Raw genomic sequence first — 72,089 nt, 5'->3', positions numbered from 1 at the left:
GCGACCAGTCGGGGAGGGCTCGAACCGAAGCTCAGCGGTGTGCTCATCACGTTGGGATGGGTGAGTCCTGCCTGCCGATGGAGGAGCAGCGTGGTTAAGGCCCTGACCAGGAGGACCCGAGTTGCCTGCAGTGGGATAGTTCACGGAGTCGGCGTACGGGCTCTACTGGCCATCAGTCCCTGCTAATCAGAGGGCGGTTGTCTGGCCGAGGGGGCCCATGAAGCCTCTGGCTTGAGCTCAATACTCCAACGTCGGACAAGTGGGTCCCATCGGCTTGGCAGATAAAAAGAGTTTGGGACGCCCGGCAAGGGCGCTCTCGCGACATCCAATGGGAGATCAAGACGCACAAATGGATGAGCCTCACTTGCGGGCGGCAAGCATAGGAGCCCACCGGGAGACCAGCGTCAACGACTGACACGAGATCAAGACTACGATGTCAGACGGATAGCCTCGCAGACGAGTAGGGAGAAGAGAAAACCCGGAACTGGGACGGCTCTTGCAGCATCCGATGGGAGATTGAGACTCACAGAGCATCGAACGGGTAAGCCTCGCCAGGTGGGGAGAAAAGGTGTGAGGCTAGAAGAGACAGTTGGACGGTGTTCGGCGGGTGAACGAGACCCGTAGCAACTGAAGGCTAGGCCTCGTCGCCCATCGGACGGAAAATTAGCTGGGTGGCCAAGACCGACGCCGACGCTCTATGGGAGGCCAATACTCACTGAGTATAACGGGTCGGTCTCGCGACCGTAGGATGAAGCGGTAAGTTGTCTGGCTGTGAGGCTCTCGCCAACGCCCGACGGGAGCACAATACCCACTGTGTCAGATGGGTAAGCATCTCCAGCTTGGGACTTGAAAAGGTGAGGTTGTCTGGCCGATAGGCTCTCGCCGGCGTCCGACGGGAGATCAAGACTCACTGTGTCGAACAGGTAAAGACGGAAAGGTAAAGTTTGGTCGGGACGCTTAGCCTTCATCCAACTGGTGGGCGTGCTCACCCGTTTGATGGGCCAGCGGCGCTGACGTAGGAGGAAAAGGTGAGGTTGCCCGGCCGGGAGGCTCTAGTGACATCCGACGGGAGATCAATACTCGCGAGTCGGATGGTTAAGCCTCACCGGTAGTGGACTGAAAGCCAATTGCTTGACCGACTGGGTATGTGGCTTTCGACGAGGGTTTGATATTGTGGCGTGAGCGAACGGAAAATGTAAGTCTGTCTGGCTGGGAGGCCCTCGCCGACGCCCGACGGGAGCACAATACTCACTGTGTCGGACGGGTAAGCCTTGCCGAGCGTGGGACTTGAAAAGGTAAGGTTGTCTGGCCGGGATAGCTCTCACCGGCGTCCGTCAGGAGATCAGGCTCACTGAGTCGGACAAGTGAAGACAGAAATGTAGAGTTTGTGTGGTCGGGAGACTTCACAGACATCTGTCTGGAGACTGGCACTCGCAGCATGGATGGGTAAGTCTCGCCGGCCGTAGGATGGAAAAGGTAAGTTTGTCTGGCTATGGGGCTGTCGCCGACGTCTGACGGGAGCTCAATGCTCATGTGTCAGATGGCTAGGCCTTGCTAAGCGCGAGACTTGAAAAGGCAAAGTTGTCTGGCCGGGAGGCTCTCGCCTAGCATCCGACTGGAGATGAAACTCGCAGTCTGGATGGGTAAGTCTCGCTGGCCGTGATATGGAAAAGGTGAGTTGTCTGGCTGGGGAGGCTCTCGTCGACGCCCGACGGGAGCACAATACTCACTGTGTTGGACGGGTAAGCATCGCCAAGCGTGAGACTTGAAAAGGTAAGGTTTTCTGGCCAGAAGGCTCTCGCCGGCGTCCGTCGGGAGATCAAGACTCACTGTGACGGACAGGTAAAGACAGAAAGGTAAAGTTGGGTGGCCGGGAGGCACTTGCCGTCATCTGACTGGAGATGGAAGCTCACAGCTTGGATGGGTAAGAGTCTCTGGCCGCAGGGTGGAAAAGGTAAATTGTCTGGCTGGGAGGCTCTGGCTGGTGTTCAACAAGATGTGAAGATTCACGGTGTCAGAAGGCTGAGCCTCGCCAAGCGTGAGACTTGAAAAGGCTGGAAGCCTCGCACCAATTTTTTTTTTTTCCTATGAAATGGTTTCGCTATAGAGAACTCTTAGGTCTGATATAGTGGGGTTGGTGTCCGGATTTTTTCAGTGAAACGGCTGAATGTAATGGAGAATTTGAAAAAATGGCAACTATTGATTTCCATATCCAATAAGTTGTATTCTATGTAATGCGTTTGTGCATGATATTGTTTAATACATTATATTACGTTTAACAAAACCATATGTTACTTACTTTTGATACTTTATACAAATGGTTATGGCCTATTGGGAAACTGATAGAAGCGTTAGAGAAAAAAGGGAGTATGAGAAAAAGATGTGTGGGTCTGTGTTGCAAGCGGACGCAGCCTTGCGCTTGCGTCGCTTGCTGTGGCTGTAGGCCACAGGAAGGGAGTCCGGAAAAACTTGTGTAGCCTGCTCTGCTAACGGAGGTAGCCTCACGCTAGTGTCTGCCACTGGAGCTGGAGACTGCTGAAAAGGACAAAAGGGGTTATTAGTAGCGGGAGGAAAAAGACTGAGATGTGTGGGCTTGTGTTGCAAGCGGAGACAGTCTCGTGCTTGCTTCTGCTGCTGTAGGCCACAGAAAAGTGGCTTGAGATTTTTAGCTGGACATGCTGGAATGTCCAGTTAGCCTGCAGCGGTGCCGATTTAGCCATTTGTTGCACTACCCTAGTAACTTGTTTTTCAAGCAACTAGCAGCAAATGTGGTGATTTAAAAATTAAAGTGGTAAAGTAATTTATTCAATTTTTTTGAGGGTTAGGGCTGTGATTGTTAATCATTTACTGTTGGTCCACTGTGGTTTACTGTTGGTCCAATTGTGAAACTTTTCCACTGTTCCACTGTTGGTTTTATCCACTGTTGGTTTTATCCACAAAACGAAAATTAATCTTATCCATCTTTTCTATCCATTTATTGAACTGCAGTGTGTAAATTAATTATAGGTAAAATACTGGTGAAAAATAAGGATAGTTAGAGTAATTCCAGTGTGTATCCCAAGCACTTGCGCCATGGTTACATAGTGGCATTAACAGCCAATGATGTCGCAACGTCCTTTAACAACTTTAATCAACAAATTACCTGCCTTTAGCGAATTTACTTGAGGATTATTCGGCAACACTGGTGGTTGCGCCGCTAGCGGAGGCTGCCTCGCGCTAGCATCTGGAAACAGAAGCTAGAGGCCCAGCTGCATAAGACGCTGTGGCCGGCAGAAACGCGGTGAAGGCTGAGCCGAAGCAGGAAGAGAGTGAGGCTTTGCTGCGGTGAGAACTGGGGCGGGGCCCAGGCTCGTTGAAGGCCTGCTGCAGAGACCCGACGCTTGCGGAGAGCCGGGTCTTTAGCGGGACAATGGTGGTGTCGAGCGAGGCGATTTCGGGCTTTCCTCGATCTATTGGCGGCTGGAGTGGTTTTATGAGTGAGGTTGGGTAGTTTGCGGGGTGATGGAAGATCGTGTAAATCTGCTTGTTTACCTTCTGCGAGGACGGTGCATCGGAATTAATCAGTGTTTGCCTCAAGCTTAAATACGATCCACATTCCGATCGGAGGAATTGTTGGCACGGATGAAATCCGTGCATCTGAATAAAGCCAGATTTGGACGGTAATTGTTTCTCATATGAACGTCTGTAAAAATTAATTTACATATCACCTCAGTGATAAAACTCATGGATTCGGACGGCAATTTATTCACAGTGGAGGAGTGAGTTCTGTGATCCTGCGAACCCGAGAACGCGCTGCTCACGTGGCCAGTCACATGATTGTGTGCTGTAAATAAAATGAATTTTATTTACACATGTATTATTATTATTATTATGTAAAATATATTCTTATTATTCCAAGCATATTTTATAATGTATAATCCTATTTATTATTTGATTATTTAAATCTCCTGTTTAAAAATAGGAAAATATGCGCTATAGTTGTATATAATTATATGCGATATATATACGTTTATAATACACATTTTAAAATTGTATTGCATACTTGCTGCTGCCATAATAAAGACCCACTTCAAATGTTTACGTGCTTTTCTTCTCTTTCTGCTCTCACTTGCTGTGGTGGAGCAGTTATGAAGTATTATTCTATGAAATACTTTCCAGCATTTCAGAAATAAATATTTATGCAAATTACACCAAAGTACAACAGTTACCGTACGGTGTTCGGGAGTGCTCAAAAAGGGGTTAAACGCTGAATTTTAAATCGATTTCCTCACCTGCACTCAAAGGTAGACACAAATCCGCCATTTAAGCAAGTAACAGTGAAACAATGGTAATGTGTGTGAATAGAGTATTAGCAATCTAAGCGAGATTAGCCGGCAGCCATGCTGCAGATGCTAACGGGCTATAAGCTAATAGCAGACTCGAGAAATCAAAATAAAACTAGTGATAACAAGGCGCTCTGATTGGTTTTGTTTTAAAATGCTATAGAGGATATATTCACACGTTATAGAAACGAAAATGATAGTGTATACAATTGTTTTTAAGATAGAAAATAGATGATAAAATCAACTTGATGGAGTTCAAACTCAAAACACGCAGTCACAAAAAGCAGCAGGGACTGAGGGACTCATCAGAGTAGAAGAAAAGCTCAATGCACCAAAATATTGAGATAGCCTTAATGAAAACCCAGTCCAGAACATTCAGAACCTCAGACTGGGCTGAAGATTTACCTTCCAACAGGATAGTGACCCTAAGCACACAGCTAGAGTGGCTTATACACAATGCTGTGAATGTCTTTGAGTGGCCCAGCCACAGCCTGGACTTGAACCCAATCAAATATTTATGGAGAAACCTGAAAATGTGCATCTGTCCCCATCCAACCTGAAAGAGCTTGAGAAGTGAAGAGGTGAGCAGACAAATGGCAGATAATTGCCAAATGTTGATGAGCAAAGCTTGTTGCATTAAACAAAAAAGACTTGAGGCTGTAAAGCTACTTCAGCTAAATATTTAGTTGAATACTTATGCAATGTACTTATTTATGTTTTTTATTTTTAATAAATTTATGAAGTTGTGACAATACTGTTTTTGCTTTGTCAATATGGTGTATGGAGTGTAGATTGATGTGGGGGGTAATTCAAACCAGTTTAACATAAGGCAGCAATATAACAAAATGTGCAAAAAAATGAAGGGGTGTGAACTCTCTCAAGGCACTGTATGTTTTGATTATACTGTGTTGTAAATAAACTACAAAGAATAAAAAAAAAAAATCTCACATTCTCTCTTACCTGCCTCAAAGTAACAGTCACACTGATGGGCCATTAGGGGAGGGACCTTTGTCTCTCAAGTGAGAATCACTTGATATTCAAGGCCATTGGCACTCCCTCGCATATATGCTTTCGATCACAAAACATGTCTTTAAAAATTTAAATCAATATATTGTTTTCTGTGAAAGCAAGATGATTTTCACATAATTTTGAAGTAAATATTACAGCCTACAAAACGAATTACTCAAAAGTCTTATTCAGATGTATTCAATATGTGTTTAATGGCCTTATTTCAGTTACATTTTTTTCCCCAAAACTTACTAAGCAAGCATAATCTTTTTTTTTTCCAAAAATAAATAAATAAAAATATATGTTGGCCAATAGTATGTTATAAGTAGTTGAAATAAGCACAAATATCAGGGCATATCAAAACATCTCAAGGGCCCCAAAATCACCACAGACCAGTGTTTATGGGATCATTGTACACTAGATGAAGTGGCTGAACTAACAAATAGTTGGTGCAATATGACATCAGACGCTCCACTAGATGAGGGTGAACTCTTTTGGACAAGAATAAACTGTAAAGTAGGCCAAACTTTACACCGATGGTCAAAAGTCTGGCTATTTGAGGTTAGTTATTAATATGCTGGTTGTTATGAGTAGATGTCTACTCAGTCACACAGCTGTCAAATACACATATTTCAAACACACTCAGACTTGCAGATAGGTCTCAAAAAACGAAATCACACTCACAAAAACCTGCGGCAAAACTCCAGTTAGATAACAAACATCAGAATAAAGCATCATGGCATATTCAAGCCGTAGGGTTTTGTTCTGGTTTATCCCTCTTATCCTCTTAAACTCCTCCACAGCTCTGCATATGGACAGATGAACTCAATAGATGAAGTGTAATTGAGACACTACAATTCCCAGAGTCCCTTGCAGCTTGCTGTCATCATTTACTAAAAGAAAAGAGCTAATCCACACCTTAACACTTGATAATTAGTATGCGTTATAGATACTTATGTCAATGTAGCAAGTGTTGAAGCAAATCCACAGAGAATCAAGAACCCCTATGTGACTGACATAGTCTAATAATCAGCTTCTCTTAACTGTCCCACGTTGTCGCTGTAAAACCAAGGTTGGTCGGGTTTTTTCAGCTGCAACCCCTAAACTTTGGAATAGTTTGCCTGTAAACGTGAGACTTACTCCTTCTAGTTTTAAGTCTGTCCTCAAATCTTATTTGTTTTCTCTGGCATTTGATTAATGTTAGTTCAGGCTATGATGTCAGTTTGCTCTGATCCTGTTTTATGTGTTTAATTTTCATATGATGCATGTTTGCTTTTACGCTTTTATATACTGTATTTTGTTGTACAGCACTTTGGTGCAACTCTGTTGCTTTTAAATGTGCTATAGAAATACATTTTGACTTGACTTGACTTGACTGACATGTACATGCATGTTACATTTTGCCCTGGAGATGTTTTCTGACTTACTGTATATCAAATCAAAATTCAGTTTGCTGGTGAGTGCCACAGAAACTATTCAGCTCCACTGACAAAAGTTTGAATAGCATACAAGAATAATCTGGAAGCGTAGATGCCCTTCACTCCTAAAAACAATGGTTCTGTATTGGCATGTGGTTCCATGAAGAACTTTTAACATCCATGGAAACTTTCTATTGCACAAAAGGTTCTGTAAAGTGGAGAAAGGTCCTTCACATTATTAAAATTATTAATTCTGTAGGCTCTTTTAAGAATTGTTTACTAAAAGATTAACTGTGGAATCCAAAATGGTTCTTCTATGAAATCAATGTGAAGAAAAAACGCTTTTGGAACCTTAATTTCTAAGTGTGTTTGAGCCAAAATTGTTCTCTGCCTCTACTTTGCAACACTGACTATATATGACTATAACACAGCTCAAAATCATTATAGTCGATCATGTGGTAATTCTATCCTCCTTCCTTGACCTCAGGATGTGTGTTACAGTTATACAGGTGGTCAGTTTTGCGCCTGAATAAAATCTTAATTGATTAAAATAAACAAAAGAAACAAACTCTGCTTAAGGAATTAACATAAATGTCCATTTATCTTTGACTCGCATTCACTCATGGTGTTGGCCCATAACTCAACATTCAACCATGGTTAGACTACTGTCTGATGATTTCTATCCAGGCTATGCCCCTGCTATCTTCAGACATTACTGCTAAACCCCACACACTAGCTCCATATTTCTGCTTTAATAATACATAAACCCCTCAAAAGGGGCAGGAACAGGAGATTCTGTAGTGTATATCTTGTTCTCTGTGATCTACAAGCATAACTCACCTCAAACAGCCGCATCCTCTGTGTCTAAAAGGAGGATGAGATCTCAAGTGCAACCTCTTCAAAAACACTAGTATTGATACACTGTCTTGTGCACTTCATGCAATTATGTTTAATAAAAATAACCTACATAACCTTAAAAAAATTAACCTACACCTAATTACAAAGTAAACTACTCACCCACTCAGATGTCACCATTTTAGTTAATGTACAGTATGAATTCAAATTAAATTGACTTCAAATGGTCTGAATGAATCGGTGTTTAGTGAGCACTTAGCTCTGTTGAACGAAGCGTATCGTGTGATAATAATGACATCATTTTTTATTTTAAATGAGTGCACCATGGATATACATTAAATTAAAAAAACTCTTAATTTCTTGAGTCCACCACACACCACTGGTATATGTATAAGTCATATTTTGATGAAACCAGAGATGATTAATGGCTTTATCAATAGAGCTGTTCAGTTTGTATTCTTAAAATGTGGAAGATAATTAGCATTTTGAGCCATTGGGCTCTGTAAAAAATTTCCAATGGGCTTTTATACAGTATAGTCATTTCCAATTTATGAGTAAAATATGGCCTGTGGTTAACATTACTTTAAAGATAAGTTTTGTTCTACAACATAAATCTTTGTACATTAGATATATATATATATATATATATATATTTTTTTTTTTTTTTTTTTTTTACCATGATTTACAGATGGCAGCCACTAAAATGTCATTCAGTTTAACAATAGTTCATATACCTAAAATCTTGTCAGGTATATTTAGAACAAAACTCATTAGATGGCATTAAAAGACTCACAATGCAGCCATTAAAATAAAAGTTTGTTTATTTTAATTATTTACCAATTTTTGCCAATTTTTGCCATCCTTTAAACCACCATTTATGAGCAAGAAGTTTTAAATCATTTAAATTGTAATAAAATTTAGCATGGTCATTTTTTAATTTATATATTTTAATAAGTACAGGGTAGAATAAGTATGTTGTTTAATTTTTACTTAAATACTGAAAGACTGAAACAATATTTCACCCATATTTTGACATTGACACAAAAGTCATTTGAAGTAGAAACTTTACTGGCATTTAATGAGCTTTCTATATATACATATATATATATATATATATATATATATATATATATATATATATATATATATTTTTTAAGTTGATGCACACAGTAAATTGGAATATCTGGACCCAAACACAACTTGACTTCAGTCAAAATTATGCATTATGTGTGCTCATGTGTTTTGCTTCCCAATTATTAGTTGTTTGTTGGAATTAGCCAGCTACTGTCAAACTGCATGCAAAGTTTGAAGATTATCTGATTAATTACTTTCTTAGAATAAAATGATTAATATATATTTTTTTACTTTATTAAATTAAATTAAAATTAAAGTAAATATGTTTTGCTTCTGTTTAGTCCCTTTATACTTCATTTAAAATTATTTAATTAGATTTTAAAAATTATTATGAAGCTGTCAAGGCAATCTGACACTATTTCTGTATTTTTGATATTTGACTGATATTTGCTAAGGTACATTAATTCCTAGCAGTATAAGGTCACCATACACTCTGTGTTATTAGGTAAAAAAGCAGGTGGTTAATGTAAATGCCAAAGAGCAATAACTGTGCTGCAATTCAAATAAAATGCATATGAAGATTGTAAAGTGTAGTTTTGTTAAAAGTTGGAAGATCATACTTCACCTGAGTGAACTTAACTTACATTCAAATCTTCAAAAGTGGTTGCAAACCTTGGTCATTTTAAGACTTGTTTAAAGGTCAAAAGCCCATTATAAGAGGTAAAGACAGTCTAAACCAGGATCCACTTTTGGCTAGACACAGTGAGGTCACATTTTGTAGGGGTTAAAATTAGATATTGCTACTTTTCTTCCAAAAAATTACTCTCCTGAAGGTCAAAAATGTAGCTTCAAAGCATCTCTCCACTAAAGCCCTGCTTATAATCTGTCTTCACAGTATTAGTGTTAAAACGTTGAGATGTAGCATGGCTTGTCATAGCATATAGTAACAATTTCATCGCAGTCCCACTTAATATGTGCACATCTTGAGAACCGGCACTAGAATATGTTACGAAAACATTTGTTCATCAGCTGAGGGGCTGGGAATAGAGACTTGAGCAATGCCTGAAAATACTAGACAAAGTTGAAAGTTATTTAATTTTTATTCAAGCCTTTGCCTCAGTGTTTCTTTTTGTCTCACTTTGTATATTTTGCCTTATTCTTTATTTATGAATATGTTGCAGCCTTTAGTGTCTCCTCATAGTTTTGCTTGCTTGTGTAGCAAAGATCCTGGACTGAGGAATGGTGGTATGTTTAACAACAGCGTCCATCACGGTGCAAGTGTGTAAGAGTGTTTGGCAAAGACGAAAGCTTTGAAAACTGAATTAGGACTGCTGAAGATAACATGTTAACTTGGAATGTTATAAAATATGCGTGAAATCAGTAATTGTATGTAACGTCATTAACATAATTACACAATTTGACTTTTTGTCCTGTTCTGTGTGATTTTCAAAGACAGCAGAGGTGTTTCTGTATGATACAAAAGCGCACATGGTGATGATGTAGCCAAATTCTAATTTAAATCTAGATGAGACTAAAGGCCATTGCACACTGAGTCCGAAAGTTTCGTTTTTTTTTTTTTTTTTGTCATCGTTTCCTATCAAAATGCTTGCTACGTATGCAAAAACGCAGAAAATTGAACCTGATCCGATTTATTTATGACAGACAAAAGTTTAGGAGGCAGTGTGTAAACTTGGTTGACACAATGTGAGGTCGTAATTATTTTATTTAATTACATGTGAAAATTTCGGACTCTGTGTGCAATGACCTTTAGACTTGCAGTCTTTGTATAGTGGAATTTTGATAATCACTCAGCATGTCTGTAATATCACTTGCAATCAAAACATGCCATAAACACACTGATAAATAAGTTAAACATTCTGATAAATAAGTTAAACATTCTGATAAATAAGTTAAAAGTTATGGTCCTTGAATCTGATTGACTGAGAGGAGTGCAATATTCTAGTGATAACAGAACTCCAACCGTTTCACCATTTGAATGACTCTATTTCTCACAGTGAGTGTAATTGCGGAGAGTGCCGATCCTAGCCTTCTGGGGGCCCTACGCAAAACTGGTGGTTTGAAGGAATAGATGAAATGCATTTGTCTGTGTTTTACTCCGTCTAGAATCACGCTCACGGAAAGCGCTCGAGAAACAGTATCTCTTCCGCAGCTCGGTACACTTTCAAATAGTTTTTTGTTTTGTTTTTTGTCTCGAGCCTTTGTCAAGAGACTGTACAACATTCTCATTATCATTCACGTTTTCATAACCGCTTGCCAAACTCAAAAACTAAACTAAAATTAAAACATATTTGAGAGCGAGGGGCCCCCCTGGTGTTTCAGGGGCCCTACGCAGCTTACGTATTCTGTGTATAGGAAGGATCGGCTCTGATTGCGGATGCCAAAATACACTATAATTTAAAAAATAATACTAATATTGTGTCATGGAATGTAGTTTTTTAGGTGAGAATGTGCTTGTTTAGACTTCAAATATGCGTTTTGTTAATAAAGATAATGTCTATTTGAAAATTTGCTTCAACGTTTTCAGAGATGTGAGCTCCAGGGCATCAGCAGCCGTTCAGTGCTCATGAACCCGCAGAGAGCGCCTCACCTCTGCCAGATCTTCTGGAATTTGCCACTGGCTCTGATGTCTCTATACATGATACTGTTATTCAATAACTAATATTTTATATAAATAATAGTTGTGTTTAATGATAGTATTTAGCATTGGGAAATGATGCGTGTTCGTGATGCAGATTAGTTACGCCATTTTCAAATTAGTAACAGAGGCTTGGGCTCAGCTGTTAAACTGTCAACTTGAGATTTGAATCCGTAGCAGAAGGAAGTAATTCTACACAAAAGAGGGTTTTTAAAGATCCTACGTTGTTGTTTACACACTTGTGCCGATGAACTGTTGTATAAACACAATATCAAACTCGTAGCACTGCAATATGGCTGTATATAGGCACGCTGTGCATGGCACTCAAACTGTTGCTCATTTATTTCATTTATTTTGATACAAACAGTACGTGTAATATATTATTATAATACGTTTAAGACTACAAAGACCAAATCATTTATATCTGGGGAAAAATAAATAATAATAATATTTGAAAAACTTTGTAGGATTTCATGATGAAATGCTGCTAAATAAATTGCAACTGACCAAACAAACAAATAAAATGTGAGGTTTACTGTTACAAAAACAAGGAAATGGTTGTCACTAATTATTTTAGCCCATTTTAGCCCCTTGACCCTAACTAAAAGAAAAAGAGAAAAAAAATAAATGTGACTAAATTATACAAAAAGTGTATGAATCATGTCATTCTTAAAATATTAATTCATTTTGTCTAATTTATTTCTAAATGGGCAAAACTCTCTCCCTCCCTCCCTTTCTCTCACTCTCTGAATTAGCTTAGCCTTTTTAATTTTGCCCCCTGTTGATGGCAATTAGACCACTGAGATGCTCCAAAAAGCAAAGCAGACATGTATACGCTCACACACACATCATAAAAGTGCCGTCACAGAGACAGAGCGAGAGAGACAGCAGTAGGAATTACTATAGATTCTGGGTAGCTATTCCTCATCTAAGTGAGCACAATCATTTTCACATTTTACTCTTAAAAGGCTCTCCGCAACATGTAATTCACATCCATAATTGAGCCGATGGGTGCTAAGAGGAATGTGCCAAGAAAAAAAAAAAGAAAAAAAAAAAGCTGAAGATGAAAGAGAAGGGAAGCAGGTACATTAAAAGAAAAGGTACACTAAAAGAAAAGCAAGGGTGGAGGGTAAACTAATGGGAGTTTAGTGAGAGAGCTGAATGGAGAATGAAAGGAAAGCTGATGTTTATTGGCAAATATTTCCCAGGGATTCCGACACTGGTCTTTGTGCAGAGAGTCTTAATCAGACTCTGTTTGCTCTGCTATTGATTAATCTTGCCTAGACATAATATTATTGTTTACTTTCTGAGTCTCTCCAGACAAAGTGAAAGAACAACCTGGCATTTGTCTAACGCATCCCCCCCAACCCCAACTGTCATTCAAACTCCTCTCATTTCTTCCCCATCCCATCTTTGCCAAAAATAAAGAAGTTATGAAGTCATGGCTCTGTACCCCTGTGGTTACTGTGAGTGACGCCCGTGACAGCTGCCCGCATGTGCCCCCTCTGAGCTCGGCATGCTGGGGGATGTAGGCTGTCAGGTCACATTATGAGCTCGCTGAGACGGCACCAGTAGGCACGTGGCGTGTGCATTTACAAAACACACACACCGAACAACATGGAAAACAAGAAGATGCATTCATATACAGACACACCAGCACACGCTCTTGAAAATAAAGGTTGAAAATTGAAAATGTGCCCAATGGAAACACGTCAATTTCGCAAAAACTGCCATTTATCGCAAAAACGTTTTTACGCTCACATAAGGTGGTTTTTAAGGAAATGCGAAAAAGGAATATTTTGCAAAACTGCAATGGAATTTTTTTTTTTTTTCACATTTACAAGTCACCTGATCTAAGTAAAAATCACACGATCATTCTTTAATGTACTATAACTGCGAAGAAACACCTCGTATGTGGTCATTCTCAAGTATAAGGGGCTTTCCTTCCCATTAATGCTTGGATAACCCCTTATTTGCACTGCATACGGCTCAGGCAAGGCAACTCTATTCAATGCTTGTGTTTATACCAGCCGCGCCGCGGCACGTTTCAGAAGCGGCTCTCTGCGCTGCTTCGCTAAAGATACACACCTTCATCTCCTTCTATTAAAAATAATGGCTAGTGTGGTGGCTGTGATGTACGCAAATCTACCAACATCCATCGCCAGTACTTATCATGAGAGGATAAAATTGTGTTTTAATCGCATAACATCGTTTAATGTAAATGCTGATATTTATAAATAATCATAAACATTTTGCACAAATCTATAATGGAAACATAGCTACAAACACTCATCAGAACACACACATACATACACAACCTGAGCTCTAAACAAATAAAGATGAAATTATCAAATTTCACAGCAAACAGAATAGATTTTCCTGAATTATCAGCATATGTTTGTGTATATTAGATTCAAGATTCAAGATTCAAGAGTTTTATTCGTCACATACACAATTATACAGAGTATAACCAGCAGTGAAATGTAAGTCAGGTCCGCTCCAAGGACAGTGCAATTATAAAGTATACAAATATTAAGAGAAGAAAAGTAGAAAAAAAAAAAAAAAAAAATTAAAATAAAAAGAATAAAATAAAATGATAGATAAAAAATATAAATATAAATGTGCAGGTCAGTATGTTGTTGACTTAAATAGTACTAAGAGGAATGTGCAAAATAATGTGCAAAAAAGTTGTACAGGGTATATAATAGCAGCAATATGAGGTAGAGAAAAATTATGAATAGCTTATTGATATGGTGATATTTACATGGAGTCAAGTGATGTTATGACACAGAGTTAGAGTTTAGGAGCCTAATGGCCTGGGGGAAGAAGCTCCTCCTAAGTCTCTCAGTTTTTGCCATCAGGCTACGGAAGCGCTTACCAGATGGAAGCAAAGTGAATAGCTGGTTACCAGGGTGATTTGAGTCCTTGATTATTTTGACAGCTCTATTTTTGCAGCGTTTGAGGTAGATGTCCTGCAGAGAGGGGAGAGCAGACCCTGAGATGCGCTCAGCTAAGCGCACAACTCTCTGTAGTGCTTTGCAGTCCTGATTGGAGCTGTTTCCATACCACACTGAGATGCACTGAGTCAATACACTTTCTATGGTCCCTGAATAGAAAGTTTTCAGGATTGCTGGTGAGACCCTGAATTTCCTCAGCTGTCGCAAATGGTACAGTCTTTGCCTGGCTTTCTTTACCTGAGTTTGGATGTGTGTAGTCCAAGTCAGGTTCTCGGAGATGTTTACACCGAGGTACTTGAAGCTACTCACCCTCTCCACAGGGGTCCCACTGATCATAAGAGGTGTGTAGGGCTGCTGCTGTCTCTTCCTGAAGTCCATGATCAGCTCTTTAGTTTTGCTCACATTCAGAGAGAGACAGTTGTCCTGGCACCATGATGTGAGTCTCTCTACCTCGTTCAAGTATGCGGTCTCATCGTTGTTGGAGATGAGGCCCAGAACCACAGTATCATCAGCGAATTTGACAATAGATGTGGAGCTGTGAGAGGACACGCAGTCATGCGTGTAGAGAGAGTAGAGCAGGGGACTCAGGACACAGCCCTGTGGGGCTCCTATGTTCAGAGTGATGGAGTTTGAGGTGAACTGGCCAACTTTCACCACTTGAGGTCTGCCGGTGAGGAAGTCTTGAATCCAGTCACAGAGTGAGGAGTTTAGGCCGAGGTCTGTGAGTTTAGATGCCAGCTTGATGGGGACTATAGTGTTGAAAGCTGAGCTATAGTCAATGAATAGCAGCCTTACATAATTTCCATTGTTGCTATCCAAGTGTGTGAGGGAAGAGTGGAGAACGTGAGAAATGGCATCGTCCGTGGATCTGTTTGGGCGATAGGCAAACTGAAGAGGGTCCAGAGTATCAGGGATGGAGGAGCAAATGTGGCTCTTTACAAGTCTCTCAAAAACCTTCATGACTATAGATGTGAGGGCAACTGGGCGATAGTCATTCAGGCAAGAGGGTTTATTGTTCTTTGGCACAGGGATAATGATGGATTTTTTGAATGAGGTGGGAACCACGGCGGTAGCAAGGGACTCATTAAAGATAGAAGTGAACAAACCAGCGAGCTGATCGGCGCAGGACCTCAGAACACGGCCGGTTATCCCATCAGGTCCGGCTGCTTTCCTGACGTTCACTCTCTTTAGCGCCCTCCGAACCTCATCCTCCGACACGGTGATTACAGGATCATCGCTGCTCTGCCTGTTGCTTCCAGACGCGCTGGTCGGCAGAAACGCGCCACCGCCGTTGCCATCGAAGCGGCCGTAGAAGATGTTTAACTCGTCGGCCAGCAACGGATCTGCTCTCACCTCCGCGGAGGATTTGTTTCCGAAGTCACAGATGGTCCTCAGTCCCTGCCACATCCGTCGAGAGTCGTTGAGCTGGAAATGAGACTCAATTCTCTCTCTGTATCTGTGTTTGGCGGCTCTTACTGCGCGTCGGAGAGCATAGCACGATGCTTTGTACTCGCTCGTATTCCCAGACAGAAGAGCCTCATTGTAAGCGGCGGTGCGTGTGTTAACCGCGGCACGGATTGTTCTGTCCACCCACGGTTTCTGATTGGAGAATGTCCTTATCGTTATTGTTTCTGTAGCTTGCTCGGTTAGCGTGTTTACGAAGCTTAATGCTACATCCGTGAACTCGCTGACGTCAGAAGAACTCGCCCGGAACATGTCCCAGTCGACGTCATCAAGCGCCGCCTGCAGCATAGTCTCTGAGTGGGAGGACCAGCGCGTCACTACTCTCTGCACCGGAGGTTCCTGAACGAGCCTTTGTTTGTATCTCGGTGTTAGAAAGATGGCGGCATGGTCCGATTTGCCAAAAGCCGGTAGTGAGCGGGCTTTGTAGGCATCCTTGAACTGAGTGTAGCAATGATCCAGTGTGTTTGGTCCTCTAGTTGGACAGGATACATGTTGGTAAAAGTTCGGCATGACCTGCTTGAGGTTGGCTTTGTTAAAGTCCCCCGCGATGATGAAGGCAGCGTCAGGATGTTTGTTAATGTGGCCGCTGAGCACATCGTGAAGTTTAGACAAAGCCAAACCAGTGTCCGCCTGTGGTGGAATGTACACAGCAGTAACAATGATCGATGAAAACTCCCGGGGCAGATAAAATGGGCGGCAGATAATGGAAAGATGTTCCAGATGAGGCGAGCAGGAACGCGACAGAATGGAGATATTCCTGGGGTCACACCATTTCTTGTTGATCATGAAACATACTCCTCCACCCCTGGATTTACCGGCCTCTGCTGTTCTGTCCGTCCGAAAGACAGAGAAGTTATCACTCGGCATTACAGCAGTGTCCGGGACCGAGGACGAAAGCCACGTTTCTGACAAACAAAGGATGTTACAGTCCCTAATGTCCCATTGGAAACTAATCCTGGCTCTAAGATCGTCCATCTTATTCTCCAAGGATTGGACATTAGCGAGGAGAATGCTTGGGAGAGGAGGACTGTGAGCCCTTTTCCTGAGTCTGACTCGAATTCCAGCGCGCTTCCCGCGGTGTTTCTTGATCCGTCGCCTCGGGGGGGTGTTGTTTATCTCCGCGTTCCGAAGAATCTCCAGAGGCCACGCAGGATTCGTGGATAAAGTGTCCTGAAACAGGTTGGTGTAGCGGTTTCCAATGTCCAAAAGTGTTTCTATGTTGTAGGTGATCAGTGCCGACGTGAGATATGTAAAAAGAGAAAGTAAAACTAAGTAAAAAGGAAGGTAGAAGCAAATTCTCAGTGGAGCGAACCTAACGGCGTCCGAACACAGCGGCGCCATCATGAGTACGTATTACTGTGGAATTGAATGCAAGCGAATGTACACGCATGCTTAACCAAAAGACAGAAACCCCCATGATCTCAATCGCTTCCAGTCTCTGCGCTTTGATGCATTGGCTATAATGTCTTATGTGATTGTGAATACACACCATAAAGTGTGGAAATGTGAGTTTCATTACCATCTTATAAAGCGTCAACCCCATTGGTCATGAATGCATCTGAAGCGCACGGAGGCGGCTTTGGGCCCTAAAGCATGTTTGTGAGGAAACCAACACCGATGCAACAACTCCAAAAGTGCAATTGGTTACAGCTCGGCTCCATTTCATGCGCTTTCAGACCACACGTAACAAGTTAATGTACGCTTTTACTGTGTCAGAGTGGAGATGCCATTAAACAGAAGAGCAGGGAGAGACATGTGATTTATCTGAGAGACGGTGAAGTGATTTCTGTGGCAGAAATGTTTATACTTACTGAGGCAAAGCAGGTGCCACTGTCATTTCCTATCAAGGGGTGGAAATGTACAGAAAATAACGAATTTACCTTAAAGGTAGGTCTCACATCTGTCAGACTGTGCGTGTGTGTGGTGGCCTGCCAATATATTAGCTGCAGAGATTTTATAAATAACTTGTGACTGTCACACATGCAGACATTAATACATACATGAATACATACTGTCATAGAGGCCCTTCAACCTTCTAGCCAAGAAATGTACAGCTGAAGTAACAGTAGACAGGCCGTTGCCTTGCATTTTATGAATCACCAAGGACTGTGGTTTCAGCTAAAAATCTTCTTTACTACAGATGCACTGGACAATCAACCAGAAATATTACAAATTCTGTCTCGAAATGATAAAATCCAATTTTATTGATTTATTTATTGTTCTTTAAAAATGTACATGCTACATGTATGTAGCACCTTTGTTTAGACTGCAATTGAAATGCAGTTGTTGCCTCTAAATTAAAATGGTTACAGATAATAAAGTTCAGTTCAGTTTGTAATAAAGCAAATAAACATTTATTTTAAACATTTAAAATTTTAAAATTGTATTATTTTATTTCTCTTTCTTAAAGAGAAAAATAAACAGCTTCAGAAATGGCCAATTTCATTGTAAAAAAACAAAAAACAAAACAGCAAACAGACTCGGTGTAAAATCACGCTCGGTGAATCCCTATTATTTGCTTTTCTGCTAAAGAAAAACTAATCACCTGCATATTTTATGACCTGAGGGTGAGTAAATGTTTGGGGTAAACTATCCCATTAATGTTCATTGTCACCTTGCTGAATAGAATTGTAAATTTCTTAAAAAAAATTTGTAGTATTCATATTATGTATCAGTGTTCATTCAAACAAAAACAAAAAGTATGTGTACACTTTACTTACAAATGGCAATTAAATCAAACTGATGCAATTTGTACACTTTATACGATATTTCAAGGTCAAACAGTCAAAAGTTGCTCTTCTGGACACTATGTTATTCAAAATGTGAAATTATATGGCAAGAGATTATTTTCTATGCAAAATACTATACATGTGAGGCTTGGTGTTGTTTATGTGGAGTCAAGTGGGCTGTAGCGCTCTAATTTGACTCTCTACTTCACTTAATGTTTTCTATTCTTTCATTGTTTGCTCCATCCTTTGCCATTGTCCACTCAGCTGACATCATAGCGCTTGTCTTTGGAGTGACTCTTATTTCCTCTGCTATTTTTTTCTAATTCTCACTAGAAAATGCTCATACTCAATATTCTCGTAAACCCTGATATCTGATAAAGAATTATCAGAAAAACAAAGTAAGTCTCTTTCAAGTTTTACCCAGACAATGGAAAACAGCTGTCAATAGCACCACTACCACTTCTCTACATTTCTCACACCTTTTCATAAATTAATATTATCCACAATCTCAAATGATCAGCAGGAATTCACACTCACTAAAGTTATAAACACACTGCACGATTTTCGGCTGTCCCAGAAGAAAGATTGACATTGTGAAACAATCGTGGAGATTTTTGTGACCGTGGCTCCTAATCGGTGCTCTTATGTCATACAGTGAGAGCGGTTCAAAGGCTGCCATTTTCATAGATACAGCATGCCCTGCGTTCCATTCGTAAGGGCTCATCCCTATGCCCTAATAACCTTCAAAGGGTTTACCCTCCGGAGTGAGAGCGTTGACGGGTGTAGTGGACCAAACAACTGTTTCTTGAAGTGCCCTTCTGCGTCAGCATCCCTTGCCCACACAGAGGCACCTTCAATATGGAAAGAATCAGCACAAAGGATCATGGGGGCCCGAAGTGTCCATCAGTTCTACCCTTCTAAATTCTTCATTCTGAAGGGCCCTTTGAAGTGGCCAGTTTTGAGCACTTCTGTTTGGAACGACCTTTCAATTTGGCGGCCATGATTGCTTTAACTCCGAAGTGCTCTTTGGAACGATCATGATCAGTGATCATCGCACAGTGTATTTGCTGGTACGATCCAAGTTTACTGACCAACCAATAAAAATACGACATGAAATCAACATGAAATGGCGCTAAAACATAAAACTGCTTACCTCAAGCTCTTATCCCTTCCTCTTTCGCCACTTCCACTTTTTTCAGCACACATAAAAAATACAACTACTAAAGTGTGATTTATCACACTCACGCTCTTTTTGTTTCCTACTAGCGCATGCTGATGACATTTTATTCTTTTATAGTAACGTGTGTCATATTGTATGAGTCAATAGGTGTCATAAACGTACAGTCTACACACGTCATAGCCAAGTTTATTAGATCCATGTCGCACAGTATGACATGCAGTGATCTTATATTTACATTTAGTTATTTAGCAGACACTTTTATCCCAATAAAACTAATCAAAACCAACAAAAGAGCACCAATATGCAAGCGCTATGACAAGTCTCGGTTAGCCTAACGCATTACAAATAGCAAGTGTTGTTTTTTTTGTTTTATTATTATTATTATAAAGAAAACAAGTAGATAGAATAAAAAAGAAAGCTAGTGTTAGAGGGTCAGATAGATACAAAGAAGGCTAATAAATACAAAGATAAAACAGAATAGAGAGTGCTAGCGTTAGAGGGTCAATAAAGATGGGAGAGATGTGTTTCAGATGTGACTCAGCTGCTCGGATTGAGTTGGGCAGGTCATTACTGTAATTAAATTACTTATCCACTGAAAAAGTAAAGCAAGGTATTACTGCTCATTTTTAGGTAATTCAATTACAGTTACTTATAAAGTACTTGCGTTACAGTAAATAATTTCAACAGCTCTAAAATCAATATTGAATTTGAAATCTAAATTTACCGTCTAAAGATAAAATTGAATGCAGCGTCTTTAACCCCACCAGCGCATTCACTTTCAGCAATTCCTGATTAACAGAGAAACCTTAAATACTCGGATACAGATACTGTAAGTCTAAAATCAGTCGAATCTAAAAAGGGCCTACTTTTATTTGTGTACACTGACAATAACAACAAAACATTGTGCTTTTGCAAAATAAACAAAACAAACAGGGTGCACTTTCTGCCATCTAGGTCTCCGTGAGCAACTTTCTACGCATTATAAACTCAGTGAATATTTGACACAGATACATGAGAAAAATGTCTATAGAAAACTTGTGTGTCTACTTTTAAATGAACGAATTCAAATTGAAAACAAATATTCCTGATTATGTAATCCGTATGAAAGCGAGGTACAGTTTTTCCCGTATCTGAAAGCTTGAAGTGTCTAGTTTTAAATTGAACAAATTCAAATCGAAAACGAATATTCTCTGATTATGTAATCCTTGTGAAACTAAAGCGAGGTAAAATCTTTCCCATATCTGAGCTCATTATATGCAGTCACCTGTGCGCAAACACCCTAATCTATATACCAAAAAATAGATTAAAAAAATAAATAAAGATTTGTTCAATTTTCATCGTTTTTGAAAGAAGTCCTGCTGTGAGGACTTTACCTCAGAAGAACAGTGTGATCTGACACGGCTTTATTCAGCAGAAAAGATCATTTCTGTAATTTATTCTTACCTACATTAGTTAACGTGTTATTTTTACATAAACCTGTACGGATTTTACTAGTTGGGCTTTTCCCGAATATCTTGCCAAACTGAAATGCATTGTTTAACTTTTCTTAACCTTTTTTGTTATTCAGATATTTTGCGGAGTATATCTATTTGTTTACCAAAGAAGGTTATATTTTTTTTATAAAAATGTTTAAGTATTACAGTTTTTTTAAAGCTAAAAGGCTAAACTATTCTATGTTTGACTCAAATTGAAAGAATAAAGAGTTTAATTTCTATTAAGGTTTATAGGGATTTTAAGATGTAGCCTAATTAGCGATTTGTATAGTTAAGTTACTTATTGAGTAACTAAGTTACTTTTTAGAGTAATTAGTAAAGTAATTTAAATACAATAAAATACAATATTTAAATACAATATTGATGATGTATTGAGTAATAGTAATTAATTACTTTTTGAAAGTAACTTACCCAACACTGTTTTGTGCCTCTTTGGGATGGTATAATAAAGCGACATTCACTTGCAGAACGCAAGCTTCTAGAGGGCACATAGGTCTGAAGTGGTGGATTTAGTAAAGGGGTGCAGAGCCAGTGGTGGTTTATAGGCAAACAATCTTATATGATTGCTACAATCGTGCAGTGTGTTTTGGGCTTAAGACCACAGACCGAGAAGTTTCAGACAAGTCAGAAAATGCGTGTGTGTGTGTGTGTGTGAGAGAGAGAACACTATAAAGAACTCTGAAATTACACAATGCTAATACAAATAGTTAAGCTCCATTCAGGAACCTAGTGCACTACCTACCAAGACAAGAAGTTCCTGACATAATCTGTTCCAAAAGGTAATGGCATCATCCTATTTTTTTGAAGTTAACTAATTAATAATATATTACATGTATTATTTGCAAAGAAAGCAATCCCAAAAATACACTACAATGAAACCAAAGAAGAAGAAAAAAATGTAGATAATAAGATTCAAAGATAATAGACAGGTGAGAAAAATGTCAACTTTTGTTGAAAGTCAACAATGTTTATTGATAAAGAACAGAACATATCTTCTTTCTCTCTTTCTCTCTCTCTCTTTTAAAATCTCATCCAATGTGCTAAACGAGTTAGATCAATAGTAATCTAAAAGTAATCAAAAAGTAGTCAGACTACATTAACTAATATGTGTAATCCAGAATATGTTACTTACTAAAATTTTCGTAATGCAATCAGTAATGGACTACACTTTCTAAATAATCTACCCAGCACTGGTTATAGTTATCATCCTTGGTGTGAATGACCATTACTTTCTTATTGAAAGGCCCTATGATAATTTTTAATTAGATTTTTAATAAAATCATTGTTGTTGAGGCTCTTGGAATAGTAGTTGTTTATTAGCATGATGCCATATGGCCATAGCCGTCTATTAGTGTAGATAATTGATGTGGAAACTTTAAAAACCATTAAAGCCCAGTAAACACAAGCAAGACTGTGTTCAAATGCGTGTTCATATCCTCACAATCTCTATCCAAACTGGTTTTGATTAGTCAATTAAAGAGTTTGTTTGTCAGCCATGCAAGGATCACTTTAGGAAATGGTGACCAATCAGAAGAGAGCAGATGATTCACTGACACTTCGCCAAACATAGGACTCATAGCTGTTTCTATGGTAACACAGAGCGGAGGAGAACGCTCATAGAAAAATATGCGTCAGCTGCCATCTGAGGGTGTGAAAGATACATACACACAAATACGCATGCAAAACACATATATCAATGTGTGATCTGAAAGGTGACACGTAATGTAGGCATATTAACTTTGCAATTATCTGTAATCAAATGGTAAACTACAAATAAACAAATGCTAGATATGACAAATGTCAAGTGGCACACTATAAATAAAATGCTGGACAGTTAAGCACATAAAATTAGATTTTCTGATATATGAAAATACTTAGTTGTAACAGTGTTGCATGAGAAAAGCTATACAACGGTGAGCGTGATTTCACCAAGATCAACATGCTCCTGGATCAACATCCTTGTTCATCCTGGAACGTCATTCCAATCAACCAATCAGAATTAAGGGATAAGTCTATATTTTTGGACAATAATGTTAATGCAGGATACACAAAAGATGTTGATCCAGGAACACGTCTTACTTGGCAAAATCACAGCGACCACAAAATATATAGCCAAATTATTATTATTTTTAATAATATATTTAAATTTTTATATAATTTTTAAATATATTTAAATATATTTAAATTTTTTATATTTAAATTTTTTTAATAAAAATGTAAAAAAAAATACATTTTTATATATATATATATATATATATATATATATATATATATATATATATATACATATAATATTATAATTATTTGTTATCTATACTATTAGTTAAAATACAGGAAATAAAATTATTCTAATACATATTATTACAATATGATACAATAAAAGCATTCTATCTATCTGATAGTGAGTCAAAGATATAATAAAATTGGAAGAGACTGTGCTTCAGTGTAAAACACTACACCTTGTAATAGAGCGAAATAATACACTGTCATAAGTGTGTGTGTGTACGTGCAAGGGAGTATAAGGGAAGTTCAGACCTCTCTAATTCCTGCTGAATGAAATGTCAGTGCGTGGCGGGGGGCTTTTTAACTCTCAGCGGTGGGGCTCTTGGTGTGGGGGCAGCAGGGGGGGTAAAAGGGTCACAGTGTGTCTAGAGTTGGTGTAGGGTTCTTTGTTAGCCGGATCTGGACTCCTGAAGTCAGTCAAAAGACCCACGTGGGGGGTCCAGAGGCAGAGACCTGCAGAGATCAATATACCTACAGGGGGTCTATCCTCTCATAGACCCTTTAAATCCATCACACACACACTTATCCTCACTAGCTCATACAAACTCATGTAAAAGTAAATTAATTTGACATTTTCTCTCACACACTCGTTGACTGTTTAATGTAGAAAATAAATACTGCTTCTAGAATGTTTATATATAACGATGAAACATACTGTAAATTAATTATCAGTGCATTATAATCTGTTGTCAATAAATCATGTAATAATCTGTAGTGATAAACCATAAACCTTAGAATTAACAGTAGCTCAATGAATATGTATTTCACCTTATCGATGTTATAATACTTTTACACAGTGATTTTAATACATTATAATTACAAATTATACATTCATGTAAGGAAAATCCTCAATAGTTTGGCATTATCTTTTATTATGACTTTTACAGCCTTAAAAAATGTAATGATATTTAGGAAATAAATCATTCTTTCTTTGTTTCTTTCTTTCTTTTACTTATGTGTCATTGACCTTATCACAAATACATATAAGATATTATAAATATATAATGCATTAAAATAACTTGTACAACAATATAAATACATGCTTTATAGATTTTTTAAACAAACCTTTGTGCTAATAGTATCATTTCTCATGTGAACAGCTGTGTGTATGCAGTGAAATTAATCACTCCATAAGGACCACATCAATAAAGCTCATGGATTCTTTGCGCAATAACAACTGTACACCTTGTAGACCAAGGGCATGCACACACACACACATGCAAAATATTCAACACACACCCATACATGTAGTCAAAATCAGGTGTGAAGCAGGTATCTTTCATTTCAAGCATTTAATTGGAAACACAGAGGCTGCACACGCATTTATTAGATCTCATACACACACACACACACATACACACACGCACACCCTGGGGAAGTGCAATACAGCAAAACAGGGTTTTTTCAAGCTGTGTAACTGACCCCTCCATCTGGTGCAAAACAGGCTGTTCACGTCAGGCACCATTTCCCCTTCCTATTGTACACGAGCCCAGGGCTACTGTAGACTGCGTTATTGGACCATAAGCTTCTAGAGATGGATAATCTATAAAATAGCTCCCCGCTGGCCCCAAATAACCCTAACACAAACACACACACACACACACACACACACACACACAGAGGTTACTCTTTAAAGAGAGAAAATTAGAGCAAAAATGCATTTGTTCACACATCTTTTATGGATATTTTCTCTGGATATTCTTGATATTTTACACTATTGCTGTTTTAAGAGAATCAATTCTCACTTAAAATCACTCACTTTTTTTTGTGAATTAACATTATGATAAAAGGTCAATTCAATGCAATAAAGAAACAAGTAATAAAAATATGTGTTGATTTCTATTTCTTTGAGGTTGGGCCAGGCTGCCCCACCCACACTAAAATCTCATTGGATGAGATCATTGATGAAGAGGCATATATTGTCCAAGTTGAATATAATATAGAAAACTGCTCCAGTTCCACAAGGTAAATCATGATAGATAGATAGATAGATAGATAGATAGATAGATAGATAGATAGATAGATAGATAGATAGATAGATAGATAGATAGATAGATAGATAGATAGATAGATAGATAGATAGATAGATAGATAGATAGATAGATAGATAGATAGATAGACTGGCTTTGCTAGAATTTTGAATCAGAAAGAAAACAAGCAGTATCTCCCATTCCTAATGTTAATGAATGCATGTGTTTAGCACAGGCAGAAAGCACCTGCATGGATTAGAGCATTTTCTCAAATCAGCTAATTACGACAGGCTTCTCTGTTCTCTCCTGTAATTAAATAAAATGATCAGGCGAGACAACAGCTCTCCCCGAAATAAAGACCAGAAACAACAGCATCAGCAACAGATAAACACCTGTTACAGGCTAACACACACACACACACACCCACACACACACACACACACGCATGCACACACTCTAACGAACAACAAAAGCAATCTATAAAACCAAAATGCACATTCGCAGCCACAGCGTTGCAAATGAGCGCAGTAAAATTGAACTAAAAGGAATGAAACTACAGCACAGAACGAAATGTCTTCAGCAATAACTAGATGCATTGGAGTAGGTGAATCTTTTTTTCCATATGCTTTATTGAGGCTGCCACTCTCTCTCTCCTTTTCTCTTTCTCTCACCTCTGCTATTGTCCTTCCCTCTTTAATTTGCACCTGTCTGGGTGTACTGTCAGACCGGCCCTACGGGAACCCACAATTCTGTTCGGTAAAATATCCTACATTAGGTTCCTCTGGGGACAAAGAGAACAATCTGAAAAAAAAATGAAAAAAATGAGAGTGAGATGGCGAGACAGAGAGAGAAAATTCACTCAAATTGAGCTTAGATACTCTCCGCAGTCGTCATTCGCCCACACTGTAACTCTCTTGGGCACCGACTACACTCCACCTAACCACAGTTCTCTTGGAGACAGAGTGGACACTTTACATCCAACAAGGGGACAAGACACAGCACAAGCCTGGGAGGGGGGAGAAAAAAAAAAGGTGAAATTGTGTAGATTCTTGGTGATGAGATGCCTGGAAAATCTTGTGTGAGGAGAATGTTTAAAACAAGAAGCTGTTTGACGTTAAGATGTTGAGGATACTGAGAAGCGATAGCTAATGAATAGCTGCTAACTAGCTCACAACACGACAACAAATATAGCCTAGAATGCAATAGTTCACTCAATCACAGATACCTTCACTTGTAAGAGAATGTTCAAACCAAGAAGTAAGACTTGACATCATGATACAGAATGTGAAAACGCGTCATAGTTGCACTTTGGCACATGGTGAACAAAAAAAAAAATTGAACATGGAACTCTTTAATCAGTCGAGCAGAAAAAAAAAAAAAAAACTTGCATGGGGAGAACGTTGGAACTAAGAAGTCAAATTTGACATCATGATACTGAATGTGAAAATGTAGGCTACATTATATCTGCAGATGGCTAACAGTTAGCTGCTAAGTACAGTCTGCAGCACAGCAACAAAAAGGCTAAGCACAAAATATTCACTCAATCCCAAATATCTTCACCATATGAATAGAATGTTCAAACAAAGATGTTGAATTTGATGTCAAGATACTGAATGTGAGATTGTAGGCTACATTATATCTGCAGATGGCTAACAATTGGCTGCTAAGTACAGTTTCCTGCACAGCTACACAATTGGCCAAGCATGAAATATTGATTCAATCCCAAATATATTCACAATATGAAGAAAATATTTGAAACAAGATGTTTAATCATGTCAAGATACGGAATGTGAAAATACAAGTCGTTTGCCCTTTTCAACACAGTAATACCAGTAAATTGCCGTGAAATTACTAGACAGACTTTACCGGTAAATACAAAAATGCGCTGTTCACACACGCAACTAATTTTCCATCTTTTTTTTTTTTTTTATGGTAAAGCACCAATTACAGGTAAATTCTGTGACATCATTCTGTGACATCATTGAATGGAAATTAACAGCTGTGCCTCCCGGTGTTGTATTTGTAAACATGGAGGGGTATACGCAGTCAGTGTTTTTGTTGATGTTTTAATTTTTGTGCCAAACATTCACATTCATGCAGTTTCTTTTGGCCCAGAGACATCATATTAGACAACTTCAAACCAAACTACACAATGTGGAGTGAATACGTCATTTGCGTTAGAATGTTATGATTGGCCCAGAGCCATTGAAGTTTGAATTTCAATGGCTCTGGATTGGCCTGGAGTAGACATCTTATGTCAGCTCGTTCTGAACTCAAACATGCTCATACTGGTAATTTTCATCCTGTGTTCATAAAAAGCGGAATTCCAGAAATTTACTGGTAATGTTATAAATTCTCATACCGGTAAATTGCCGGAACGAATTTACTGCTATTTTTTTAAATAGCAGTAAATTCCTGTTCACATATGAGCTGTTAACGGTAATTTACCGGTAATTTACCAGTAAAGTCTATAGTTGCATATTACATAATAATCATCTGCTAAATTCGCAACAGGATGAACAAGGAAGTGGCCATGGATGAACAAGGAAGTGCGGCTCCTGCTGAAAGCCCGCAACACTGCTTTCAGATCAGATGACGCTCAGGCCTACAGCATATCCAGGACTAACCTGAAGAGGGGCATCAAGAAGGCCAAGCACTGCTACAAGCTAAAGGTAGAGGAGCATTTTTCCAACTCTGACCCCCGGCGCATGTGGCAGGGCATCCAGGTCATCAGTGACTACAAGCCATGCAACTCCACTCCAACGGTCACAGACGTCTCCTTCCTTAACGAGCTAAATGACTTTTATGCTCGCTTTGACAACAACAACAAGGAGACAGCCACCAAGATCACACTCTCAGGAGACCATCAGACCCTCAAACTCACCTCCACAGATGTCTGCACAGCATTGAGCCGGATCAACGCATACAAGGCTGCTGGCCCCGACGGCATTCCTGGACGTGTGCTCAGGACATGTGCAGAGCAGCTCGCAGGGGTCTTCAGACATTTTCAACCTGTCACTCACCCAAGCAATGGTGCCAACATGCTTTAAGTCGACATCCATTGTGCCAGTGCCGAAACACTCCTCCCCAACGTGCCTGAATGACTACCGTCCCGTAGCACTCACACCCATTGTTATGAAGTGCTTTGAGCGACTGGTCCTGGCACACCTCAAGAACTGCCTCCCACCCACACTGGACCCACACCAATTTGCCTATAGAAGCAATAGAAGCACTGAGGATGCAGTAGGCACAGTACTGCACTCGATACTCACACACCTGGAAAACAACAACACATATGCACGGATATTATTTGTTGATTTCAGCTCAGCATTCAACACCGTCATTCCCTCCAAGCTGACCACTAAACTTGGAGACTTGGGTGTTAACACCTCCCTTTGCAGCTGGATTATGGACTTTCTGACCAACAGACCTCAGCATGTTAGGTCAGGCCTCACCTGCTCCACCACCATCACACTCAACACCGGCGTACCACAGGGCTGTGTGCTGAGCCCATTTCTCTACTCCCTCTACACCCATGACTGCAGGCCTGTGCATGGATCCAACTCCATCATCAAGTTTGCTGACGACACCACAGGGATTGGCCTCATCAAAGACAACGATGAGACTGCCTACAGGGAGGAGGTACAGCACCTGGCTGCATGGTGTGCTGACAATAGCCTGCTCCTCAACACCAGCAAGACAAAGGAACTCATTGTGGACTTCAGGAAGAAGAAAAGTGGAACGCATGACCCCATCCACATTAACGGGATGGTTGTTGAACGTGTCTCCAGCTTCAAGTTCCTGGGAACCCACATCTCGGAGGACCTGACCTGGACCACCAACACATCCAGCCTAGTCAAGAAGGCTCACCAACGCCTCTTCTTCCTTAGGACACTGAAGAAGAACCACCTGTCTCCAATCATCCAGCGGAACTTCTACCGGTGTGCAATTGAAAGCATCCTGACCAACTGCACCACAGTCTGGTACGGGAACTGCTCAGCTGCTGACCGCAAGGCACTACAGAGGGTGGTGAAAACCGCCCAACGCATCACAGGGACACCACTCCCTGCCATTGAGGACGTCCAGAGAAAACGCTGTTTACGTCGAGCTCGCGGCATTCTTAAGGACTCCTCTCACCCTGACCATAGACTGTTTAACTTACTGCCCTCTGGGAGGCGCTTCAGGAGCCTCCGAACAAGGACAAGCAGACTCAGGAACAGCTTTTTCCCTACAGCTGTTTCCCTACTAAACTCTGCCCAATGATACCCCCCTCACACACCACTACAAACTCTTCACCCCTCCCCATCATTAAATCGATTAAAAAAACAAAACAAAAAAAACAACCAATCTACACTGAGTACTATGTACTGTAAATTTTTATTTCTATGCACTTTCAATGTTCATTGCACTAGTGTTTATATATCTTAATTTATATCTTATTCATATCCATTTGTAATTATTTTCATAGTTTTTGCTCATAGTCTACATACATTTACTGCACAACCCATCTGTGTAGTATGTTCATATCACCCATCTGTATATCATACTGATAGTATTAAAAACTTGTAAATTATGTCCATAGTACTACTGTACATACATTTACTGCACAACCCATCTGTATAGTATGTTCATATCACCCATCTGTATATCACACTGATAGTATTTAAAAACTTGTAAATTATGTCCATAGTACTACTGCCTTATCTGTATATTTCTGTACATATGTAACATATTGTAGGCACTGTATATCCTGTACCTCTGCTTATTGCACTTCTGGTTAGATGCTAACTGCATTTCGTTGCCCTGTACCTTACATGTGCAATGACAATAAAGTTGAATCTAATCTAATCTAATCTAATCTAATCTAACAGGCCCATAACAATGACCTAACATGAAACCAAATCAATCAATCAGAAAAAATATTCCCTTGTAAAAGAATGTTTGACTCAAGAAGCCACATCTTTGACATCAAGTTAATGAATATAAAACTGCACATGATTGCAGACTAATAGTAACTAGCTACTAAGTACATTTCGTAACATTACTTATTACATTGACCAAGCATGAAAAATTGACCTAGCATGAAACCCTTTAATCTGTCAACCACAAAAGTCTTTACTTGTAGGGGAATGTTCAAATCAAGAAAAAAAGATTAAGATGTTGTTCACACAAAATTAGTTTTTCATAATTTTTTTAATATAAACATGCACTAGATGGACGCCTTTGACCTTTGTGATGATGATTTGTGTCTTTTACAGTTTCTTGCGCATGACAGATTTTATTTTATTTTTTTGTTAACAACTGGTTATTGAATTTTATTCTGTGGAACAGTAGTACAAAACAAAAAAAGCAGCTGTAAAAATTTAGAACCCACCCCAACACATTTCACTCCCTGGTAGACTTAAAATAAAATAATAATAATAATAAAAATATATTAATTAATATTAATAGATAAACAAATAACAATAAATTATTATTTTTTTTTACAAAGAGTTTAGAAAAGAAGACATGTAAGGGTTACGTCGCACCCCCACAAATGTATTATTGGATTTAATGTCTGTGGGTTTAAACAATTACACAATTATTTAATTTTTCTGCATTCTTTTAGGTCTTGTGATTTCTATTTAATGTTTCTGTTCTTTTCATGCTCTATCTGCACAATAGTATGTATAAAGTCTGTCTGTGACTTTTAAGCTGAAGCTTGGCAGACGAGATTTGTAGAAGACAGATGTGTAGAATCGCAAGATTAAGAAAAAAAAACGGAAGAGAGAGTAATTGAGAGACGGGTAGATAAGCATGTGTTGTTGATGTTCCCCCGGAGTGTAACTCAGTGTTGAAAATGTTCTTGAAATAAAACGGACATTATATCTTCCTAAAAGCACACGTGTGGACTCAGTGTGTGTAACAGACACAACATTAAAAGCTGAATTCCATGAATTAACAGTTTTCACATTAGATCCATGTATACGAGAATAGAGAGTTCCATCGAGATAATGTCCAACAAATACACAGTCAAGGTTCGTATGTCCATTGTGTGAGGAGGATTCCAACAGTTGACCAGCAATTTTTTTGCTGCTGTGAGAGCAGCTAACAGTAAAGATCTTTGTTGGACGGACAAGGTGAAGTCCCAAAAGTCATTCATGAAAAAATGGTGCGGAGTCAAACATATCTCAGTACCCAACAAATATGATAGGTCCAGTGAGAGCTGAGTCCAAAAAGGTGAGAGAGAGGGGCACTCCCAAAACAAAATGCAAAAACGTGCCTAAAACTCATTGGGAACAGAGATTACACTTATGAGAAGACGACAGATTCATATAAAAACGTTTCAATGGAGTCAAGTAAACCCTATGCAGCAATTTCCAATGAATCATTTGGTGATTAGGGTTTTTAGAAGACAATTTAAACATACCCCATACCTGATCGGAAAATAAAACATGCACATCCTCATTAAGATCCTTATCCCAAACAGTAGTAATAGATAAAGGTTTGTATGAATGAAGAAGAAAGAGATAGATGACTGAAGCAGAGGAGGGAGATTCCTCAGAAGGAAGGATTAGTTTGCGCAAAGGGTGAACAGGCAGTTGAGAGTTCCAAGGCACCCCATACGCCCGTAGGGCCGATCTAATGCACAAATACATAAAAAAGGAGGTGCCTGGCAGATTGTATTGAGTTTTAAGATTCTGGAAGGATTTTAAACCACTATCATCATAGATATCTCCCAGAGTGTTTACATTACCATGAGTCCATTGCGGACAATGAAATGGAGTACTGCCTAACAAAAGGTTATTATTGTGGAAAATAGGCGAATGCCTATGCCATTTTGTAGCTAGTTGTGAACATCTTTCAACATCCCTCCATGTGGAGAGGAAGTGGGTTACAATGGGAGCAAACCGAGATTTACACTGCCTAAGCGGAACTCCCGAAAAAACAAGATGCATCAATTTATTTTTTCAATTGTATTCTCTGTTTAACTGGTAGCCAGTGCAGAGAAGTTAAAATGGGAGAAATTCGATCGAATTTGCGACTACCAGTCAGCAGCCTGGCTGCAGCATTTTGAACTATTTGAAGGTGTCTAATCGAAGATTGGTTAGCTGCATAATAGAGTGAATTGCAGTAGTCAAGGCATGAAGTAATAAATGCATGGATAACTATTTCAAAATTCTTTAGAGAAAGTAAAGGTTTAACTTTTGTGAGACGTCGTAAATGATAAAAATTTAACAACAGAATTTATCTGTTTATCGAACTTGAGACCAGAATCAAACAACACACCTAGATTTTTCACACATGGGGAGACATAAGAACTTAAGTCGCCAAGGTCAAGGTCACCTAAATCATAGAAATCACTTGGACCAAACAGTACTATTTCGGTTTCATTCTCATTTAGGGCCAGAAAATTTTGTCTAAGCCATAATTTCACTTCCTGTAAACAGGCCAGCAGGACTGTGGAGCTTGAATCATTATATTTAAAGGGCAGGTACAATTGGGTGTCATCAGCGTATAAGTGAAAAGATACGCCATATTTTAAAAAGATGGAGCCCAATGGGCAGCAGGTATAAAAAGAACAATGTTGGAGCAAGAATAGATCCCTGTGGAACACCACAGGAGAGATGTGCTGGTGAGGAAGTGTGTTTTCCAATGCATACAGAAAACTTCCAGTTATTTAAAAAGGACTGAAACCATTTTAAAACGGTGTCATGCATGCCTACAAGATTTTCCAGTCGGGAAATAAGAATTGTATGATCAACCATATCGAAAGCTGAGCTGAGATCTAAAAGGACCATAGCAACAGCACTCCCATTATCTGTAGCCAGCATAATGTCATTAGTAACTTTCAATAGAGCAGATTCAGTACTGTGAAGTTTCTTCTTAATCGGACAACAAAATTAAAAAAATCAGCAAAAAGAGGCCAAACGTACGGAGCAATACTCGAGTGCGACTAGGTTCATGAGCACGTCACGTGACTCCCGCATGACAGATCTTAAAAAAAAAAATGCGTCACTAGATCTTGCGTTTTTCATTTTTTATTGTTTTCATTCCACTGCCATGAGGGGCATATTTTACACAATGGTTGCAGCTGGCTAGCGATTCGCTGCTAGTTACAGTTAATAACACAGCAACAAAAATGACCTAGTATGAATCTTTTCTCTTTCTTTATTTCTTTTTTTTAAGTAAGAGTATATTAAAATTAAAATAAAAAATCTAATTTAATGTCAATAAACGTAACGTGCAATTACATCATGGTTCGTTATGACCAACCACCAGCTGCCAAGTACATTTCTCAAAGCTACGATAAAAATAACTTTGCTTATATAAGGAAAAATCTTTGCTTATTTAAGGAGATTCTCAAACCAATGTGTCAAAGCTGACGTTAATATACTGAATGTAACAATACACATTATGGCTGCACACAGCTAACGGTTAGCAGCGAAGTACAGTTTGCTAAATGACACTGACATTGCTTGCTTATTGTATGCGTCAGTGACTTAGTCACAAAAATCTTTGCTTGCATAAGGGAAATGTTTATTTGACATCAAGATACTAAGTGTACATGTGCGCTTCATACTTGCCGGTAGCTAATTAGCTGCTAAGTACAATTTACAACACTGGAACAAAGATGGCTTAGCATGAAATACATCAGTCAGTGCCTTTTTCTTCCATGCAAACCAAGAAGAAAATATGGAGGGTGTGTTGAAGAAATAAGCAGAAAGCTGTGAGAACAGCCCCATGTTGAGCCCTCCAAGGGTTCTGTGAGCTTTCAGTCGAGTGGGAAAAATGTCTCCTGTCCACAGCAAACAGGTGTGGGTAGGAGGAAAGATTGAAACGTCTTGATTTTCACACTGCTAATTTCATTCAGATCAGCCCAAGCTTTTCGCCACTTCCCTCCGAACGTGCTAATTACGAACTCTCGCTGACGTTAGCGAGGTTTAGAGGCTAATTAACATAAAATCCTACATGTTGTATTTTTACCTTCCTAATCAACACCCTCACACAGACATGTTTTTTTAGATGTGTGAGGGAGAAAGAAACAGAAAGAATGATTTGACGCAATTAAAATGCAAACAGAGTGGGGGGCGACAAGTCTTGTGTATATTGTTCTGAAATATACCATGATTGTGGTTTCTTTCTTGCGTGCTTTCAGCAAAAAATGTCAGAGAACCAATCAAGCAACAAAATATAAACGGTAACCGATCTGAAATCATTTGAAACCCCCACTTACTGTTACCCAAGTATCAATTACAAGCCAAAACTGGGACCTTGATGTGATTGCTGATATAAGCTATTCTCAGTATTGTGGCCTGAATTCCCAGAGGCTAAAATGGGTGGGCTGGAGGAGGCTGCCATATTGGGTGCCACCTGGTAGTGCCAGGGGGTTCTGGGTTATGCTATGGCCTGGCAGAGAGATCCACAGATGGGTAGAGCTTCAGGGTTAGTCAGGATAGCATGGAGAAATGGTACAAAAGGAGGTCTGTGGTCTTGAGACATGCTTTGGGGTGGGATAAGACACCATATGCTTCTACTGACCTTTATTGATGTTAATGCATTAGTTGAGGGTTTGGTCGTACTTTTACTTGCTTACCTGCTTGTTTTTGGTGTAATTACATTATTATGAAATCAAGGCATGAAATTTGGACTCAGGGCCTTGGAATAGCGACTTCTGAAGTAGCAACGTGACTGTATTCAAGAAACATAGGTGGTAAAATGTTTGTGTTTGACAAAGAGGTAACAAAATTTTGAGTTAAAACACATACCTCTGTTTCTGTGAAATTCAGTCATTGCACCTTTGATCGGCTGTGCATATTCAAGAGAGAGTGATGTCACTGCATTAACAGCTAGTTGTTCCATTCCGGCACACTATGCAGGTTTTATGTACAAGTGTTGCAAGCAGGTTCCAGGGGCTCTGTTTTAAATCTGGAAGAGTGTCCTTGTTACACGCTACATGTACTTTCCATTATAATAACAATAAATTATGCATAATTACATTCAAGTAACCCTAACCCAAAACCTATTCCTAAACCTAACCATATAGTAAGTACATGTAGTTAATTAATATTACTTAGTAACTAAATGTATAATTACACTGTAACAGGGACACCTTAAAATAAATGTATAATAATAATAATTTATTATTTATTATATTATTATAAAATATTATTTTATTATAATAATTTATTTATTATCCCTTTTCCTGTCTGCACAACCAACCCCTCCCGCTCCCATCTTCTGCCTCCTGCATGCACGGATTATCCAGACCCCTATGACAGAGCCCATGACCACTAAGGGACACATAATACCCGATTCGGCTGTCCATCCACACAAACTTCCCATGATATTCCATTTTGACCTGCATCATAAAACAGCAGCACACTTTTTTTCTCCCTGCATGTTGAGAAGACATGCTATATAAAGCAAAATCTTCTCTATACATTAACGAGCAGGAAACCAGGTGAAAACATCTGCCAGCTCTCTGGAGGCGCCTGCCGTCGGTGTATTAAAGGTAGAACAAGAAAGAGAGGTGCGCGCCATCATGTGTAGGTGGTTAACACTGATGTCTGAATAGTTTGGCGGTCACAGGGGGCTGGAATAGAGAAATGACTGAAGCTACTGCCAAGCCAATTAGCACGTCTGCATTTAAATAGAATGTGTTAGAACCACCTCCACTAATGATGTCATCGCTCTAGGGTCTCCACGGATATTGGAACGAGGCCGACCCTGATAGAGCCAAATCTATGATCGTCACTATCTCACACACACTTACACATGCCATGTGCCATTACCCTGCGAACACGTACCATCTGTGTACCGAGAAAAGCAGTGTACTTTACGTACTTATTCATCCTAATTCACAAAACAAGCTCGCCTTTCACAAACATTTTGCTGGCCAACAGATATGATTTCAAAAAGACTTCTCATTTGAGACCTCTCTCTCTCGCTCTCTCTCTCTCTCTCTCTCACACACTTTAAGTCTCTTTAAAAAGTGTGTTGAATCATTCTGTAGTGGGCATATGGAGAGAGAGAGGAACCATTCTGAGATGAGTCTCTCCAGGGGCCCCAGATCTCTGATAGGCCCCCAAACACTGTCCTGGGACCAGGATGCAGAACAGATCTCTCTGATAATGCCCCAGATGCTCTTTTCAGATCAGTTTCACTGTGAAATGGTGCCAATGAAGAACCCTTAGAGCATTCACACACTTTCACAGACGCAGGAACAGAAAGTAAAACCTGAAATCTAAGAACACTGTAACACGCATACTGTAATATAAAGAAAGCATAATGTAGGCTTACAAGAAAAAAATAAGTTTTTTCATATATGAAACGCACATCATTAGCTGAGTTTGCTGAAGCAAGCATCGCTATTATTAGGTTATTAGGTAATTTAGTACCTTTCCTGTGTATATGCTGTATATCACATTACTGCAAGTGTGATATTGTGTTTATACAACAGTTCGATGGCACAAGTGTGTAAATTAAAAAAAGAAACAACAACAGAGTGTCTTTAAAAACCCTGTAAGAACCCTCACAGATTCAAATCTCAGTTTGCCAGTTTAACAAATGAGCCCAAGCCTTCACTGCTAATAAAAAGATAACATCACTTTAGAACTAGTAACAAAAGAACGTTGAGTTGCTTCTTCAAAAGCTTTTTGTAGGCTGTATTAATGGCTCACTGTATTATGTCAAGTCTTATGAGAGCGAGATTGACTGAGCGAGTGTGATGACCTGCATCTGATACAGCATTCATTCTTCAGCTCGATCTCATATTCACAATAAAATATTAGTTTGAATGTCCATTCAGGAAGCGATGTCTTTGTCGTAATATCCTTTCATCTGTTAAGGGTGATTCCTGATGACAGCGCTGCTCAGTGCATTTGTATATTGTATATTGCAATATTGTAATATTGCATCGCTGGAAAATAATTTTGAAAAGGAATTTTTACACAATTAAATTAATTTAAACCCCATCAGTACAATTATTATTATTATTACCCAGATTTCAGATTTACAGTAAATGTAATTATTTACACATAACTAAATTATAAAATTAAAAAATTTATATTTAGTAATTTAGTATTTTAAACTAAACGTTCATATATGTCAATATACATAATGCATTCATGCATTTATATAATTATATTATTAAACCAATAGTATTTATTTATTTACTTACTAATTTGTTAATATACAATTTGTCATACTTGAAACCCCGAAATTTAGTGATATAATAACTTTTGTGATTTTTAATGAGAGAAAACAAAAATGGTTTGTTATGTGTTGTCTTTCTAACAACTATCTACATCCTTTAAAGCATTAAATATACATATGTTCCGCTTGCAGTTCTTTCTGGACTAATGTCAGTCCTGTCTTCCTGTGTCTTGTGTTTCCCCTCCTCTTGTGCCCATATTTGGTTAGTTCCTGTCCTCGTTTTGCTTATCAGTTTATTAGTCTCCAGCCGTGTGTTATTAATTATCTAGTTTACTCCTCTGTTTATTAGCCCTGTGTTCCCTGAGTCTGGTGTCAGCTGTTATACAGCATTCCTTGTGTTCCGTGTCTCCTGCTACTCCTATGTTCTAGCGATTGGATTAATAAAAGCTGTTCTATGAAAGATTCCCTTGTATCCTCGTTCCCGGTCTCCAGCGAACGTGACAACTAAGCATGCTCCCTTTGTTATTTAACATCTCAATTAAGATGGCTGAATACCCTGGTAAGTCCACTCTCTGCACCCATTGAGAGATGGTGCTGATGTTTCATTGCTTCAGGTCAAAGGTTAAAAGTGAATGACAAAACAACATTTATGAAAACTGAGAGTTGAGTTGTCACTATATCAAGAACACTAAATCAGAGCACAACATTTACACACTAACTCTTGGCTGAGCAATAGATGTATAAATAAGCTGTCACACACTCATTCAGTTACTCATGCGTTTATGTTTTTGTCTTTTTGTTGTGGTGAAAAGTTGCGGCAGGTGAACCGTTGCATCTCAGGGTTGCTATGGCAAGGTTGAGGCTTTCTCCACAGTTACCATGGCGAGGTGGACATGACTGGACGTTTTGACCCATCTCTGAGTTCACTGAGCACTAGGGGCCATAACAGACACTCCAAAATATCATATGCTCCACAGAGCATAACATTCATAATCCGTGTGCATGCTAAAACAGCGGTGAAAATTGATGGTGATGTGCATATTTTTTCAATGTTAAAATAATTTCTCCTAGCTCAGCATAATACGCAGAGACAACTATAAAACATCTGTGGGTTAATTTTACTTGAAAAGTGTTAATTATGTGGTCTATGGTACCAACCATTGGTGTACAAACTCCATGTTGTCACAATCCACACACAAGGTAAGCGAAGAGACTAGATGTAAACTTCAAAATAACAGTCTTTAATCAAAAAACATCCAAAACAGGGTAAACAAGGTAGAGCAGAGACACAGTAACGAGACATTGACGTTACTACTGGACCCTCGAGACAGGGAAACACAAAATACTAAATACTAAACGTAAATGAGACTAAACAAACACAGCTGGACACAAATGAACTCATAATGAAACAATAAGGACAGGAACAAGAACAAAACCAAATATGGGCATACATGAGGGAAACCTAAGTCCAGGGGAGCACAAGACAGAAAACCACAAGACAAGACAGGACACAGGTCTGACAGTACTCCCCCTTGTCACTGCATCCCTGTGCCTCCTAACATCCAACAGGGAGTGGGGGTGGGCACTCTGGAGGCCTGAGTGTACCTCAAACAAGGTACAAACAAAGTCCGAACGGCAAGGTAAGGGATTAATCCAGGAAACACGGGCAGGTATCAAACACGAGAAAACTAGCAAGGAAAGACTAACAACTGAGTGGGCTCCGCAGAGTAGCTATCGCTAGGATACGCTAAACAATACTCAGCAGAGAGGAAGAGGAAGTCCATGGTTTATGTAGGGTGTGTGATCTGTGCAATCAGCTGTGTGGGTCGTCTGTGCAATGGATGATGGGAATTGTAGTCTGAGGTGGCGTGCAACAGTTAGTGTAGTGCAAGAGTCCATGTGGTGGGCGAGTGACCTATGGTGGTGAGTTAACGGAAGTTCCTAGGCCAGATTCATGACACTTATTCTCCATGACCTTATTCTACATCCTAATCCTAGCCAATACCTAATCTTAACAACTACTTTACTAACTATTAATAAGCAGCAAATTAGGAATTTATTGAGGGAAAAGTCGTAGTTAATAGTGAATAAGTGTTCCCTATTCTAAAGTGTCCTATTCAAAAAAATTTAAATAGATTAAAAGGATTAACAATGCAGATTTATTTCCACAGCCTCCTTTGATCATATTTACCAAGGGTACCAACTATTCTTACCACGTGTGTAAGTCAGTAATTCAAATTACAGTAGGATTATATCATTATAAATCTATATTCTAATGCAGTTTGCAAAAAATAAAACTTCAAAAATCTTATTTTTCTTTACTGTAGAATACTACAAAAATGTCAACAATATGTTTCATTCAAACAAACATGGGCCTCTCAGTGTTATTTGGTTATTATTTATATTTTATATTATACATATTTTATATACTATATATTTAGTTTTAATTTTAATTTTAGTGGAAGTTTTAGTAATTTTCTTATTATTGCTATTTTTCTTTTCTTTTTTTTGTGTAATTTTTTTTTTTTTTTTGCAATTTTTGTACTTGATTTTTATTATATATATATTTTTTTTATCTTTTATTTATCTATAACTTTATTTTAGATTTATTCCAATTAAATAAAATTACTTTTTTTCCCATTTTAGTTAACAATAACAACACTGACAGGGTAACTACAACAAATCTATGCAATTAAAATATTTTCAATCAGTTCTTGCTGTCATTTCCCCATAGACTTTCATTCTAAGCACTTTAACACATTTTTTTCTGTGGTAGCCGACATGACACAGATGCCGCTGAGAGAGTAGAAGTTGTATTTATCCACCACATTCTGTGAAATATAGAGTTACATTATATCTCAGAGCTCCAAATGTAAATGTGGTTACAGAATCTGTTGGGTTATGGGTGACAAAAGTGCACAACAACACAAACGATTACACATGCAAGAAGGCTGATAAAGAAGAGTAAACAGGCTCCATTATGCCTGTTCTAGCAAGGGGAGTCTGAGTGGAATCTGACTCATTGGTCTGCGTGGGTGAATTAGACCCAGCTGAAACCTCCTGATACTTTCAACAGGAGAAAAAGAGGATCTGATATGGAAACCACATGCCCTCTTCTTTACTCCAGGGGGTTTTCACATAGACTTAAGAAATAATAACAGAAGACTGCAGGGCAAACGCCACTGAAAATGTCTTTTAGGACATGTTTAGAGGCCTACTTCTGACAAACCATTTCCTCTTATTACTAAAACTGTGAAAAAGTGTGGCAGCGAACACAGTTACTCCCCTGGAAAACTGGCCAGTGGAATCAAACACAGCAGAGCTAGAACCATTTATTCATTTTTCTGTAAATTCAATGAAAAAGGCCCAGGTCTTTCATTCGCCCACTGGTTTTACGCAACTTCTGGGAGTAAGGGCATAGAGCTTTTTTTTTGTTTTTTCTAGTCTGCCTAGAAAAATTGTGTCTACAAGACCTCAAAATGATACAATGAAGGCTTTCGAGGAAGAACTAATTATTGAATTTTCCAAGAATAAGCAATCATAAGTAATTTATAAATAAAGTGTGGTTCTAGCACACATAGACTTTGTTCATTTGCATAGATGTATGTTATTAACATATTAATGTCTAAAAGTAATAAGCATTTTACATATGTATTTTAGAGATATACAGTTTAAATGTTCTACAGAATGTTGATTTCATAAAAGCAGGTTGATTTGATATATACTTTTAACCAAGATTCAGCTTGTTTCAAATGATTTTAGTAAACATTGAAAAATGGAAATACCAATGAGAGTTAAGTATATTAGTTAATGAGCATTGTAAAATACTTATAAAGCATTTATTAATTTTATTTAAATCTAATTTCAGCATTTACTAATACATTGTCAAAATCAAAGTTGTATCTGTTAATATTGTTAATGGATCTGAGCTAATATAAACTAACCTTGGATAATTGTATTTTTATTAACTAACTTTAACTTTTATTTAAGATTAATAAATACTATACCAAATATTATAATAAGTAACATTAACTAATTTGAACTAATGGACCACATTGTAAGGTGTTAGTATTTAAGGTACCAATTTTCATTAATTAGAAGCTTAATATGCGTCTTATTAGCATATTGGATATTTATAAGTACTTATCAGGCACATATTAATGCCTTATTCTGCATGACCATATTTTAGATCCCTCAGCCTAAACATAACTACCTTACTAACTATTAAAGAGCAGCAAATTAGGAGTTTACTGTGGCAAAATCATTGTTAATAATTAGCTAATAGTAACAAGTCTAAGTCTTTGCACACTGAGTCCGAAATTCTCTTCCGTAGTTTTCGCAAATTAAAAATAAATACGACCTCACGTTGTGTCAATCATGTTTACACACTGCCTACGAAACTTCAGTGCGTCATAAAAAAATAATTAGGCCCAGGTTCGATTTTCTGCGTTTTCGCATCCATGGCAAGCATTTTGATAGGAAAGGTTGACGAATACGACAAAACACATACAAAACTTTCAGACTCAGTGTGCAAGGACCTGAAGAATTGGTCCCTAAACTAAAGTGTGAGCAGATTAAGCTAGAATTTTATTTTTTGCTTTGTTTTCTGAGTAATATTGGCAAAATACTTATAGGACCTGTTCATTTTTCACTGATAGAAATTTTAAACACAAAGCCTGTATACATTTTTTCCATGCGTATATGTTGGGAATGTAAATAAATGGTGACAGAATTGTCATTTCGAAGTCCATAAGAAGCAAGGGACGATCTGAAGTTTTTAATGTTTTAATTATCATGACTCACTTTATTTTATCTCATCTTCTCCATTCATCTGCAGAGGAAGACATGATTAGTCAAAATGCCTATTGCAATCAAAGCGGTATGACGTTTACACACTGAAGCAATGGCTTCAAGGCTACCACCGTGACTCAGATTCACATATTCACTACAAGACCATTGCGCTATTCACTATTCACATCCTGCATAGAAAAAGGCCAAGGTTGCATAATATTCCTGAAGAGATGTGCCTTTCTGATATACGTATGCCCACAGGAACAGTCTACTTCCTTAGTGTAGAATTCAGCGAAGAACAATTATAGAAGAATAGAAGAACATAGCAGCTTATGCACACATTCAGAGGAAAACGACAGCATGCGTAGGTTTGTGTAGCCAATAAGGAGACCGTGATCGGTACGACTAACAGTGTGTGTGTGTGTGTGTGAGAAAGAGAGAACGGAAATCAAGGTATTTAATGGTCTGCTTTCCTAGCCTCCCCTGGCTCAAACAAGTGCACCTTGCCACGCTTTACAGCACCCCAAAAGCACATTCCCTGAAAATTGATGTGGGCCTTTAACGGTGGGCTCTAATTTGTGTTAATGCCAGTGCCCCTGTCTGCGCAAAAGACACCCAGGCCAGTACTTTTATATCCTGAGACCCACAAAAAAGGTCATCATTTGTTATGTTCCCAAACAGACAGCGATCAATGGCACCTAATATTCTCGGCTTGTAACTTTGCTGTTGCAGCTGACAAGAAAATCAAAACCATATTTATGATTGCCATTTTTTCTCTGGCCGGACATTAAAGCGGCGGGGCTCCACACCAGTAGATGAAAGCTACGACCCAGCGGTTTCATTCGCCCCTGCGTTCTCCGTCATTTAAATTGGCAGCCTTTTTCCTCCTCACCCTACCACTTTAGAGCCCAGTTGTCTTTTAAAACACTTAAAGAGCTAAACAACAGCGGCAAGGCCATTTGGTTAAATCCGGGCCACCTGATTGGTGCTGAGCATGGGCAATCGTGGAGAATCAAAGCACCTGGGCTCTGCTGGGCTGGTTATAGATTATGAAATGGTGCATCTGGGAGATCATTAGATCTGCTCGGGGCCAAAGACACACAAAGGCATGAATATAATAAAAGATATAACTCAGCAAGACGCCTGTAGAATGGCCCGAGGAGAGAAAAAGGTCAATTATTTCATTCAAGCCACGTGAGCTTTTTTATGCGGCTGTCACGTGGTATTAAATACAACAGGTATTGCAAACATCAGTCAAACTATCAATGTTGATTTTGGCTGAAATATTAAAGGAGTAATTCACCCAAAAATACTTACTCGCCCCATTGCTGTTATTATTATTTTGTGGAGTACAAAAGACAACTTTTAGAAAAATCTTTAAACAGCTCTTTTGCATTAAACAAAAGATACATTTAACCACAGCCAAATAAATAAATAAAATTGCATATTTTAATTTAAATATGTAAAATACACAATGGGATTTGAAACCTGCGGATAAATTATTAAATAATTAATTAGTATGCATCTGTATCCACAGTATGGTAGTACTTGATGTGATGGGTTTATGCTAAATAAATGAATAAAATACATAAATAGTAAAATCTATCTATCTATCTATCTATCTTGGTTTACCTTAAGCTAACTACTCATCCATCCATCCATCCATCCATCCATCCATCCACCCATCCATCCACCCGTGGCAAATATGATCCCACTTATTAGTAGATTACAGATTGATTATTAGATGAAATGTAAACTTTAAATTAACCCTAGTATGGGAGTTGCACATGCAAATTATGTAACATAATATAGGCATAACAATCCGAACCTGACAAATTGACTACTAAAATGTTTGATATTAAGAAAACCATGTCAGATAGATACAATAACACATATAATTTGGTTTACCTTAAGATAACTACTGTCGCCCAGTACATTTAAGGATTTATTTAAAGATTTCAGTGTCTTGTTTTTTTTTTTCTTTTCGTCATGGTGCACTTCTTGCAGACTAGGATCATCTGTTACAGGATCAAGGCACATTGCATGCTGGCTATGATATGGTGTTTTTTGTTGCAGACTACTCACATACTTAAAACATAAAAGGGCAACGAGTAAGTCTTGCAGTCTGCGTTTGGCTTTGAGCACAATGCGTATGTGACCTTATCAAAAATGCAGTACAAACTAAGGTTTGTAGGCTTTCATATCGGAGTAATTTCCCCAGGAAACATGAGTTTTGTGTCTTGTAGTTCCTTGAATTCTACATTATTTATTCAGTTTAAACTCAGTGAAAGCTTCTGTTCTGTAGGCTTAGTAAAACAAATAATTTTTGAAAAGTTTTTTTTTTTTTTACATGACGAGACCGTACAGAGTGGTTTGTGGGTGTGATGATGTGCATGCAGAATTGGGGTTATAGTAAAATAAATGTTTACATGAGTGCATTTGAATGTACTGTATGTGAGCTCTAATGAAAAAGCAATATGCTAATACAATAAATTAATAATTTTACACTACATCACTTGCCACCACTCACCAATGGACCCTCTGCTGTGAATGGGTGCCTTCAGAATAAGAGCTCAAACAGCTGATAAAAACATCACTATAATCCACAAAAATCCAACAACATATTTGTTTAGAATTATTCTGTACTGTTTTCACATGTAAATGTTGCTTGACCTGTGCATATTTCTCTCCTGATTCAGACCATTTTTTTTTTTCACTGGAGAAAGCACTATTATGGATACAGGACTCATATTTTAGCCAGGTTTGAATATAAAAAAGGCTTAATTATGGATTTGTTTCTTATAAACACAGCTTTTTGTTTCACAAGATGTTAACTGATGGCCTGGAGTTACTTGTGGAATACTGTGATGCTTTTAATCAGTTATTTAGCCTCTCATTCTGATGGCACCCATTCACTGCAGAGAATCCATTGGTGATCAAGTGACACAATGATCAATTTCTCCAAATCTGTTTCAAGTATGAACCAACCTCATCAACATCGTGAATTGCAGAGTAAATTTCAGCAAATTTTTATTTTTGGGCGAATTATTTCTTTAAAACAAGATGCCTTTACTTGAGAAGCAATATAACATAATATATTAAGTAATGTTTTCGGGGGAAAAAAAGTATAAAAATTAAGTGAGTTTAAAACAAAAAAAGGAAAATAGAATGGTCCTGTTAGCCCCTGCTGGAATATGTCGCAAATACACCATCTATGCAAAAGACGCTCTCTTTTTTACAGATATCAAAGATCAAAACAAAATAACAACAAGAAACGATAACCTCAGTGACATTAAAAACACGTTACTAGAAAAGGAGAGAGAAAAAAGAGAGAAACAGAGAGAATGTGCATATTTTTCATTTCAATGTGAGATCATTACAGTCTAGAGCATCAATCCAACATGTGACTTTGATGCATGGCTGTGTCCACACCATCACAATTATCTCCTATTGTGCATCTGATGCAATACACATGAGCGCACACACAAACAGTTTGATGGATATATTGAAGCTGAGGCCTAAAGGCTAGTTTTGATAGGAAAGTGATCCATTGCTCCTTAGCACAGTGGCCCATTACTGTGCTTTTCTATGGACACCCATTAGCCTGGGCTGACAATCATAACTGCTGCCACCCTGATGAGCGACAATCACATACACAAACCCCCACCCGCCCCAAACACACATATACTGTAGAGTGAGATATTGGTCACTATCCACATTTGAAGGTAATTGCTTTGCAGCAAAATCTAGTAAGCTGTCTATTTCAGTCCTGTTCACAGCAACACACATAGTGTGTGCAAAAATGCAGTGAGATAAGCATTTTTATTTGAATGAACAGCTGTTAATGTGTCTAATAGGCAAGCAAGGCAATATTGAATGCTATTTTGCACATGAATAATGATCAATATAGATTAATGTAGTTAAAAAATTTTTTTTTTTGCTATTATTTTTTATGCTTATTAGAATATCATCTTGTTAGCTTAGCAAATGAAATGTTAATTTCAAACTGTGGCTGTGTCCCAATTCAGAGGCTGCATCCTTCGAAGCCTGCATTTGAAGACTGAATCATAGCAGTGCAACGAAGGCCTCTAAATGCATTCATTTTCCGGGCCATGCAAGATATAATATATGGATCCTTTGCAGCCCAGACTATCCCACGATACATTTCACACCAGTGATGCCTTTATTTAGTATTTTTTTTCCTTTTTTTCCCTTTTTTTTTGGGAGGGGGGGGGATTTCATAAAAAAAATGTATTAAATATTGACATATCTTTCAAAGTGATTTTATAAACTTTTTTTTAATGTACATAAATAGACCAAAGCAAACATATTTGTGAATGCTGTCTTGTTTTAACAGTTAGATGTAAATAATAATAATAAAAAATCAGTACAGACATTACTGCGGCTTATCAACAGCAGTTGTCACAGTTGCTAGTCCCATTTAACCGTGCTCGGTTTGAGTTTTGCAGCCTTCGAAGAAAATGGTAAATCACCTTGTACTAACAACAAAATAGCAACCAACTGGTAATAACAGCTTAAAGGGATAGTTCACCAAAAAGAGAAAATTATGTCATTCTTACTTACCCTCATGTTGTTCTAAACCCGTTAGACCTTCGTTCATCTTCAGAAAGTTAAGATATTTTTCATGAAGTCCAAGAGCTTTCTGACCCTGCATAGACAGCAATGCAACTGAAACGTTTAAGGCCCAGAAAGGTAGAAAGGACATTGTTAAAATGGTCCATGTAACATCAGTGGATCAACCATAATGTTATGAATCTACGAGCTCATGCTTAGATGTTCCAGCTTGGTTTCCCATGTGTGGTATGTGGAGTAGCTGCCAATGTAGAGTGTTCCAAACCATTCACATATGACGTTCCAAGGCATGGACGATGAATTAATTGGTAGATAGCGGGCAGTGAGTTAGCTCACTAAGAAAAGGAACAGAGTATAATGAAAGAATACATCAGCATGTACCTTTTGTATGTAAAAATATCACATGTCTGTGTTACACAACTCATTTTGTACCCATAAGATGCGATATGTAAGAAGCAAGATGTGAGAAAACGTCTCTCCGTGAACCGAATTTTCAACCTGGCTTAATTTTCGCACCCAAGGCCTGTGGTTTAATCAGCAAAATACCAGCATCCGTATCCTCCTCCGTCAGCTGAGACCAAAAGCTACGACTTCATTAAAGACTGCGGCTTCTGTTTACCACTGCAATATTGCATTAGACAGGGAAGACGGACAAAAAGATTCCACCTTGTTTACTGCTTCAAGATGCAGACTCTCTGCGTATATGAAAGCAAATCCTGCTCTGCCATCTTCAATATATTAGAAATTAGAAATAGATATTTCTGTCTCCCTCTCATGCAAAGACATAATTATTTCTCTCTCTGTTGTAATCTACACTCGGCAAGAACAGGAAGCAATCCTGATCCGAACGCCGATGGTTCCCGCATTGCTCCAAGGGGTCCCGGAAGGCTATTGTCTTTGAAATTGGATTACGATAACCTTTCGGCTGTTTTAATTCAGAAAGGTATTAACTGAGGAAATGACAAGCAGAATGGAATGTTTTGAAAGGAAACATTTCAGAGATACTGTTAATGTTCGTTTCATTAACCGTTTTTTCTAGTGTCTAGCGCCAATGGGAGCGACCTCTCAGAAACGCTTGTAATTTCTGCAGGTCTTTGATTTACCCTTTAAATGTCCATTAAAAGTCAGAGTTCAGCCTCTCTCTTTGAATATTCTCCATCTTTTTCGGTCTGTGAGAGGGCCTGATGACATAGACAGATCTGTAATGAGTAATGAGCTGGTTGCATGGAAAAAAAAAAAAATTGTGTGTAATTTTTATGTCTTTTAATCTGTTACCTGGCATTTTAATTTGAGTACAGACACCTGACACTGATTCATCAGCGAAATACTGAAACATATTTAGATGTTTTCAGTGGCCTCAAAAAGTGGTTTGACTGAGTTACATGTATCTAGTAACAAGGATCTCATAAAGACTTACCACCCGACAACCGCTCAGAAACCTTAGCAACCAACTTTCAACCTCCTAACAACCATTCAGTGCAGCACAGCTTCACTGTGGTGAGTTTTAGTGAAAATCTTTACTGTATTTATTTATTTTGTATTTTTTCTATTGCACATGAAGCTTGGTCCAGATATGTCCTTCTTTTTTTTGGCTCGATGTTATTCTATTTCTTTGTAGATGCATATTTATTTTGTTAAGTCACATCAGAGAGAAATATCACTGAGCACTGAGTACTTTTGGGTACACGCAAGACACACAAATCACTTAAAAGACCCTATTTTATCTCTCGCTCACTGTTTTTGCACTGTGTATCTGCTGGTGACTCTGTTTAAATGCATCACAGACAATGAAGAGAAAGAGAAAAATAGAAATAGAAACATACAGTCAAGGTACAAGAATGTTAAAATACCATTTGTAGAGCAGTCTACAGCTTTTTGTTCTGTATTTCTATATACGTCTAGATTTAGTCATTGATTCAATAATTGCTTTTTGAACCGGAAGAATGAAATGGCTCCAAAAATAAAAAAAAAATAACAACCTTTTTTCCCTTAATAGTAGACATAATGAGTGGTATTTTTGTTTTCACTAATGTGCAACCTGTATTTGTTAACATCTTTAAAATAAATGTTTTTTAGGGGTTCATGACCGTTTAACATTAAGCAGTCCTGGCCTCTGACAGTTAGATACATTGTTCAGATAAATTGTTTGAGTGAATCTGACAAAACCTGTCAAGAACACATCTGGGTCATATTTCACCCCAAAACAAGAATTAAGTTATACTTTTCTTAGAAGATTTTGTAGGACCATTGAGGTTTATTAAATGAAATATTTGTATTACAATTTTCAAGTAACTAACAAGATATAACCTAAATTGTCAACATTGCAATGAAATCAAACGTCTCAGATAATGTATGTAACCCTGGTTCCCTGAAGGGAATGAGACGCTGCGTCGAAACGCTCGGGGAACACCTTCAGCGTGACCATGCTCTGAATCACATGTGTAATCTGTCCAATAGAAGGTGATGTTATCGACCAGGAAGCATAAAAGCACGTGCGGTGGAATCGCCATTTGCTTCTAGGAATGAAGCAACCGCTCGCAGGGATGCCGGAAGTTTGGCCTCGAGACGCAGCGTCTCGTTCCCTTCAGGGAACCAGAGTTACATACGTAACCTGAGATGTTCCCTTCCAGGAACTCGAGCTGCATCGAAACGCTAGGGGAATGAGATGCCCACGCCACCAGACTTCCAAGTCCCTGCTCTGTGTGTATTTACATTTAGCTGACGCTTTTATCCAAAGCGACTTACAATTGCTATATATGTCGCACGCCTCTGGAGCAACTAGGGGTTAAGTGTCTTGCTCAGGGACACATTGGTGTCTCACAGTGGATTCGAACCCGGGTCTCTCACACCAAAGGCATGTGTCTTATCCACTGCGCCATCACCACCCCGTGGTGTATCCCTCAGGAGTACAACAGGGGTGAGAGAAAAAGGGCCACGAGTGGCTAAAGTGGATGGGCCTGCATTCCAAAGGCCAACTTCTGAGAAGTGAGTCTTGATCCCCGAGAAGGGGGAGAGCAGAAGACTCGAGGCTATGCAATAGCATCCTGATCCACCACATAGCATAAGCTCTCTAGCCGGAGGCCTCAGCCTCTGGAGAAAACATGTAACTAGGGGGTGTCTACCCACTGAAAAGCCACCGAGAAGGGCGTGGCACTGTACCCAGCACTGTACCAATCAGGCAGTTAACTGGGTCAAGGTGGCGGTCTCCGCACCATGAAGTCAAAAGTTTCCACTTCAGGGCGTACAGTTTCCTTGTAGATGGAGCTCTGGATTGGAGGATGGTCTCAGCAACCTCGGTTGAGAGACCAGAAGATTGACCTCAGAGGACACACCCACAGCTTCCACAGCTCCGGGCGGGGGTGAAAGATAGTGCCCCCTGCCTGTGAGAGGAGATCTCTCCTGACGGGAATCTTCCACGGAGAGCCGTCGAGGAGAGAAATCAGGTCCGAGAACCATACTCGGCCCGGCCAGAACGGTGCTACCAATAGTAGACTGACCTCATCCTTCCTGGCGCACTTTCGAGTCTGGCCTCTGGTGTACCTAGAGCTTCTAGCTCGGTGCCCTGAAGCGGAGGACCGGCAGGAGATGGCCGGACTAGGTACTCTAGAGACCCCCGCCGGGGTGGCGAACTTCTCAGCTCCACTACGTTTCCAGGCGGAAATAACTGAGAGAAGCGCTCGCTGGAGCCAGCTGTGCCCTGGAACTGGGGGAGACGGACACCGTATAATTAGATGTAAACAGGGTGTCCATGAGGGAAACTATCTTCTCCATGTCAGATAGGGTCAACCCATCCAGCGTTTCTACAGAGCTCAGATTTGAGCTCATATCCCTCATCTAGCTCTTTAAGCAGGTACGTCGGCTTGGTACACCTGTAACACCGCCATGGTGCAATTCCCACAAGCGCAGCCGCCGCTCAGCCTTTTTTTCTTTTTCTTCGGCAGAAGCGGGGCCGGCACCGTGAGGAACGCTAGTGAAAGCTCACTCCTCAAAGAGAGCCTTCCGAGAGCAAGCATACAAAGTGACAAACACTCACTCTCTCGAGAGCTGACTATGCGTGCTCTGCTCTCAAGCAGACCACACACAGACTGTGTGTATCCCCAGCAGTGATATAACGTTTGCAGGGAGGAACATACAGCCTGTAATGCGATCTGCTCTCACCCAAGTGCTTGCACACATTGTGGAGCTTATTTCAAGTGATTGGGAGGGACAAACAACACTAAATCAACACTAAATAAGACTCACAACATAGATCGACAGACACACACACACACACACAGAGTAGCGGTTGCTGAATGTCAAAAAGCAAACGCTGGTTCCAACACACATGCTTTTATGCTTACGTCACCCGCCCGTGACGTCTCGCCCTTCCATTGGACAGATCACACATGTGATTCAGAGCGCGGTCATGCTGAAGGCGTTCCCCCGAGCGTTTCGATGCAGCTCGAGTTCCTGGAAGGGAACCACAATTTCATTATTGTAATGCGAATAATAAATATACATTATTGTTATATTGCCTTTAATTGACACTTATCCAGCAGTAATAAATAGCAGTAACAACATGTAAAAGTTTGTGGTCAATATTTTATGTATGTATTTATTTATTTATTATTCAGCAAGTATGCATTAAATTGAGAAAAATTAGCAATATTACATGACTATAATAAGTGTGATATTACATTTATACAACAGTTTGATGGCACTAGCATGTAATTAAATAAGAAACATCCACTGAGTGTCTTAAAAAATGTGTGCATAACTACTTCCTTCTGCCACAGATTCACATCTCAAGTTGACACCTTAACAGCTGAGCCAAAACCGCCGTTACTAATTTGAAAATGTCATTTTAGTAGTAGTAACAAGTAAAGCTGGAAGTTAAAAGCTTACTGTATTATGTAGAGTATTGTGAGAGAGAGAGAGAGAGAGAGAGAGAGAGAGAGATGGACTGAGTGAGTGTGATTACCTGCATCTTATACTGCATTTATTCTTCAGCTCAATCACATAATCACAATAAAACGTTAGTTTGAATGTCCACTGATTAAAGCGATATTTTTGTCGAAATATCCTTTCATCTGTTAAAGGGATTCCCCATGATGACTCTAGTCAATAGATTTGCTGGTTACAAGGTTTTGCTGAAAGTAAAAATAATGTCTTTGTTTACAACCCTATTTTAGTCTCTTTCAATATAAAAGTATTTGCTACTGACTCGCTCAAAAAGATCTCTTGTCATCATCTAATAGCGTAAATTATATAAAAATATATATATATAAAGTTATGAACCTTTGCACTCAGTCAAAACTATTTGCTCTGGAACAAATAATTGATTAATGAGAGCAAAGACTGCCTGATAAATTTACCCAAGATTAATTATAGCTCATGTTTAACCACTATAGAGACATCAGAGCCAGCTGCAAATTTCTAGAAGATCTGGCTGAGGTAAGGCTGCTCTCGGCGAGTCCATGAGCACTGAATGGCCGTTGATGCCCTGGAGCTCACATCTCCGAAAACGTTGAAGCAAATTTAAAGTATTAACATTATTAACAAACTGCATATTTGAAGTTTGAACAAGTACATTCTCGGCAAAAAACACAAAAAAACTCTTAAAACTACATTCCATGACACAACAAGAGTACAATTTGTAAAATTGGACTGATATATATGATCGTCCACCATGACGCTTACTGTGAGAAATGCTGCAAGCGGACTGATATAAACGGTAAAACGGTTCCCATGGTGATATTGGTAGAATATCACAAGGCTGGAAAGATCTTTCAGTCAGTCAGATTAGAGGACCAGAAGTAACTGTTGTATATGCAAAAAATCATTACAATCCCAGCCATTCATTTGCAATAACCAAAAACCAACTGCACACATGCACAGACGTAAGCACAAAGAGCGGTGACAATCTCTCCACAAGCCAGAGCAGCTTCAATAAAACCTAACCATTAAGAAAACACAAAAAGACCCCGCCACCCCCGCTCTCTCACACACACACCCGTTTCATAATTTCACACCACCGTCAGAAGATTAAAACCAGCCTCCTTGTTTCATGAAGACAGATACATCAGAAAAGCAAACTGAGGGAGGAGAAACAGGGCCACTCTCTCTCTCTTTCTTTTCTTTCCCTTTTTTTTTTTTTTTTGAGCATTGATTCGGAAGTTGGCATCCAGTCCGTCAGTTCAGCTGCACTCGTCTTTTGATGTCTGTGTCAGTCATCTGTCTTTAAATTAATCACCGTGTGCTTTGAACAGATCAGTATAAAGCCGCTCTTTACCGACAGAGAGACTATAAGAGCCAGGGCTGGGTGCGACATGGTTTGTTGACTGAACGGATCCGTGCGGCACTTTATTGAACTTAAATGAAAAGAAAATACAAACGCCGGAGCAGAGGTGGGAGACAAAAGAAAGAGCCCAAGCGGTAAATACAGAGTTCTTCTGTGACTTTCGCTCATCAACACAGACTTTTTCAAAAGTTCAGAGGTGACGGTCAATCATGTGAGGTTACCCCACATGCGGGGCCAATCAGAGCGCAGCTGGGTTGTTTGTTTACATAACCTTCTTCCAGTTTCCATCAACCACCAGTCGTTGACAGGGCAGGGTGCGATGAGGGGATGAAAGAGAGAAGAGAGATCTGACATGGAGCAAAACGAGCATGTGAAAGATGCAGCCGCTTTGTAGAGTTTCAAACACAAATTGAATACATCAGACGCTAATCATGCTAACAATAAAAGCCACACAGTCACATAGCACCTCATTATCCTTTACAATTACGGAAACGTTACGGACAAATTTGAATAAAGGCGCATGTCTGCACACAAAATCATACTCCCTATATGCCTTCAACAGTCATTGAGAGAATCATATCTACTGCAGCTCTTCTACTCTGTTGGAAATGTATTTTTATTAATAATGGGGGATGACCGAAAGCAATAGCATTAAACATCCACAGACATATTTTTCTACCTTAAAAGAAAGTGTCAGGTTATTTATTGCCTAATGTATAGTATGCATCTGTGACATGCTTGTTTCCCACAAATAATAATTTTGATTTGTCCAATAATTTTGTAGTTTGTAAATACGAGCGGATGCAAATTTACAGCTGGCTTTTACAAAGAAAGTCTATTTAGGAAATGTAAAAATTGCCAATTTCTATTTAAGGCCTTACTGTATATTAAATCCTTTATAGGTTAAATACTTTTAAGGTTCAAATGGCTGATTCATTCAGGATTCACGTAAATGACTCTCTTTATGAACGGGCCATTGAATCATTGGTTCACGCGATTAGTTTAAAACGCAGATTCATTAAGAGACAAATTGTAATAATTTGATATAAACTTGTAAAATTTATATTGAGGTATGAATCAAAATAATTGTGTGTGGTAATCAACAGCATTCCACAGCTGAAGTCCATAGACATGATGTTGTAAATAACCCATAAAATTCAGGTCAGTCAACGACAATAACTAAGGAAATAGGCAACACAAGGAGAGAGAGTGAACCAAATGCCAAAGACTAGTGTGTCTCTTCTTCATCCCAGTAGCCTGGACATGGCATTCATCACATTAACAACCCTTCTCTCACCCGTTCTATCCATCTGTCTGATCCTGTTTCTTTATATCCCATATGCTGACTGTAATTCTTTTCTTTAAATGCCTCTTTAACAAGCAGCAAATCCTTCCTCTTCCATCAGCGTCTTTTAAAGCTCAGACTTGATTCTTCTCATTCTCTTATTGCCTGAAACGTTGTGTCAAGGCCAGTTTGTTGGTGTCAGTAGGGGGGTTGTGATTGTGCCTAAGATACTGCTTAGCTCTTACACACACACACACACACACACACACACACACACTCTTTAAAAATCAATATGTCTTTCAGTGCGCACATGTTGGGTGCTGAGTGAATATAAACAGCACTGTATTTCATAAGGAATCACTGGCAAAGGACAGATGAGTGGGAGCAGATGGGGCAGAGAGAAAGATAGAAAGACAAAGAGAGATTTTGGGCAGACGGTTCTCTAAATTATGGCTTGGTCAATGCCCGTCACAATAGTATTATCATAATACCAACATTTCAGTAGTCAAGATCAATATTTGTTTCTCAGTATTAATTCTGATACCAGATAAGAACTGCTGAATACACTTTTATGTTAAATACAATAAATTAACAAATAAAATGAGAAAAATAGTATGTTGCTTTCAAGTTCTTTTTATAAGTAAATATATAGTTATTTCCCATTTGATATTTTTGATTCTTTGCCTTTTTTCTTTTTTTTAGCTAATTTTAAATTAGCCTTTTTTTTAAATGATTATCAATTCCAACAATTATACACAGTCATGGTCAGAATTATTGGCACCCTTGGTAAATATGAAAATAAATCTGCATTATTAATCATTTTGATCTTTTTTTTTTTTTAATCATTAAACTAAAACAATTGAAAATTGGGGAAAATCTCATTATGAAATAAATGTTTTTTTTCTCAAATACACGTTGGAAACAGTTATTGGTACCCCTAGAAATTATTACGAGTAAAATATCTCTGAAGTATATTCCCATTCATATTCACAATTTTGAGCACTTCAGGGTGATTATGAATATGAAATTATCCAGCCATGGCTTCCTGTTTCACAGAAATATAAATAGGAGGGAAAACAAAGCCCACATTCCCTTAATCATCCATGTCAATGATAAACACCAAAGAATATATTTCTGATGTGCAGCAAACAATAATTGAGCTTCACAAATTAGCGAAGTGGCTTTATGAAAAGAGCTAGAGCAGTGCAAATTCCCATTTACACCATCAATGCAGTAATTATGAATTTCCAATCAACAGAAAATGTTACGAAACTGCCTGAAAGAGGACGTGTGTCTATATCTTCCTAATGCACAGTGAGGAGGAGAGTTTGAGTGGCTAAAAGACTCTTTGAGAATTGCAGAAAATAGTTGAGTTTTGGGGTCAGAAAACCTTTTAAAAAAAAATGTCAAACAGCACCTACATCACCACATGTTGTTTGGGAGGGTTTCAAGAAAAATTATCCTAGCTCATCCAAAAACAAACTCCAGCATATTCAGTTATCAGACACGACTGGAACTTCTATGGTCAGATTAAACTAAAAAAATAGCTTTTTAGCAGCAAACACTCAAGATGGGTTTGATGAACACAGGAATAAAAAAGTATCCTGTGTGTACAATGAAATATACTGCTGTATTTTTGATGTTGTGGGCCTATATTTCTGCTGGAGGTCCTGGACATCTTGTTTAGACACATGGCATCATGGATTCTATCAAATATCAACAGATAAAAAAATCAACAAGTGACTTACTCTGTAGGAAATCTTATAATGGGTCATGTTTGGATCTTCCAATCAGACAATAATCCAAACACAAACCTCAAAAACAACACAAAAATGGTTCACTGAGCACAAAACCAAGCTTCTGCTATGGCCATTCCAGTCCCCTGACCTGAACCCTGTAGAAAATGAGTGAGGTGAACTGAAGAGAAGAAGCACCGTCATGGAGCTGTGAATCTGAAGGATCTGGAGAGATTCTGGAAGAAGGAATGGTCTCTGATCTCTTGTCAGGTGTTCCCTGATCTCTTGTCAGGTGTTCTCTACCCTCATCAGGCATTATAGGAGAAAATTTAGAGCGGTTTCAAAAAGTATTGAATAAAAGGGTGCCGTTAATTGTGGCCAATGTGTATTAGAGAAAAACATTTATTTCATAATGATATTTCCCTCCATTTTAAATTCTTATTATCCAATGAAAGGTTAGATTTTTGTGATTTTTTTAAATAAAAGATCAAAAGGATTAACAATGCAGATTCATTTTCACAGCCTTCTTTGATCATATTTACCAAGGGTGCCAATAATTCTGACCACGAGTGTGTGTGTGTGTATACATACAGTATATATATATATATATACATATATATATATATACACTCACCGGACACTTTATTAGGTATACCTGTTCAATTGCTTGGTAACACAAATGGCTAATTAGCCAATCACATGGCAGAAACTCAGTGCATTTAGGCATCTAGATGTGGTGACAACTTGAAGTTCAAACCGAGCATCAGAATAGGGAAGAAAGGGGATTTAAGTGACTTTGAATGTGGAATGGTTGTTGGTGCCAGACGGGCTTGTCTGAGTATTTTAAAATCTGCTGATCTACTGGGATTTTCACTCACAACCATCTCTAGGGTTAACAGAGAATGGTCCTAAAAAGAGAAAATATCCAGTGAGCGGCAGTTGTGTGGACGAAAATGCCTTGTTGATGTCAGAGGTCAGAGGAGAATGGGCAGACTGGTTAGAGATGAAAGGCAACAGTAACTCAAATAACCACTCGTTACAACCAAGGTATGCAGAATACCATCTCTGAACGCACAAAACGTCAAACAGACGTTAAGCAGATGGGCTACAGCAGCAGAAGACCACACCGGGTGCCGCTCCTGTCAGCTAAGAACAGGAAAGGAGGCTACAGTTCGCACAGCCTCACCAAAATTGGACAATAGAAGATTGGAAAAACGTTGTCTGGTCTGATGAGTCTCGATTTCTGCTGAGGCATTCAGATGGTAGGGTCATAATTTGGCGTAAAGAACATGAAAGCATGGATCCATCCTGCCTTGTTTCAACGGTTCAGGCTGGTGGTGGTGGTGTAATGGTGTGGGTGATATTTTATTGGCACACTTTGGGCCCCTTAGTACCAATTGAGCATCGTTTAAACGCCACAGCCTACCTGAGTATTTTTGCTGACCATGTCCATCCCTTTATGACTACAGTGTACCTATCTTCTGATGGCTATTTCCAGCAGGATAATGCACCATGTCACAAAGCTCAAATCATATCAGACTGGTTTCTTGAACATGACAATGAGTTCACTTTACTCAAATGGCCTCCAGAGTCACCAGATCTCAATCCGATAGAACACATTTGGGATGTGGTGGAACGGGAGATTCGCATCATGGATGTGCAGCCGACAAATCTGCAGCAACTCCGAGATGCTATCATGTCAACATGGACCAAAATCTCTGAGGAATGTTTCCAACACCTTGTTGAATCTATGCCACAAAGAATTAAGGCAGTTCTGAAGGCAAAACTGGGTCCAACCCAGTACTAGCAAGGTGAACCTAATAAAGTGGCCAGTTAGTGTGTGTGTGTGTGTGTGTGTGTGTGTATTTTTCAGTTCCATATTTTGGTCTCTACTTTCCAAAGAAATAGAATATAAAGCATGATTTTTGTGAACTACTTTCTTGTTACTGATTTTGACCATCTCTGGTTATTATGTTCTTTCATTGTACAGTATGAAACTACTTCTTAAATAACTACTTCTGAAATTAATTCACAACAACATGATGGTGATTAAATGGTGCTAATTTTCATTTTTGGCAGAACTAATCCTTTAAGAGATAAAAAATAAAAATAAGTATTGATGAGATGGAATGATGGGCAAAAATGAAAGATGCAGTAGTGCATTGTTTTAAATGGTTGAGTGACATTCAGAGTCCCTGGGGGAGGAGTTTGTTTCTCTCTCTCCGCTGAGTAAAGAATCTCTGCCGGCCCTCAGGAAACAACCAGGGCTTTAATTAAACTCACATTACAGGTGAGTAATCTTATCTCAATAACCATTTGTAACTAGGAAAAACGTCCCATTGGGGACCCAGAGCTGAAGCAGATGCTGATAAACACACACAGAGAGAGAGAAAGAGAAGCATCAAAACAAAAATGCTTGCCTGAAGCAGACAAAAAAAATAAATAAAAAGGATTTTTATTCTGTAAAGATTTAAAACCTATTTCTGACCTATCCATGAAAAATGCAAAAGTTTCACAATTTCCTAAACCAGACATTCCGCTGTGGGACACTGTTCTTTTATAACAAAATCACCTGTGGAACCGGAGGCAACCGCTGTGTGTGAGATTACACTGCAAATAAGAGCATTCTTCCTGAGGATTTCGATCCCTCCCACATATGTACAGAAATACACACACATGTAAGCACACAAATACACAATTGTGAAAAGCATGCACTGCATTTAAACAGATTATATGAGCATGTGTATGAAAATATTGATGCTTTCTGGACTGCTGTGTGTGAGTGAGAAACTTTTAAAGCAGCTGAAGGCGGAACAGAGTGAGATGAGATCACTGAAGGCAGACGGAGAGGAGAGGAGAGGAGAGGAGAGGAGAGGAGAGGAGAGGAGAGGAGAGGAGAGGAGAGGAGACATCAGATGAGGAGAGGAGAGGAGAATATTAAATGAGAAAATAAGGAGACATCAGATGAGATGAGGAGAGGAGAGGAGAGGAGGGGATATTCTTGTTCTATGTATTATATAATTGTTTGTTCCTTATTCATGTAATGGATGATGTTTTGGCAATACTGTGCAAGTCATGCCAATAAAGCTCATTCGAATTTGAAGAGGAGAGGAGATACATGGACATGGACAGGAAGAGAAGAGAAGAGAAGAGAAGAGAAGAGAAGAGAAGAGAAGAGAAGAGAAGAGAAGAGAAGAGAAGAGAAGAGAAGAGAAGAGAAGAGAATATTAAATGAGAAAATAAGGAGATATCAGATGAGAGGAAATATACGTGGAAATTACATGAAAGTACAAAAGAGAAAAAAAAGGAGATGAGAGAAGTGTGGAGGAGAGAACAAGAGGACAGCTGCAAATGGAGTGGGACTCGTTTAATGAGGAGAGAGCACATAACTATCTTGACAGTCTCTAGACTCAAACCACTCCACAAATTGCTGAGCACAGACACACACAAATTAACACTCCATAGAGAGTAAATCTCCTATAGCCACATTTCATAAGTAGAAATACTGGAAGAGTTAATGCTGAAATGAAGACAGCTATCTCTTATTAGGCTAACGCTGATGTGAGTTTAGCACCAGACAGTCCTTTCATGATGGATGGATCAGACTTTAACACAAAAGTTAATGAACACGTGCACGCGCACACACATACACATACCATCTTAATGCCACATGTGCTGCATTCGGCTCCTAGCCATATAATTAAGCTCCAAACTGTCGACACCTCAAAACAATAGACTTCATTGTGCTTTCTTTTTAGCCAGTCACGTGACAGAATTTAGTCAGGCAGATCCTACGTGTGAAAACTTACACACACACACACACACACACACACACACACACACACACACACACACACACACACACACACACACACACAGCCATATGCAACAACTTGACAATATCACAATGACTGTAGCATTAGTACCCTCTATGAGTCAAAGCTGGAACTGCAGCATGTAAAGCTGAGAATGTGTTTATAAGTGCACGTCTGTCACCTTTGAGCTGTCAGACGAATATGCTCACAAAATGTGTTCTGTCTGAAATATGAACAATCATTGGTAATGTTACATGTATAGTGGACCACATTAACAATATGGAAATCAAAATGTAATTTAAAGAAATGTGATAAAGAAATGTGATAACCTGATATCATCACTATGGTATATAAGTACAATATCCCTTAAATTTTAGGCTACACTATATTTTAAGGTGTCTTTGTTACAGTGTAATTATACATTTAAGTGCTGAGTAATATTAATTAACTACATTTACTATACTTACTTTATGGTTAGGGTTAGGGTTAGGATTAGGGTTTGGCTTAGGGTTACTTGCATGTAATTATGCATAATTTATTGTTATTATAATGTTACGTACATTTAACATGAGTAACTGTCACAAATCTGGTCTGTGGACTTCCGTTTACTCACCACCAGAGGTCACTCCTCCATCACATTGACTTTTGCACCACACTACTGTTGCACTTCACCCACGAACTACAATTCCCATCATCCATTGCACTGACCAAATGAGCTGTCACCAATCTAACATTGCTCTGATCACACAGCTGATTGCACTGATTACACACGCTTTATAAGCCTTGAACTGATCCTCTCTGTCTTTGCCGAGTATTGTTCTGCGTATAACACTTCTAGTTTTAGCTGCCTTACCGAGCCTTCTGTGTGTATGTCTAGCTCTGAGTCTGGTTCTGCGTATAATACTCTGCTAGTGTTAGCTGCCCTACCGAGCCTTCTGTGTGTATGTCTAGCTCTGAGTCTGGTTCTGCGTATAATACTCTGCTAGTGTTAGCTGCCCTACCGAGCCTTCTGTGTGTATGTCTAGCTCTGAGTCTGGTTCTGTGTATAACACTCTCCTAGTGTTAGCTGCCTTACCGAGCCTTCTGTGTGTATGTCTAGCTCTGAGTCTGGTTCTGTGTATAACACTCTCCTAGTGTTAGCTGCCTTACAGAGCCTTCTGTGTGTATGTCTAGGTCTGAGTCTGGTTCTGCGTATAACACTCTCCTAGTGTTAGCTGCCCTACCGAGCCTTCTGTGTGTATGTCTAGCTCTGAGTCAGGTTCTGCGTATAACACTCTCCTAGTGTTAGCTGCGTTACCGAGCCTTCTGTGTGTATGTCTAGGTCTGAGTCAGGTTCTGCGTATAACACTCTCCTAGTGTTAGCTGCCCTACAGAGCCTTCTGTGTGTATGTCTAGCTCTGAGTCAGGTTCTGCGTATAACACTCTCCTAGTGTTAGCTGCCCTACAGAGCCTTCTGTGTGTATGTCTAGCTCTGAGTCAGGTTCTGCGTATAACACTCTCCTAGTGTTAGCTGCCTTACCGAGCCTTCTGTGTGTATGTCTAGGTCTGAGTCAGGTTCTGCGTATAACACTCTCCTAGTGTTAGCTGCCTTACCGAGCCTTCTGTGTGTATGTCTAGCTCTGAGTTTGGTTCTGCGTATAATACTCTCCTAGTGTTAGCTGCATTACCAAGCCATTCTGTGTTTTCTAAGTCTAAGTTTAGTTTGTTTTGTTTATAGTCTCGTTTCCTGTTTCCCGCCCTTGTATCGTGGATTTACCCTTGTCTCACCGTTTCGTAACCTGAGATTATTGCTCAGGTTACCGGACTACCCCTCTTTTCAAGCCCTCTGGATATTGTTCACCGACTGAGGACCCACGCATGCCCTTGGATAACTCTTGTGTCTTGCTCGTGCCATACCCGTTTGCTGGTGTTTTGACCCTGCCTGTTATTTTTCTATGTTTATTAATAAAAGCTTGCAAATGGATCCGCACGTCTCACATCTCGTTCACCCCATTACAGTAACAAGGGCACCTTAAAGTGTTACCAAATTGTATATATTATTATTATCATCATAATTATGGTTGTATAAAACTCATACTGCCCAGTACTTGCACCATAATACTTTTTGTAAGGGTCTGCATTTGTTACTTAATACTGAAATATCAATTTTATTCTATTTATCGTTCTTTCCCTCTAATCTATATTCTATATTCTTTTCTTGTCGCCAAATTCATTCTCCAGTTTTTATTCTATCTTCTCTTTCATCTCATCTCATTCCTATTCTCCATTTATCTTGCTTCTTCTATTCTTCTCTCTCATTTGTGCCTTTCTTTTGCTCATTCTTTCTTTCTTTCTTTAATTTTTCTCTCTCTATCAGGGAGGGATGTTGGATCGATATTGTGTTTAACATCACCTTTTAGCTGCACACAGCCTCCAGCTAACAAGTCCCGCATGGGTGATCTTTGACCTGTGCGATCGATGCTGGCCTGGGACCCTCACGGGAGTGCTGCTACGGATTGGGGGGATGCTGATAGGGCTACAGAACACTGCGGTCTGACTTCCGCCACAGTTGAGAAAGGTGAACTGGAGTCATCATGAATGGCAGCCTGGAAGAGACACAAAAAACTTTAGGAAGAGCGTTTCTTATGTGACAACAAAAGTGGATTATGAGCTTCTGAGGTGCAATATTTAAATTATTCTTATTATTGTCTGGGATAACACATTAGTAACAATGAAACTGTGTCTTTCACAATTATGTTTTTCCTTGTGGAACACAAAAGTAGTTATTTAGATTTAGATTTTAACTCTGAAAGCGTGCTGTGAAATGCAAAATGCTCTAAGCTCATTGGCTGGGTGTGCAACAACCAATCAGCTTGTGCCAAGTAGTTTAACGCTGTGAATATCATTAGTTTGCATTAACGACCCATCAGTTTGCGCCATCTAGAGTTTCTTGACAGAACTTGGCATGTATATTAACATATATCCATATATCACCTAATGAAATGGATATTACAAGTTGTAAAACATGCACCAATATACAGTACCATTCTGTAATTACCAGAAATATTGGCACAGTATCAGTATGCAAGTATGAATGTATGCATGTATTCATTCATTCATACATTCTCTTTTATGCTTTTTGGACTTTGGACAGCCTTGGTCACTATCCACTTTGATTTTATGGAAATAAAACAGCATGAACATTCTTTAAAATGTTCCATGGTTTACATCTAATGTGTTTACATTTTCTACAAAAAGTATATGTATATGCGTTTTTAATAGTTTTACTTGACCATAACAACAGTTTTTTTTTTAGTGAGAGAGTAATGAACACTATTTGTGAGAACCACAGTTCATCACTCCCTCTTACTTTCTTTTCTTCCAGTTTCTCTCAGCGGTTTGCACATCTATATTTAAAACATCAACATCTTTTTGAAGAAATGTGTGCGTTTCCACATGATAAACCAATAAAATATAGATGCGTATCTCAAACATCACACTAATCTGCATCAACATCAGAACACATCTGGTTATTAAAGTTTCCCTCTCTCATACTGTAGCTTCAGCTAATACAGAGGTCTTTTTAAATATCATTGCCTTTATTAAAATTACCGAGACTGTTTACCTTGCATAAGCATACATGCAATAACATTCCAACATGTTCAATTTAAAACCAAATGGCAACACTGGGAAATATATTAACATAAATGAATTACAACAATGACAGCTGGCAAATATACAGTAGCCTGTATATGTGAGTGTATTGCTGAACTAATATAGCAGTTTACTAAAGTAGGCACCAACCAAAGTGATTGTACTTCAAACGCCTATTTCCATTTGTGGTCTCTTGGGATTGACCCCGCCTACACAGGGCCTATTGACTGACAGCTATGGCAGCCATTAAGCAGCCAGAGGTCCAATAGGCCTCACAATAACTGCAGTTACAGGTCCTACAATAGAAACCGTGTATGTGGGCCACACACTCGAAAACCTTCAGTCTTGGGAAAGTCAATTGGGAAACCCACATCAACGGCCATTACAGCTCTCACTGAACACAATAAAGCAAAGTACGCTGTATTGCAGCTTTAGTCTCTAACCTTTTCTCACTGAAATTAAAAGTTTGGGATTTTTTTTTTTTTTTTTCTGAACACCAAATGAGAAGTTAGCAGAGGTTTGAGCCAGGTCCGGTGATTTTTGGAGCTGTAATTGTTTGAAAGTAGAGGGCTCTCATAGCAGGAAGCTAATGGTAGCTAATGGTGCCTCGTACCTACAATTTGTCCATTTGAAAAGCCTAGTGAAACCCTCATTTACACACTACCCACAAAACTCTCCACAAAAACACTTTTCACGTGTGGTACACAAAATCAGGTGACGACAATAACTCACAAGTTTGTGCCTATGTATGTTTTTCTGTGATGGCAAAAATTGGGGTTTCATAGTTCTCTGGTATACAACTTTGAGTGAGTGACAAATCAGTTGTACCTTTCTTACGTTTAACATCTATGATAACATTTGTGATTGTTGAATGAACAAGTTTTCATGTGTTTTATGTATTTTCAGTAAATTATAACACTTAAGCTCAGCAGAAAATATTTTCATTCACCCAGTTTATCTGGCAATAAGCTTGTAAGACATAATGGGACATTTCCCATCATTCTCTGTGGCAGCACAAGAATGAAAAAAAGGAAAAAGAAAAAAGCATCAATTGCACACCTAATGCACACCCTTTTCTCATTTTGTTGCATTAGTAAAAAAAAAATGCTTCCTATCTTTGTCAGCAAGTGAAAAAAGACAAAATAATTGTGAAATTGCTCAACACATTCATTTTATTCCTTCCAAAATCACTTAAAATAGACATCACATTGTAAAAAAAGCAACAGTAACAAAACTGCCACAAAGGTGAAAATCAAAAGGAACTCTGCTTCATGGTAGTGAAGTTTTTTTAACCGTTTGGTCACAGGCACAGTTCATATACCAGGTCTTCAGATCTCTTTAGCTCCATATATTGCTCAAGTTAACTCAGGAGTTGCACTGTGTGTCATGTAGCTGGATGCTTCTGGTTACTTCCTGTTTTGTTTTTTGAATAAAAAAAAGGGTGTTTGGTTCACCCAAAAATGAAAATTCTGTCATTAATTACTCACCCTCGTGTCGTTCCAAACCCATACGACCTTTGTTTATATTCGGAACACAAATCAAGATATTTTTGATGAAATCGGAGAGTTCTCTGACCCTGCATAGACAACACATGCGTGCACTTTCTCCTGAACGTAAACAACTCTTAAGTTTATTACATTTAGGGGAAAATGTACTCTCGTGGACAGTATCTAATTGGTCAAGACGTCCAGATGGGACGGTCTGAAAGCCGAGTTTAAAAACTCAGGACAGTCAAACTCTCTCTTCTTTTTAAAAATGCACTCTTAGCTCTCTTGGTCCTCTCTCTTCTCCTCTTCTTCTCTTTTGCCACCGCGTTTTGACGCTGCTCTTTGAGCGTGCTCTGGCCCACGTGCCAGCTGCTACCATAATGAGAAGAAAACCAACCTAGTCTCATTACATCCTTTTATTCTTTTACTTTAATTTCTTTTCTTTTCCGTTGTGAGTTTCGTGTACTCAGTTAAGTTTTGCCGCCTCGCCTTGTCTCCGAGTTCAACTGGAGTCTGTGACCGCCTCAAAACTTCTACCAGCCACAACTCCATTGGCTTCCCAAGACCTCACTTCACAACTACTGAACTCTCAAACAATCAGACACTTCGGGGAACCCCCTTTCTGCAAGGACGATGACAAAAGGGATTCCCTTAGCACAGGCATAGCAAGCAAGTAACACCTCCAGGTTCTAATTGAATTGGTGTATTTTGCCTCATTGAGAAACTCAAAGCGAGGGTTAAATAAGTGATTGATGGTTGTCCGGGTCTATGCAATTGAACATATTGCTGTAAACTTAGGATTTCACATTTCCATTCTCTTAAACACATCCTTTCCTTACTTTCTCTCTTTCTGCAACGTGTGAATGTGTGAATGCTTGTGTTCATGTGTTAGATTAGTTTATGTCTTAGGTTTATATAAATACAATCTGATTTATATTGAAAAGAGAAGTATCTTGTGTTTTGTGCTCACAAGTTAATGCCTTAAACTGCCGATCGTGTTACTGTGCTATTTAATAGTGTTTTCACTATATTTTGGATTTTAATATCCAGTGTAGAGTTGATGTTATATGGCTTGGTCAATTAATCGCTGCCGCCTCAGTGATCAGCCGTGAAAGAGTGAGTCTGTTCAAATTCCTTATAAAATCATAAATGATTCCCTTTGAGCTAAATTAAACTATTTGCTTTAAATATTAATATTACGTTTTTTTTATTACGTTACACAGGTCAATTACTGTTCATATCTTAGCCAATTATTTTATTTAGATAATGTAAATATAGAGAATGACAAGGGGCAAGGAATTATTGCAGAGCGACAGAAGCAGCAGAATTGGGGTACTTTACAGACCACATCACCAGTAACCACAAATATTTAATAAGATATTCATTGTTCTTCACATTTATTGTAGTATAATGTTTGGCACCTCATAAAAAAAATATTACAGCAAAAATGTATCTCATCGCACAGAAAATAAAAGCGAAAAAGTCAACAATCACACAGCAGTCTCTCATCAGCACTCAACATTAATTTCTTCCGCTTTTGCGTTTTCCAGGGATTTCTGTGTCAGCATTAATATGATCATTCTGAAGGTTTTCATAATCCCTGTCCTGATTACACTTCATGAACACACTGTGTGGGTATTTAATAAAATGAAAAATGGGTGAGTGGAACCTTGCTCATGAATATTCATATGTGTTAAATCTTATTTATTCACTCTGCCTGTGCAACATCGCAATAAAAGTGAACTAAATACAAATACAATGAATACAGAAGCAAAAAAGACTATAATACATATATCACAAAATGACACTCAATGTGTAATGCAAATGTGTAGATTTAATTGACACTATAAGGTGTTTTAAGCACATATATCACTCTATCCTGTTATAACCACACCTCTTAATAATATTTTTTATCATACCTGCACACACACAAACACACAAGGAATACATATCTCCAAGGTAAGACAGAAGACGGAAATTGCACTAATGAGGTTTCATGTTTCACCTTCACAAAAACAAAAGAACTAAGAGTGGATATCCATCCACTTCATTTATTTATTCATCCGTTTCTTTATTTATTTATGCAGTCAGTCCACTTATCTCACTCATTGCTGAGATTTTCCCTTGTAGATCATCCAGCAACCAGATGGTTGCAAGTTTAATTAATAACTTCAAAAGCAGTCACTAAACAAGACGACTTGCCGTTCTCTCTCTCTCTTCTGCACACAAAACTATACTATAGGCTTCCAAAAACTTCAAAAGCATGCCATTTTATAAATGGCATGCTATCAATAGAAAACTGCACATACAATGTTTATTATTATTATTTAAATGCATGGTATTTATTTATTTTTTTCCCACCTTTGTGCCCTCTATTATATTTTTAAATAGTCCTGTGTGGTCTGATAATTTCATTTTTAAACTCATATCTAAAAATAAATTTGCAGTAATCTAGAATATCTGATCTGTATTACATTCTATCCTCTCTTTTCTTTCCTGACAAAAACTATAAGCATGTTTAGATCTGGTCTTCATTGCCTGCTGCCTGCTGGCAACACAACTAAATTAAATCTATGAAACCTCATGAGTAACACTGCCTGTGTTCTATTACATCACTTCCTCTAAGTGATTAGGTTAATATGGATGCATTATTTTAATTAGTAAAGACAAACAGAGGTGTGTGATATTAAAAGCTGTTGAAATTAGACACTTCTAAATAGCTACGCAAACCAGCAGGATAAGTTATGCTAACTGCACTAGATCATCTTACAAGCTCCCCAAGGTAGATAGACGCAGTGGTTATCTGTTTAAAGAGCTTAACGGAATGCAATAATTTTACATCCGCCACTTCAACACACACATGAAAACATAATTAACCTCTCTCTGCCATGCCACTCAATACACCACTTAATGCCATCAGAAAAAAATTGCAAGATGGCACTGTACTCACTCCCTGCAAACCACTGTTGACACACGCAGTGCTGTCTGATCCCAAGTAAACACAACGGTGTGTTAAAGTGTGTGTGTGTGTATACATAAATGTCTATTGTCCATGTTAGCCACTGGGAATCAAAGCTGTCTGAAAGAGAACAAATGTCCTTCATGAACAAAACTAGAGGCTAGAGGACTACTAAAACAACAGAACAGACACTTTATTCCGAATTGTCCTTGAAGTCCTTGGAAATAGCAACATTCAAAATTTATATAACTGAAAAATGTAAATAGATTGAAGAAGTGAATAGTACAAAAACCACCAACAATAATGTGCAGGTGGTATTCCTATGAATGGTTTTTGCTATGTGATTGCTGAAGTGTTTTTTGCATGTCGCCATACAGTTACTAGGGTGTTTTGCATGGGTGCTAGATGGTTTATTGCCGCTAGTTTTAGATATTTTGGTCCAAGTCAAAATAGCCCACCTCCAAGGATTTTATCATCCATCCAGGGGGGAAAAATCAGTCAAGTAAGCAATCAATCAATCAATCAATATAAAAAGTGTAATTTGAGTTGCTTTACTAAACTATCTCTGTTACCCACTTAATTCGTATCTGCAAAGTGAATCTGACAGTGCCGAGAACACACCCCTGAGGTACACCATGCATATCTCAATCATTCCTACTATGTAGTGTGTGTTAATGCTTTCAAAAAAGTTATATGACAGTAGGATGCAACAACAAATCTGTGTATTTACATAGTACTTCATGTAACATTGCCCCCCAAAAAAGGTATAGCACCATGGTATTTTCGTAAATGAAATGGCTACTACCCATATAATAATAAAATAAACTATATAATAAAAAAATAATTATATTAATAAAGTTTTTCTACCTCAAAATTTAACTTTTAATTTGATGTGTTACTTGCAGTTTTCTTTAGCCTTCCTTTGTTAGATTGTTATGAAATTTAATTGCAATTTCTAATTAAACATTTCTTTCTTTCTAGGAAAAAATAAATTGCTAGGTCTTAGAATAGAGCATACATTGGCAAAGTGTGTAGAAGTGTTTATAGATGTTTGGATAAATGAGGTTCCTTCCTTCCTCCCTTCCTTCGATACTGGTACTGCCATGGTACCATGTCCAAAGTGCCATGGTAGTATTTTTTGTTAGCAAAAGCATGATAAATAGCACAAAGCAGTAATTTGCATAACTCTGCTACTTTTAAGTTTATATCATGTGGTTTTCTCAATAGTGGCTGTTGATAACAGATTTTAAAACACCACTGCCTCAGGAAAGCAGACTGACAGTTTTCAGAATTATTATACTGCTAATGAGGTTTAGTTTTTAGATGTGACTATTATGCTGTGAACTGAATACACTTTAAGTGTGAATACAGCTCCCCTGTACTAATGAAAGTGTGGCTCAAGACAAAGAACCCTCAGAGCACGAATACAGATACTGCTCAAAGTGACAGATTAGACCTATGAGCTGTAAATGGCAGGCAGACTCCTAATATCATAGGCGCAGTGAGTGACGTGTGGATGGTGTAGTCTGTAATTAGAGTGTGCGCTGTGTGTTTGGCTAAAGATGAGTAATTACTCATCACTTGGAGTGGTTGGCCTCTGATAAAGGACTCATTCTTTCTGGCTTATCAAGGGGTCAAAAAGAAAATGGGTGTGGGGGGAGAAGGGAACAGAAAGAGAGGGTGGGGAAAGATAAAATGGGATTGACAGATAGCTACTTCGGGTAAATGCTAATGCACCTGGTGACATTTAGAAGTGGCGCTAAACGTTCCCCCCACCAGAACCCCAACAAACACACACGAAACACTTCATCTACGTGGCACATTAGAGATTACTTTTTGCTTAGAAGTGTTGGAAAAGCTACTCTAAATCTGTAGCTTTAACCAAAATTTAATTAGTTTAACTAGAGTCAGCCCAGTTAAAAAAAACAGCATATGCTGGTTAGGTAGGTTTTGAAGTATGGATGCTGGTTTGAGCTGGTTTAAGCTGGTCCTTAACTGGTCATAAACTGGTTTAAACTGGTCCTGAGCAGGAGCTAGTTGTTTGGGGACCAGCATAGGACCAGCACATGACCAGCTAAGGACCAGTTTAAACCAGCTCATGACCAGCTCAAACCAGCATCAATGCTTCAAAACCTAACCAGCATATGCTGATTTTTTTTTTTTTTTTTTTTTTTTTCAACAGGGAGGCTAATAACATGTAGCTATTAGCATTAAAGTAAAATAACCAAAATTGCAAGGTATAGTAGGACTTGTGCACTGAAAACATTATGTTGAACAGAAGCATTAAGAACACTCCAAATTAACACTTATTAGGCTATCACAAGGCAGTGTTGGGCATTAGCATCAGTGCAATTAGCAAAGCTGTTAGTTTAACAGGTGTTAGCGTGCTACAGTAGTTCTTGAATTATGTAGTATTCTATTAGCGATTAGGCTATTTTACAGATTAAATAGTGTTGACAAACGTGAGAACAAAAATCACTGAATAAATTGTCTATTTATGTGCTCCAGGGAAGCATTTACAACTTGGGAAGTTGTTATTATGATTACAGGTATGTTCGAAGCAAGATGTACATTTTCTACAAACAAATACGTAAAATTGTCAACTCTATTTCTACAAAATTATAAATAAAAATTCACATCAGGTGTGTTTTTACATAGTTTAAAAAAAAAAAATCAAATTGCTATAAACTGAATCATAATTGTACAATACTATCATATTTTGAACTACTTAGCTAGTTTTCTTGCCAATGAAAAAATAATAAACTCCTACATTTCAACAACTGTAGGCTGCATCCATTGCATCCGCCATGCTTTCTTAATGACTCGAGTTAGAAATTATGGTTTTAAAGAAAATCATAATCAAATTATGACGTCTTGGTGCATTTCATGTGTATGCTCACAAATTCAATCTTTCTGACATGACTTTAGCGCACCATTACCCTCTGTACTGCAGGTAAAGACATTCAACCAAAAGATTATGAAAAAAGTATATGAAATTATTATATATAAACATATACATATATATATATATACATATACATACATATACATATATATATACATATACATACATATATATATATATATACATATACATACATATATATATATATACATATACATATACATACATATATATATACATACATATATATATACATACATATATATATACATACATATATATATATATATATATATATATATATATATTATACAGTGGGTACGGAAAGTATTCAGACCCCCTTAAATTTTTCACTCTTTGTTATATTGCAGCCATTTGCTAAAATCATTTAAGTTCATTTTTTTCCTCATTAATGTACACACAGCACCCCATATTGACAGAAAAACACAGAATTGTTGACATTTTTGCAGATTTATTAAAAAAGAAAAACTGAAATATCACATGGTCCTAAGTATTCAGACCCTTTGCTGTGACACTCATATATTTAACTCATAATGGTGCTGTCCATTTCTTCGGCTCATCCTTGAGATGGTTCTACACCTTCATTTGAGTCCAGCTGTGTTTGATTATACTGACTGGACTTGATTAGGAAAGCTACACACCTGTCTATATAAGACCTTACAGCTCACAGTGCATGTCAGAGCAAATGAGAATCATGAGGTCAAAGGAACTGCCTGAAGAGCTCAGAGACAGAATTGTGGCAAGGCACAGATCTGGCCAAGGTTACAAAAAACAATTCTGCTGTACTTAAGGTTCCTAAGAGCACAGTGGCCTCCATAATCCTTAAATGGATGACGTTTGGGATGACCAGAACCCTTCTTAGAGCTGGCCGTCTGGCCAAACTGAGCTATCGGGGGAGAAGAGCCTTGGTGAGAGAGGTAAAGAAGAACCCAAAGATCACTTTGGCTGACCTCCAGAGATGCAGTCGGGAGATGGGAGAAAGTTGTAGAAAGTCAACCATCAATGCAGCCCTCCACCAGTCGGGGCTTTATGGCAGA

Source organism: Barbus barbus (genome assembly GCF_936440315.1).
Source record: "Barbus barbus genome assembly, chromosome: 42".
NCBI classification, from domain to species: Eukaryota; Metazoa; Chordata; class Actinopteri; order Cypriniformes; family Cyprinidae; genus Barbus; species Barbus barbus.
The sequence above is the reverse complement of the archived record's forward strand: the minus strand, read 5'-3'. Positions refer to the sequence as shown.